This window comes from Scomber japonicus, chromosome 1 (assembly GCF_027409825.1).
Source record: "Scomber japonicus isolate fScoJap1 chromosome 1, fScoJap1.pri, whole genome shotgun sequence".
Taxonomy (NCBI): Eukaryota; Metazoa; Chordata; class Actinopteri; order Scombriformes; family Scombridae; genus Scomber; species Scomber japonicus.
In genome coordinates, this window is record NC_070578.1 from 36,514,360 (window position 1) to 36,584,607 (window position 70,248).

Sequence of the window (70,248 nt, forward strand, 5' to 3'; positions counted from 1 at the left end):
GCACAGTAGAGCAACCTTAATGACTCGGGCAGATCTGTTTGGAGTCCTTCCAAGTTTACGAAACGTACCAATAAGAGCAACACTCATTCATCAAAAACCCAAAACACAGCAGCATCAGTTTAAAGAGTGAAGTGTTTGTCTGCTCATAGATGCTAATATTGTATCCTAGAATTATTTCCAAGATCAAGTGGCAGCATATTATTAGCTAAAAACATTAATTTGAAGGGTGTAGAAGCCAATAACGATGATAACATAATAAATGTGCCTGTTTTTTAAAATGTAATAAGCCAATAACGTAATAAAAGTCCCAAACCAATAATGCAATAACTTTTGGCCAATAACGTAAAGTTATTACATTATTGGCCTGGTAAAAAACTAAATCCTGCATTTTCACAGTTATATCCAATAAATGAAACTTAAATAAAGTGATATAAGTATATTATTAAATTATCAGCTCCAGTAATTAAAGTTATTGGCCAAAAGTTATTATGTTATTGGTTTAGGAGTTTTATTACGTTATTGGCTTATTACATTAAAACATGGGCAAATTTATCACATTATCAACTTATTACGTTATCTGCCGTTATCATATTATCGGTCGTTATTACGTTATTGGTTTCTACACAGGGTTACAGGTTACAGTGGGAATAGGGCCAGCACATCCAGCAAATGGGAACCGATCCTGGATGCCATGTAGACCCATCATAATTTTCATAAATTTAAAGTAATAACTACCAGTTTTGAGCAGTATATATGACACCAGAGAGAGCCATCAGTCTTCACTGCTACATCATAAAAAAGAAATCCTCATAACTACTATCTTATTAAAACTATTAACTATTCAGTTCACTAAAATAGTCAATAGATATGGGTTGAATTTGACCCAAAATAGCCTCTATGGACAAAGATTTGTTGCACCAATACAACATTTTGGGCCACTTTAGGAAAAGTTATCAAATTTCAAAGTAAAAGACATTTGGGGCGTTATTACAAGCTGTCAAATTTCAAAGTAAAAGAGATTTGGGGTGTTATTACAAGCTGTCAAATTTCAAAGTAAAAGACATCTGGGGTGTTTTTACAAGCTGTCAAATGTCAAAAAAGGGTAAAATTTGACAGCATGTACAGTAAGGGTTAAACAGCATATTACAGTCTTCATCAGAAAACGGAGCTGACTCAGGTGTCATCACATAACCAAAGTCCCACTCGGAGGTCATGTGATTGACACCGGCTCCATTACACTTCCTGTTCCTCATCGTTGACGTTTTGTCCCTGCTGGCTCAGAGTGACCCCTCTTTCTATCTTCCTTATTGACAAGATGTTCTGCTCTGTGTTGGAGAGTCTTCACCACTGATCTCCGATGTTATAGGATTGACACCTGACACCAGTTTCATAACGGATGAAGACTGTGAGATGCACTTGAAAGCTCAGAAAAGGCTATTGAGTGGATCTTGAGTTGATACTGATCCAAAGGTCTATATGCTCATAATCACAAGGAGGTCTGACTGTGGATCATCCTGAGCTTCCTCTATTTTCTCTCTCTACTGATCTGTTTACATCTCCTCTGGCATTTTGTTCACAATAGCACATAATTGTGTTTGATAAAATGTCATTGAAGAGGGAAATCCCATAATAAACAAGCTCAAATATTCCTTTATTAATCCCACGATGGGGGAATTTAAAGTGTTTAAGCAGCTAAAATAGAAAGAGCATCAATAAAAAGAATAAAGGAAAATCCATAATAAGTAAGTGCACCAGCAATAAAAACAATAGTAGTAAAAAAAATATCGCAAATTAATTGAATTTGGTGTGATCAGACCAGACCAAGGTTATTATAGTTTCTAAATTCTATTTAGTTCTTTTTCCTTCCTTCCTTCCTTCCTTCCTTCCTTCTATCTATCCTTCCTTCCTTCCTTAGATCTCTGTAGCAGTTGTCTGTATCTGACTCAAGGTTATTATTATAGTTTTATTTAGTTTTTCAGTTTGCTTTTTTATTTCAGTTTAGTTTTAGTTAGTTCAACAAGTGATCTAGTAGTTTTAGTTTAGTTTTTATTTAGTTTTAGTCTTAAGAAGGGAGGAAGGAAGGAAAGGAGGAAGGAAGGAGGGAATTGAGGAAGGAAAGAGAGAAGGGAGGAAGAAGGAGGGAAGGGAGGAAAGAAGGGAGGGAAGAAGGAAGGAGGGAGGGAGGGAGGAAGAAGGAAGAAAGGGAGAAGGAAGGAAGGAAAGGAAGAAGGAAGGGAGGAAGGAAGGAAGGAAGGGAAGAAGGAAAGTAGGAAGAAGGAAGGAAAGGAGGAGGGAGGAAGGAAGGAAATAAGGAAGGGAGGAAAGAAGGAACAGTCAAAACAGATGGGGTCAATTTGACCCGGGAGGACGACACGAAGGTTAACTAAATTATTTTTTCATTGCTAGTTTTCGTTAACTATAATAACCCTGGACCAGACTTTAACAGGGAAAGACATGTTGTATTGGGACGAGGTATAAACATCTCAAACTCTGCTGGGCAATTTAAAACCAAACCTTTCTACACAGTTAAATGTTAGTGGGGGTAAGTGGAAAAGTTTGGGTGAACCGACTCTTTCAATAAAGTCATTAAAGGTGAGAGAGAGAGAGAGCGAGAGGGAGAGAGAGGGAGAGAGAGAGAGAGCGAGAGTAAGAAAGAGAGAGAGAGAGCGAGAGTAAGTGGGAGAGAGAGAGAGCGAGAGTAGGAGAGAGAGAGTAAGAGGGAGAGAGAGAGAGAGTAAGAGGGAGAGAGAGAGTAAGAGAGAGAGAGTAAGAGGGAGAGAGCGAGAGAGTAGGAGAGAGAGAGGGAGAGTGTGAGAGAGAGAGAGAGAGGGAGAGAGAGAGAGCGAGAGTAAGTGGGAGAGAGAGAGAGCGAGAGTAGGAGAGAGAGAGTAAGAGGGAGAGAGAGAGAGTAAGAGAGAGAGAGAGAGCGAGAGTAAGAGGGAGAGAGAGAGAGAGTGTGTGAGAGAGAGAGAGAGAGTAAGAGAGAGAGAGTGAGAGTAAGAGAGAGCGAGAGCGAGATTAAGAAGGAGAGAGAGAGCGAGAGAGAGAGGGAGGGAGAGGGAGAGAGAGAGAGAGTAAGAGGGAGAGAGAGAGAGCGAGAGTAGGAGAGAGAGAGAGAGCGAGAGTAAGAGGGAGAGAGAGAGAGAAAGAGGGAGAGAGAGGGAGAGAGAGAGAGAGGGAGCGAGAGTAAGAGGGAGAGAGAGAGAGAGCGAGAGTAGGAGAGAGAGAGAGAGCAAGAGTAAGAGGGAGAGAGAGAGAAAGAGGGAGAGAGAGAGAGAGCGAGAGTAGGAGCGAGAGAGAGAGAGCGAGAGAGAGAGAGAGAGAGAGAATGAAGCCCTTTGAATGTTACAGTAAAAGAGAGAGAGGGAAAGTTATAAATGGAAATGTACAATCACATTACTGTTGGGTATGGTTCTTCCAGTTTAAAGTGAAATTATGTGTAATTTTCCGTTCTGTATTGAGACGGTTGTACGTGAAGGAAATCCCTCCATCATCTAGTTTGTAGTTTGTACTGGATGGAGGACGGAGGACGGACTGAGAGCTCCACAGTGGGAACATATAGAAAAACAGAAACAGAAACACTACATGGGTTGTACAAGCTGCTGAAACACTAATATCTAATCTAATAAGAGGCTTATTATCCTTCTTTCCTCCGTTCCTTCCTCCCTCCATCCCTCCATCTCTCTTTCCTCCCTTCCTTCGTTCCTTCCTTCCTCCCTTCTTTCTTTCCTCCCTCCTTCTCTTTCTTTCGTTCCTCTCTTTCCTCTCCTCCGTCTTTCCTTCCTCCATCCCCCTTTCTTCCTTCCTTCCTTCCTTTCCTTTCTCCCTTCTTTCCTCCTTTCTTCCCTCCTTCTTTCCTTCCCTCCGTCCCTCCCTCCTCCCTTCCTCTCTATTTCCTCCCTTCCTCCCTTCTTTCTTTCCTCGCTCCTTCTCTTTCTTTCGTTCCTCTCTTTCCTCTCCTCCTTCCTTTCTTCCTTCCTTTCCTTTCTCCCTTCTTTCCTTCCCTCCCTCCTTCTTTCCTTCCCTCCGTCCCTCCCTCCTTCCTTCCTTCTTTCCTTCCTCCATTCCCCTGTCTTCTTTCCTTCCCTCCCTCCTTTCCTTCCTTTCCTTTCTCCCTTCCTTCTTTACTCACTCACTCCTCTATTTCTTCCCTTCCTCCATTCCCGTCTTCTTTCCTTCCCTCCCTCCCTTCCTTCCTTCCTTTCCTTTCTCCCTTCCTTCTTTACTCACTCATCCTCTCTTTCTTCCCTTCCTCCATTCCCCTGTCTTCCTTCCTTCTGTCCTTTCTTCCTTCCTCCCTCCCTCCTTCCCTCCTTCCGTCCTTCCTTCCTTCTTCCCTTGACTCGAGGACAACAGGAGGGTTAATGAGGGAAAAAAAGGGGGGGATATATTTAAGTGACAGAAGTGCATACGTTGAATAAAGTGATGTATCTCATAATGTTTCCTCCTCTGCGTCGTGGCTGCAGATGAGCAGCAGTGTGAAGAAGGTTGGACTAAGTTTCAGGGGAACTGCTACCTTCACTTCCCTGACAGAGAAGTTTGGGAGGACGCAGAGCAGCACTGCCGAGACCTGAACGCACATCTGGTCAGCATCATCACACCCGAGGAGCAAACCTTCGTCAACTGTGAGTGCTTCGTGTGGGTCTGTTCTAAACCGCATACTTTCCTTCTACTCGTACTAACTCTGACGTCATTTGAAGTGTGTAGTGTGTTTAAACTGTGTAGTATGTGATTTAGAGTATGTGAGAAGTTCCTGGATGGTTTACTAGATTCACCAGAAATGCAGAGTATGCATCAAGAGCTGACTACTCACACTCACATTACCCAAGATGCAACACTACTACTCACACTCACATTACCCAAGATGCAACACTACTACTCACACTCACATTACCCAAGATGCAACACTACTACTCACAATCACATTACCCAAGATGCAACGTGACTACTGAAAAAACCCCAAAATACAAACGTCACAGATCAAGTTAGCTACAGCGAGGGCATGTTCGCTTCCTGTTTTCAAAATAAAAGCACCAATTCTATCGTTATGGTTTTCTTAATAATAAAAGGTAACGGGTGTTTTATTTTGTAAAAATGACAGGAAGTGCGTTACTCGCTACAGCTAATTTGAGTGGCTCCGAATTCGCAGGAACAAAACTTTAAACAGATGTTATTTGGACAGATTAGCGTCACATTGTGGATCTAAAGGGCTACTTTACTTTCTTCCTAAAAAGGTTAGAAATGTGGATAAAGTGGTTTATTTACAGAGTTAGAGCTAAAATGAAATCAGCTTCAGCCCGATGATTTCAGCTCGGGTAGGAACCAAATGCATTGTGGGTTATCGTGTAGTTTACTACAGTGTAAACGGTCTGCTTACTATCGGGTCCTTTAGTGTGTAGGATGTAAGTATGTAGCATGTAGTATGTAGTATAGAAGTATGTAGTATAGAAGTATGTAGTATGTAGTACAGAAGTATGTAGTATAGAAGTATGTAGTATAGAAGTATGTAGTTTGCGGTTTCGAACACAGCCATGGAGAGTAAAAAGGGAAATCTTTCTGTCAACATTGTTTCTCCTCCTACAGCGAATGGACAGGACTACCAGTGGATCGGGCTGAACGACAAAACAGTAGAGAGCGACTTCCGCTGGACAGACGGCACTCCTCTGGTGAGCGAGCGATGGCATTTAACAGCGTTTCAATCCACTTATTGAATTCAAATCCTTTTCAAATGCCTTATTGAATCTTCTAGGTTTATCTTTCAACTTTTGCAAATAACAAAAGACAGAAGGAAAGGGAGAGAAGGAAAGGAGTGAGGAAGGAAGGAGGGAAGGAAAGGAGGGAGGAAGGAAAGGAGTAAGGAGGAAGGAAGGAAGGGAGTAAGGAGGGAGTAAGGAAAGGAGTAAGGAGGGAGGGAGGGAGGAAGGAAGTATGGAAGGAGGAGGGAGCAAAGAAAGAGCACAGAAGGGGAAGAACGAAGGAAAAATTAAAGAAAGAGGAAGCAAGGAAAGAAGGAAACAGTCAAAAGAGACAGGGTCAATTTGACCCGGGAGGACGACAGGAGGGTTAAAGTTTTAATCTGTCAAACTACAGAAGGGAGGGAGGGAGGAAAGGAGGAAGGGAGGAAGGACGGAGGAAGGAAGGAAGGAAAGGAGTAAGGAGGGAGGAAGGAAGGAGGGAAAGGAAAGGAAAGAAGGAAGGAGGGAAAGAAAGGAGGAAGGAAGGAAAGGAGTAAGGAGGGAGGAAGGAAGGAGGGAAGGAAAGGAGTAAGGAAAGGCGGGAGGGAGGAAGGAAGGAAGGGAGGAAGGAGAGAAAGAAAGGAGGAAGGAAGGAAAGGAGTAAGGAGGGAGGGAGGAAGGAAGTATGGAAGGAGGAGGGAGCAAAGAAAGAGGGAAGGAGGGGAAGACGACAGGAGGGTTAAACTTTTTTACTGACAGACACCTCACACATCTGCTGCTGAGAGCTCATTAAACCAGAGAAGAGCTAATTAGCCAAAACCAATCTAATCTGCCACAGGTGTCGTTTGTCATTACGAGCCGAGACAAAAGACAGTCAGCTAAAAACAGAGAAGCTGTTACTGTTATAACCTGCAGCTCATGTTTTTCTGTTACTCTTTTGCTCGTAAAAAAAAGATAAAGAGGTGTGATGTTTGAAAAGCTGTGAAAATTGCTGTTTACTTGAATGATAAGAGGTTCTCTCTCTGAGCAGGTGAAAACTCAACGTACCCAAAAATAGCTCTGCACCACCTGATCTGCATAAACACAAGCTCAGCTGCTGCACTCTCACTACTCCACCTGCCTCGGCATGCTGGTGCAAAAAACCTGAAAAAGGGAAGGAAGGAAGGAAGGATGGAAGGAAGGAGAAAGAAAGAAAGAAAGGAAGGAAAGATGGATGGAAGGAAGGAAAGAAGAAAGGAAGGAAAGATTGAAGGAAGGAAGGAAGGAAGGAAGGAAGGAAGAAAGGAAGGAAAGATTGAAGGAAGGAAGGAAGGAGAAAGAAGGAAGGAAGGAAGGAACGAACGAGAAAGAAAGAAAGACAGAAGGAAGGAAAGAAGGAAGGAAAGATGGAAGGAAGGAAGGAAGGAAGGAAGGAAGAAAGGAAGGAAAGATTGAAGGAAGGAAAGAAAGAAAGAAGGAAAGATGGAAGGAAGGAAGGAAGGAAGGAAGGAAGGAAGGAAGGAAAGATTGAAGGAAGGAAGGAAGAAAGGAAGGAAAGATGGAAGGAAGGAGAAAGAAAGAAAGAAAGAAAGAAGGAAAGATGGAAGGAAGGAAGGAAAGATTGAAGGAAGGAAGGAAGGAAGGAAGGAAGGAGATAAAAAGAAAGAAAGAAAGAAAGATGGAAGGAAGGAAGGAAAGCTGGAAGAAAGGAAGGTAGGAAGGAAAGATGGAAGGAAGGAGAAAGAAAGAAAGAAAGAAGGAAAGATGGAAGGAAGGAAGGAAGGAAGGAAAGATTGAAGGAAGGAAGGAAGGAAGGAAGGAGAAAGAAAGAAAGAAAGAAGGAAAGATGGAAGGAAGGAAGGAAGGAAAGCTGGAAGAAAGGAAGGAAGGAAGGAGAAAGAAAGAAAGACCACCTGATCTGCATAAACACAAGCTCAGCTGCTGCACTCTCACTACTCCACCTGCCTCGGCATGCTGGTGCAAAAAAACCTGAAAAAGACACATTTCATTATAAGGAAAGAGGGAAGGAAGGAAGGAAAGATGGAAGGAAGGAAAGAAGGAAGGAAGGAAGGAAAGATGGAAGGAAGGAAAGAAGGAAGGAAGGAGAAAGAAAGAAAGAAAGAAAGAAGGAAAGATGGAAGGAAGGAAGGAAAGATGGAAGGAAGAAAGGAAGGAAGGAAGGAAGGAAGGAAGGAAGGAAAGGAGGAAGGGAGGAAGGAAGGAGAAAGAAAGAAAGAAAGAAGGAAGGAAAGACGGAAGGGAGGAAGGAAGGAGAAAGAAAGAAAGAAAGAAGGAAGGAAAGACGGAAGGAAGGAAAGATGGAAGGAAGGAAGGAAAGAAGGAAGGATGGAAGGAAGGAAGGAAGGAAGGAAAGAAGGAAGGAAAGAAGGAAGGAAGGGAGGAAAGATGGAATGAAGGAGAAAGAAAGAAAGAAAGAAAGAAAGAAGGAAAGATGGAAGGAAGGAAGGAAGGAAGGAAAGATGGAAGGAAGGAAGGAAGGAAGGAAGGAAGGAAGGAAAGAAGGAAGGAAGGAAAGAAGGAAGGAAGAAAGATGGAAGGAATGAAAGAAGGAAGGAAAGATGGAAGGAAGGAAGGAAAGATGGAAGGAAGGAAGGAAGGAAAGAAGGAAGGAAAGAAGGAAGGAAGAAAAGATGGAAGGAAGGAAGGAAGAAAGGAAGGAAAGATTGAAGGAAGGAAGGAAGAAAGGAAGGAAAGATTGAAGGAAGGAAGGAAGGAAGGAGAGAAAAAGATAGAAAGAAAGATGGAAGGAAGGAAGGAAGGAAAGCTGGAAGAAAGGAAGGAAGGAAGGAGAAAGAAAGAAAGACCACCTGATCTGCATAAACACAAGCTCAGCTGCTGCACTCTCACTACTCCACCTGCCTCAGCATGTTTCTGCCACTTCTGCAGCAACGAGAGCGCTGAAGCTGAAGCTGAAGCTGAAGTGTTCATTACACTAAAATAAAGTGTTTTTTCACGATTCAGAGCTTTGGCAACAGGAAGGAAGGAAAGAAGGAAGGAAAGATGGAAGGAAGGAAGGAAGGAAGGAAAGATGGAACAGATGAGCTCTCAAAGTTAATATTTAGTGTAAGAAATAGTATCATACATTCATGAGGAAATCTACCAAATCCACCCATGGAAGGAAGGAAGGAAAGAAGGAAGGAAGGAAAGATGGAAGGAAAGATGAAAGGAAAGAAGAAAGGAAGGAAGGAAAGATGGAAGAAAGGGAAGAAAGACAGGTGGATTGGAAAAAAGAGAAGAAAAGAAGGGAAGAAGGAAAGACGAAAGGAAGGAAAGATGGAAGAGAGGGAAGAAAGACATGTGGATGGAAAAAGAGAAGAAAAGGATGGAAGGAACGAAGGAAGTAGGAAAAGAAGACAGGAAGGAAAGATGGATGTAAAGAAGTAAGAGAAGTCAAGAAGAAAGAAAGAAAGACGGAAGGAAGGAAGGAAGGAAGGAAAGATGGAAGAAAGAGAAGAAAAGAAGGGAGGGAGGATTGAAGGAATGAAGGAAGTAGGAAAATAAGACAGGAAGGAAAGACGGAAGAAAGACGGATGTAAAGAAGGAAGAGAAGTCAAGAAGGAAGGAAGGAAGGAAAGACAGGAAAGAAGGAAGGAAGGAAAGTCGGGACTGGACTGGACCCCTTGGCGGGCCAGTTCTGGCCCACGGGCCGCATGTTTGACACCCCTGGTCTACACCATTCTGACTAATTTTTGAACATCGTTAAAGGCAGAACAAATAAAAACAGTCGTGTTGCATGAAATATATTATCATAGTATAATCTAGTTAATAAAAAATCATGTGCTGATGTTTCTTCTTCTTCTTCTTCTTCTTCTTCTTCTTCTTCTTCTTCTTCTTCTTCTTCTTCTTCTTCTTCTTCTTCTTCTTCTTCTTCTTCTTCTTCTCCTTCAGCAATATGAAAACTGGAGGCCGAACCAGCCCGATAATTACTTTAACTCCGGAGAAGACTGTGTGGTGATGATCTGGCACGAGAGCGGCCAGTGGAACGACGTTCCCTGCAACTACCACCTGCCGTTCACCTGCAAGAAAGGACCAGGTACGCTGCCTCAGGCCTCATACCGGCTCCAGTCTGTATCAAAACCAGGCGGGGAGTTCTGGTCCTCTGAAATGAGGCCAACGTGGAAGTAACTTAGAGTTGCATTCTATCAAAAGGCCACCAGGGGGCGACCGTCTCTATACAAGTCAATGGAGAATTCACCAACTTCTCACTTGATTTCTAACCTCAGTAAACGTTTTCAAAATGTGTTTATGGTCTCAATCGCTAGTTTAAAGCCTTCTTCAATGCAGTATGATGTTCATTTGGGACATTTTGGCCTCCCTGATTTTATATGTGACGATAAAGCAGGGTATGCATTAGGGCGTGGCTACGTCCTGATTGACAGGTTGATTGACCAATGTCCTCGAGATCCAGCCCTCGCAACCATAGCAACCTCCCCGCTCCGTCCATGGCCCCGCCTCATGCCCATATAAGTATCCGTGTTTTTATTTTTCCCAGCATGCACCTGAAATTTTCAAGACGGCGCTGCCTAGATTCAAAACTATTGGCTTCCGAGCAGCAGTCCACAAACCAATGGGTGACGTCACGGATGTTACGTCCATTTCTTTTATACAGAACATTTATAGCTTGCATTAATTCATTCTCAGTCACTAGAGAGCAGATAGTGTTGCCTCATATAGTTGCTCTGGTACAGTAAAAGCAGTTTGTGGTGGTTTCCTATTAAAGGCTGGTTTATCTGAATGCACCAGTAGTTATTCATTAACTGTCAATTTACTTTTATTAGAAACACAACAAAAGCCAGGAAATGATAACTATGACAAAAATCTTCAAAATTGACCCGAGGACAACAGGAGGGTTAATCTGAAATTATGTTTCTAATTAAATAAAATAGAAACATAATCTGTCGGAGAGAGTGTTGGTACGTGGACTCATGTTTTGATGCTGACCTCTGGCTTTGTCCTCAGTGTCCTGCGGTGCTCCGCCAGAGGTGGAGAACACTCACATGTTTGGTAACAGGAAGGAGGAGTATCCCGTCAACTCCATCATCCGCTACCAGTGTAACCCGGGATTCACACAGCGCCACCCACCGGTAGTCCGCTGCAAGGCCGACGGACAGTGGGAGAAGCCGCAGGTGCAATGTACTGATGGTGAGTTCAGTCTATAGAGAAACTAAGGTTCATTTATGGGTTAATGATGTGTCCATGTGGTTTAGTTTAAATTTAAAGGGTTAAAATGTGAAAATAAACGTATGAATAACTTGCACACATTCTTGTTTTGTGGACCCAGCATCAAATTTCTGCTTTTAATCCATTTTGAGAGAATATATTAGAGGATTATGTTAAAAATGTCTAAGTGGTGTAACCATAAAAACTTTGTACCAAATAATTCAACTTGCTTAAAAACAGTAAATAGTCAATAAAACACCATATCAACTAGTTTGGCATGATCTTACATTATAACTTTTATATTAACCTTTGTGTCGTCCTCCTGGGTCAAATTGACCCCGTCTGTTTTGACTGTTCCTTCCTTCCTTCTGTCCTACATTCCTTCCTTACTCCCTCCTTTCCTTCCTTCTTCCTCCCTTCCTTCCTTTCCTTTCCTTCCTTCCTCCCTCCTTTCCCTCCATCCTTCCTTCTTTCCTTCTTTCCTTCCTTCCACCCTCCCTCCTTCCTTCTTTCCTCCCTCCTTTCCTTCCTTCCATCCTTCCTTCCTTCTTCCTCCTTTCCTTCCATCCTTCCTTCCTCCCTTCCTTCCTTGACTCGAGGACAACAGGAGGGTTAAATAAAGCTAATGGAATACAATTGTTCTAAATATTACATTTAATCTGGGTAACCATGGAGATCAGGAAACATTTACAGTCATTATTAGTATAAGTCCACTTAAATACACTGTAGGTGATAAAATATTTAATATTTATCATTCTTTTGTGATTACACCATTTGACATTTTCAGGAGCATTCAGTCTTACTTTTGGTTAAAAATTATGCAAATGTCATTTCAAATGATATAAAACCAACAAAAATACTAAATGTACATTTTAATAAACCTGATGCTGCTTTTAAAACTACTTTAACCCTTTATTGGGCAAATAACTATATTTGGTAACTTCTGTAAATATCCCAAAATATCCTTCCTTCCTTCCTTCCTCCCTGCCTTCTTTCTTCCCTTCCTCTTTTCCTTTCTCCCTCCCTCGTTCCTTATTTCCTCCGTCCTTCCTTCCTTTCCTTCCTTCCATCTGTCCTTCCTCCCTCCCCTCCTTCTCTCCTCCCTTCCTTCTTTCCTTCCTCCGTCCTTCCTTTCCTTCCTTCCATCTGTCCTTCCTCCCTCCCTCCTTCTCTCCTCCCTTCCTTCTTTCCTTCCTCCATCCCCCTTTCTTCATCCTTCCTTCCTTCTTTCTTCCCTTCCTCCCTCCCTCCTTCTCTCTTTCTTCCTTCCTTTCATCCTTCCTTCCTTCCTTCCTCCCTTCCTTTCAATGAGTGTCCTATAAAGGGTTAAAGATGTTTTTGAATCTTGCCAACTCTTATTTATCACTGATCCTCTTAACGATAACTCACCTTTATTGTTTCTTCTCCTCGCTTCAGTCAAAGCCAGAAAAAGAATAGAGGGGAGGAGCAGCAGCAGGAGTACGGCAGAACCAACCAGCACTAATCTTCATGAAGAAACAACAGAGAGGAATTAATTATTATTTTTTTTAAAAGAACATTTGCTTCACACACCCACACACAGAAAAAAATCAATTTTAGTGAAAATGATCTGAAAGTCAAGAGTGTCTCATCATGGTGACCGTCGTCTGTTGTGTTCACTGCCCCTCGTAATATATTTAAAATATATATATATATATATTATTATAATTTTATTGCTCTGAGTTTATTTTCATTGTGTGTTCTGTAATATAGTTTTGTTTGGTGAAATTATTGCTGAGATACTTTTGTTCTTTAGGAGTTTTTACATTTTATAGACGGCAGCATGTGTCTGGTTCACTGTAATCTGCTGTAGATCTGAACAACAGGAAACGCTCCACACATCCCGATTTGATGAGCTGTAAGTAAAAAACTGACCAACAGATTATGGCCAAGTCCACACGTACCAAAACGATCTTTTCCCCCTCCGTTTTCCCTTGCATCGCTTCAAGAATATTTGCGTACAAACGGCTCCATCTGATCTCAACACGACTCAACACGCTACTTCATATTCCAGGCCTATAGGCGGCGCTGTTTCAGTTTCAGAAATTCACCAAAAACGGAGAGGAAGAGGCGGAGCATGCGCATAAAGGGATATAAGAGGTGGAAGGCTGAGCTCGAGGGGTGTGGCGATGACATCATCGAAACGCAGGTAGGCGTCTTCACCATCCAAACGAACACTCAAGGGCTGCGTTTGCGAATTTTTTCACCCTGGGACCAGGTTTCAGAAAGCTTGGTTTTCACCCTGGGACCAGGTTTCAGAAAGCTTCGTTTCCACCCTGGGACCAGGTTTCAGAAAGCTTCGTTTTCAGGCAATGCGTTTACAGTATTCGTTTGGACGATCGGCCAAAAGGATGCAAAACATCTGCGTTTAAACCAAAAAGCGTCTCCGTGTGGATGGCCCCTATGATGTAAGGTGTTTGTGTAAGTTGAAAGCTCAACCTTAATTACTGTCAGAGGAAAAATACACAGCAGGAAGAGGAGGAAGGTACTACTTTGGTAAAGTTAACGTCAATCATCATTTTTGCTCCAATACATCATAAAAACGATGAATATTCCTATAAAGTGTAAACATATTACAAGGCTATTAAGTTTATTATATCAATGCACGAAGAAGGAAATCCCAATATTAACAACTGAGTTCAATTTCAATAAATTAAAATATCGAACATTTCCTTTAAATGCAGCAGTCACACATAAAGGAAAATATCCAACACACATTTTAATCATCCTTAAAAATGGGTAAAATTGACTCATCCCCTTGTTTCCTGTCTTCCTGTCTTCCTGTCTCCATTATCAGCTGTTGGTTAAAGGCGAAAACACCCAAAAAATATATCTTAAACAGTAAAAACTAAACATTAAATTACCTTCCTAGAGGACTCCTTGTCTCCTAGCTGCATCTTCAATATCAGCTTTTGGTTAAAGTCCGTGTAAAGTAAGAATAAATATGTGTTCTGAGTTTGACATACCACAGAAAAGTGTGTTGTTAATCACCCTGCTAAATTTGATTGATTAAAAAAAATCGCCAAATAAAGGAAATTATGGTACCCCCCTACCAAGTGTCACCTGTCAATCAATGTCACCACCTCTACCAGAAACATGGACGCTACGTCTGAGAGCTTTCTGCTGCTAACTCAGCGGCTAGCTCGGTGGTTAGCTTGGTGGCTAACTTGGCAGTTAGCTTGGCGGCTAACTCAGCTGCTAGCTTGGCGGCTAACTCGGCGGTTAGCTTGGCGGCTAACTCAGCTGCTAGCTTGGCGGCTAACTCGGTGGCTAACTCGGCGGTTAGCTTGGCGACTAGCTCGGTGGCTAACTCGGCGGTTAGCTTGGCGACTAGCTCGGTGGCTAACTCAGCTAACTGGCTAACTGTAGACTCTAGTAGTAGTAGTGTGCCTGAATGTATTTATACCTCTACAGCAGCAGGGGCGGGTTTATGCCAACACGGTGGTGATAATCAGGCCCGCCCACTAAATCCTGAACACAGAAATGTTGAAACACAGTTTGTGAAGCCTAGCTCCACAATTCAAATCTAAATGGTTGAAATGCTTTTTACACCTTTTTTTAGAAATACATTTATGACCTATTTAATGTGTTTAGAAGAAAATGTCTGAATTCACTTTACACAGTCTTTTAAAGGCAAAAATGCACAAAAATATAACTTATAAAATTAATATAACTAACTAACATTACCTCCCTTAGAGAGCGCTGTAGTAGCCAAATCTCTCAACCCCTTGTTTCCTGTTTGTGTCTCCAATATCAGCTGTTGGTTAAAGGCAAAACCACCCAAAAAATAAACACCTTAACCCTTAATATCAAAGCAAAACTAAACTGAAGGAAGAAATAAAAACAAACCCAACACAAGCTTCAGCCACACATTGTCCAAAAGTCTCTGAGATTTACACACAACCTTTTTATTATTTATTGATTTATTTACAGTGTGTCTGCTGGACTGAGCCAGTGATTGTTAATATAAAAAAAAAGAAGTGACTCAGTCAGTACTGTTGTATTAAAAAATCTACAGCGACATCAGCAACTAAATTTCTACCAGCTCACATATTATTGTCATGTTGGTTAGTTTGAGTCTTTTTTTTTTTTTGTGTGTGTGTGTGTTTGTTTTTTTAGTCTCTTATCATCTTCCACGAGGCTGTGCAGTGCATAGTGTTTCTGTGGAGCAGGCGTCAGTATAATAATGAACCTGTTATCTGTCTCTCATGTTTGTAGCTTCACAGGAAATGACCTCGCTGTAACCATCGCAGCGTGAAATTACTTTTATTTGTTTTTTTGTTTGTTGTCTTTTGTTTTTTTGCTTTTCATTTGTGTCACTGTTGCTGTATAATTTGTTTTTTTTTTGTTTGGGGCTGTGCCTCCTTCAAACATACTGTCACCTGCTGCATGATAAACCAAAGACGGAGAAAATCGATTTCCAAGTTGTGTACATGTGTCTGCTGTAGTTACATTTCATTCACTGGTTAAAGCCTGGAGATAGTTTTTATTTTTCTTATTGTCAACAAATCAACGAAAAAGACCAAAACCAACAATAAAGTGATTTAAGTACGAGTCTTGTGTGTGTATCTGTAGACCTTTGTTGTTGATATGCTCCTTTTATTTATGGGTCTCCATGTGGTTTAGTCAAATTTAAAGGGTTAAAATGTGAAAATAAACGTATGAATAACTTGCACACATTCTTTTTTTTGTGGACCCAGCATCAAATTTCTGCTTTTAATCCATTTTGAGAGAATATATTAGAGGATTATGGTAAAAATGTCTAAGTGGTGTAACCATAAAAACTTTGTACCAAATAATTCAACTTGCTTAAAAACAGTAAATAGTCAATAAAACAGCATATCAACTAGTTTTGGCATGATCTTACATTATAACTTTTATATTAAATAAAGCTAATGGAATACTATTGTTCTAAATATTACCTTTTAATCTGGGTAACCATGGAGACCAGGAAACATTTACAGTCATTATTAGTATAAGTCCACTTAAATACACTGTAGGTGATAAAATATTTAATATTTATTATTCTACTGTGGTTACACCATTTGACATTTTCAGGAGCATTCAGTCTTACTTTTGGTTAAAAATGGTGCAATTGTCACTGACTCATATACTGCAAGTTATTTTATTCACCATCCTGCTGACAGAAGATTATACTAGCACTCATTGGAGCGTCAAATATGTCTAAATTCACTGCTGAAACTTCCCAATTTCCTCCTATTTCTGTAACCCAGATGCACCACATATGTGTAAGCTATGTCCTCATAGGAACGGGTCTAGGGTCTAGCGTCGAGTGCAACAGACAGAGTAAAGGAAGTCAGAAAGCATTGAGAGACAGACTGACACATTGTTGATTTTGGTCTTTTCATGAGACAAAAATTAAAATGTAGAATAAACCTCAACCTCCGCGTTGAGAGGAGTCAGATGAGGTGGCTCGGGCATCTAGTTAAGATGCCTCCCGGACGCCTCCCTGGTGAGGTGTTCAGGGCCCGTCCCACCGGCAGGAGACCCTGAGGAAGACCCAGGACATGCTGGAGAAGCTATGTCTCTCGGCTGGCCTGGGAACGCCTCAGGATCCCCCGGGAAGAGCTGGACGAAGTGGCTGGGGAGAGGGAAGTCTGGGCTTCCTGCTTAGGCTGCTGCCCCCGCGACCCGACTCCGGATAAGCGGTAGAAGACGACGACAACAACGACCTCAACCTTATCCTTTAAATGTGTCAGTTCAAAAGCAAATTCAAACATTGTGTCAATGCCGTAGTGTATAAATTCATCAACAGACAGCTGGCTCTTGAGATGGGATGGATAAAAACTGATATAGCAAGAAACAACATATTTGCCTCATCCTCGCATAATGATGTCTTTCCATTTTGTCTTGTTTGAAGGAGAAGTTCACTTAAAGCAACATGAAAGCAGTTTTTCTTGACTCAGACTGATGAAGCCTCATATGAACTTCAAATCTACTTTTAAATGACTGTGTGGAAACACTGTGGATTTTATCCTCCATCACTTTACATTGAAAAAACACATTTGAAGGAGATCTTTTGAATTTATTTTATTTCAACCATGAAAATAAAAACAGATAAAGAAGACGAGCAAAACAAGAATTATCCATCCATCCATCCATCCATCCATCCATCCATCCATCCTCTTCCGCTTAACCGGGGTCGGGTCGCGGGGGCAGCAGCCTAAGCAGGGAAGCCCAGACAAAAGAAGAATTACAGTGTTCGAAAAGGAGCAGGAAGAAGTATATACTTATAAATTCCTGCCTCTTTTTCACTACTCCTCTATTAACTCATATATAATTTATAAACAAGTGTCACATATACCTCTTAACCCTCCTGTTGTGCTCGAGTAGGAAGGAAGGAAGAAGGAAGGAAGGAAAGGAGGGAGAGAAGTAGGAAGGAAGGAAAGGAGGGAGAGAAGTAGGAAGGAAGGAAAGGAGGGAGAGAAGTAGGAAGGAAGGAAAGGAGGGAGGAAGGAAGGAGGGAAGGAAGGAAAGAAGAAGGAAAAAGGGAGGAAAGGAGGAAGGAAGGAAGGAGGCAAGGAAGGAAAGAAGAAGGAAGGAAAGGAGGAAGGAAGGAAGGAAGGAAGGAGGGAAGGAAGGAAAGAAGAAGGAAGGAAAGGAGGAAGGAAGGAAGGAGGGAAGGAAGGAAAGAAGAAGGAAAAGGGGAGGAAAGGAGGAAGGAAGGAAGAAGGGACAGAAGGAAAGAAGAAGGAAAAAGGGAGGAAAGGAGGAAGGAAGGAAGGAAGGAGGCAAGAAAGGAAAGAAGAAGGAAGGAAAGGAGGAAGGAAGGAAGAAGGGACAGAAGGAAAGAAGAAGGAAAAAGGGAGGAAAGGAGGAAGGAAGGAAGGAGGGAAGGAAGGAAAGAATAAGGAAGAAGGAAGGAAGGAAGGAAGGGAGGAAGGAAAGGAGGAAGGAAGGAAAGGAGGAAGGAAGGAAGAAGGGACGGAAGGAAAGAAGAAGCAAAAAGGGAGGAAAGGAGGAAGGAAGGAAGGAAAGAAGAAAGGAAGGAAGGGAGGAAGGAAGGGAGGAAGGAAGGAGGGAGGGAAGAAAGGAACAGATGGGTCAATTTGACCCAGGAGCACAACAGAAGGGTTAAAATAGTTTTTTGGGAGATCTTTTAATAGTCAGTATGAACATGAGGAATGATTACAGCGATAAAAACCTCTTTCACTGCTCATACGGACACCTGACTGCTGCTTTAAGACTCACTTTAAAACCTCGTGAACGTGTCCTTTAATGCTTAATGACACTAAAGTGCTGCAGAATGTCCTAATGTGTGTTGTTGTTGCCTTTATGTAATGGATGTAAAGAGCGACATAAAGCTGTGTGAGGGTTACATAATGAACAAACCGCAGTGATTCGTCAGTCCTCCATCATTCCTGGAGGGTCGCCGCCCAGATATTCCAGGTATACAGACAACAACCACGTCTTTCATCTTCCGTCTGAGCCTCAGTGAGCTCAGTGTTTCTCTGGAAGCAGCCGAGGTAAATAGGACACAGTGCTGCTGACTCACTGGAATAATAAAATTACGGTAAATGTGTATTTGCCTAACAGGGTGGGTGTTGCATATGGTGTCAGCTCTTGAATAGAGTCCTTTTATAGATCCGCTCCACCCTTAACATACAGCGGTTCACCTCTCCTCCTCCTCTGGATGAATCGTGTCTCTCTCTCTCTCTCTCTCTCTCTCTCTCTCTCTCTCTCTCTCTCTCTCTCTCTCTGTGTGTGTGTGCTCTGATGATATCTTGCATTCGTTAATTAGTAGAAAACAGATTACAATTTCAATGTTTTGCAACTTAAAATATATTAACGAAGTACGTCTTGAGCAAGATACAACCAAATAACAACATAACCCTCCTGTTGTCCTTGAGTCAAGGAAGGAAGGAAGGAAGGAAGGGAGGGAAGGAGGGAGGGAGGGAGGAAAAGAGGATGGGAGGAAGGAAAGAAAGAAGGAAGGTAATGGGGAGGAAAGAAAGAGAGAAGGAAGGAGGGAGGGAAGGAGGGAGGGAGGAGGAAAGGGAGATGGAGGAAGGAAGGAAGGAAGGAAGGAAGGAAGGAAAGACAGACGGACGGAAGGACAGAGGGAAGAAGGAAGGTAATGGGGAGGAAAGAAAGAGGGAGGGAGGAAGGAAGGACAGAAGGAAGGAGGGAAAGGGAGATGGAGGAAGGAAGGAAGGAAGGAAAGACAGAAGGGAAGGAAGGAAGAAAGGGGGATGGAGGAAGGACGGAAGGAAGGAAGGAAGGAAGGAAGGAAGGACAGACGGACGGAAGGACAGAGGGAAGAAGGAAGGTAATGGGGAGGAAAGAAAGAGGGAGGGAGGAAGGAAGGACAGAAGGAAGGAGGGAGGAAGGACAGAAGGAAAGAAGGAGGGAGGGAGGAAGGAAGAACAGAAGGGAAGGAAAGAAGAAAGGGGGATGGAGGAAGGAAAGAAGGAAGGAAGGGAGGGAGGGAGGGAGGAAGGAAGGAAGGGCGGACGGACGGACGTATGGACGGAAGGACAGAGGAAAGAAGGAAGGTAATGGGGAGGAAAGAAAGAGGGAGGGAGGAAGGAAGGACAGAAGGAAGGAAGAAAGGGATGGGGAAGGAAAGAAGGAAGGGAGGAAAGAGAGAGGATGGAATAAGGGGGGATGGAGGAAGGAAAGAAGAAAGGAAGGAAGGAAGGAAGGAAGAAAGAAAGGAAGGAAGGGAGGCAAATAGGAAGGAAGGACACAAGTAAGGAAGGAAGAAAGGAAAAAAGGAAGGAAGGAAGGAAGGAAGGAAGGACAGAAGGAAGGACAGATGGAAGGACAGATGGAGGGAACATTTACCCTACATTTTAAATAGAGTAACTAGTAATATGTAATCTAGCACAAAGACAAGGAAATATAAAAATGGCGGTAATATAATAAATAAATGAATGAATGACCCTCCTGTTGTCCTCCAGTCAAGGAAGGAAGGGAGGGTGGAAGGGAGAGAGGGAGAAAGGAAAAGAGGAAGGGAGGAAGGAAGGAAAGGAAGGCAATGGGGAGGAAAGAAAGAGAGAAGGAAGGAGGAAAGGAAAGAAGGAGGGAGGGAGGGAGGGAGGGAGGGAGGGAGGAAGGAAGGACAGAAGGGAAGGAAGGAAGAAAGGGGGATGGAGGAAGGAAAGAAGGGAGGGAGGGAGGGAGGAAGGAAGGAAGGAAGGAAGGAAGGAAGGAAGGACGGACGGACGGAAGGAAGGACATAGGAAAGGAGGAAGGACCGAAGGAAGGAAGGACGGACGGACGGAAGGAAGGACATAGGAAAGGAGGAAGGACCGAAGGAAGGAAGGAAGGATGGACGGAAGGAAGGACATAGGAAAGGAGGAAGGACCGAAGGAAGGAAGGAAGGAAGGAAGGCAAATAGGAAGGAAGGACACAAGTAAGGAAGGAAGAAAGGAATGAAGGAAGGAAGGAAGGACAGATGGAGGGAACATTTACCCTAACATGGTACTTCCTGTCCTGTGTGGAACATAGTGCCGCTCCACATAAAGAGTCCTGAGATGTTAATAAAAAGAGTCAAGGAAGGAAGGGAGGGAGGGAGAGAGGGAGAAAGGAAAAGAGGAAGGGAGGAAGGGAGGAAGGAAGGAAAGGAAGGTAATGGGGAGGAAAGAAAGAGAGAAGGAAGGAGGGAAGGAAAGAAGGAGGGAGGGAGGGAGGGAGGAAGGAAGGACAGAAGGGAAGGAAGGAAGAAAGGGGGATGGAGGAAGGAAAGAAGGGAGGGAGGAAGGAAGGAAGGAAGGAAGGAAGGAAGGAAGGACGGACGGAAGGAAGGACATAGGAAAGGAGGAAGGACCGAAGGAAGGAAGGAAGGAAGGAAGGAAGGACACAAGTAAGGAAGGAAGAAAGGAATGAAGGGAGGAAGGAAGTACAGAAGGGAAGGAAGGAAGAAAGGGGGATGGAGGAAGGAAAGAAGGGAGGGAGGGAGGGAGGGAGGGAGGGAGGGAGGAAGGAAGGAAGGAAGGAAGGAAGGAAGGAAGGAAGGAAGGAAGGAAGGAAGGACGGAAGGAAGGACATAGGAAAGGAGGAAGGACCGAAGGAAGGAAGGAAGGCAAATAGGAAGGAAGGACACAAGTAAGGAAGGAAGAAAGGAATGAAGGAAGGAAGGACAGAAGGAGGGAACATTTACCCTAACATGGTATTTCCTGCTCTGTGTGGAACATAGTGCCGCTCCACATAAAGAATAAAGAGTCCTGAGATGTTAATAAAACAAGTCTGCAGTCTGCAGGTGGGAGCTTGTGGAGAAAATGTGACGTCTATTATTAACAAGAACATTCAGGATGACAGAGGAAAAAATAAGTTCTGGGAAATTCAACAACAAAAAAAAAAAAAAAAAAGCAAAGCCAAAGCTCCATGACGGCCTTTTACTGTCTCAGCCTCACCTGACTGAGTCAAACCTTCTACTCAGGTTATTACATGGTGAGCTGGACTTCATACAAAGCCTTTAACACAAACTGAACAACACTGTTATACTGAATTCACCAAACTTTACAGCATGTTGTTAGTTTTATCGTCACGGTAACCGAGCTGTGACTCAAAGCAAAGCAGGATTTACCTAAACTCACAAACTGGCTTCTTTATGAGGAACACCTGTGCAATCTAATTCAATACAATAACAACAGCTGTGCTTTAAAAATCTACATTTATTAAGTTTATTCATTTTCAGTTTGTGTTAAAGCCTTTGTGTCGTCCTCCCGGGTCAAATTGACCCCATCTGTTTTGACTGTTCCTTCCTTCCTTCCTTTCTCCTTTCCTTCCTTCTTCCCTCCCTCCTTTCCTTCTTTCTTCCTTCCTTCCTTTGTCCCTCCCTACCCTCCTTCCTTCCTTCCATCTTTCCTTCTTCCTCCCTTCCTTCCTTCCTCCTTTCCTTCCTTCTTCCCTCCCTCCTTTCCTTCTTTCTTCCTTCCTCCTTCCTTCCTTCCTTCCTTCCTTCCTTCCTTCCTTCCTTCCTTCCTTCCTTCCTTCTTTCTTTCCTTCCTTCCTTCCGTCTGTCCTTCCTTCCTTCCTTCCTTCCTTCCTTCCTTCCTCCATCTCTTTTTCTTCCTTCCTTCTGTCCTTCCTCCCTTACTTCTTTCCTCTGTCCTTCTTTCCTTACTTCCTCCCTTCCTCTTTTCCTTTCTCCCAACCCTCCTTCCTTCTATCCTCCGTCCTTCCTTCCTTCCTTCCTTCTTTCCTTTCCTCTATCCTTCTTTCCTTACTTACTCCCTTCCTCTTTTCCTTTCTCCCTCCCTCCTTCCTTCTATCCTCCGTCCTTCCTTCCTTTCCTTCCTCCCTTCTTTCCTTCCTTCCTTCCGTCTGTCCTTCCTTCCTTCCTTCCTTCCTTCCCCCATCTCTTTTTCTTCCTTCCTTCTGTCCTTCCTCCCTTACTTCTTTCCTCTGTCCTTCTTTCCTTACTTCCTCCCTTCCTCTTTTCCTTTCTCCCAACCCTCCTTCCTTCTATCCTCCGTCCTTCCTTCCTTCCTTCCTTCTTTCCTTTCCTCTATCCTTCTTTCCTTACTTACTCCCTTCCTCTTTTCCTTTCTCCCAACCCTCCTTCCTTCTATCCTTCGTCCTTCCTTCCTTCCTTCTTTCCTTCCTTCCTTCCTTCTTTCCTTCCTTCCTTCCTTCCTTCCCCCATCTCTTTTTCTTCCTTCCTTCTGTCCTTCCTCCCTTACTTCTTTCCTCTGTCCTTCTTTCCTTACTTACTCCCTTCCTCTTTTCCTTTCTCCCAACCCTCCTTCCTTCTATCCTCCGTCCTTCCTTCCTTCCTTCCTTCCTTCCTTCCTTCTTTCCTTTCCTCTATCCTTCTTTCCTTACTTACTCCCTTCCTCTTTTCCTTTCTCCCTCCCTCCTTCCTTCTATCCTCCGTCCTTCCTTCCTTCCTTCCTTCCTTCTTTCCTTCCTTCCTTCCGTCTGTCCTTCCTGCCTTCCTTCCTTCCCCCATCTCTTTTTCTTCCTTCCTTCTGTCCTTCCTCCCTTGCTTCTTTCCTCTGTCCTTCTTTCCTTACTTCCTCCCTTCCTCTTTTCCTTTCTCCCAACCCTCCTTCCTTCTATCCTCCGTCCTTCCTTCCTTCCTTCCTTCTTTCCTTTCCTCTATCCTTCTTTTCTTACTTACTCCCTTCCTCTTTTCCTTTCTCCCTCCCTCCTTCCTTCTATCCTCCGTCCTTCCTTCCTTCCTTCCTTCCTTCCTTCCTTCCTTCCTTCTTTCCTTCCTTCCTTCCGTCTGTCCTTCCTTCCTTCCTTCCTTCCCCCATCTCTTTTTCTTCCTTCCTTCTGTCCTTCCTCCCTTACTTCTTTCCTCTGTCCTTCTTTCCTTACTTCCTCCCTTCCTCTTTTCCTTTCTCCCAACCCTCCTTCCTTCTATCCTCCGTCCTTCCTTCCTTCCTTCCTTCTTTCCTTTCCTCTATCCTTCTTTCCTTACTTACTCCCTTCCTCTTTTCCTTTCTCCCTCCCTCCTTCCTTCTATCCTCCGTCCTTCCTTCCTTCCTTCCTTCCTTCCTTCCTTCCTTCCTTCCTTCCTTCCTTCCTTCCCCCATCTCTTTTTCTTCCTTCCTTCTGTCCTTCCTCCCTTACTTCTTTCCTCTGTCCTTCTTTCCTTACTTCCTCCCTTCCTCTTTTCCTTTCTCCCAACCCTCCTTCCTTCTATCCTCCGTCCTTCCTTCCTTCCTTCCTTCTTTCCTTTCCTCTATCCTTCTTTCCTTACTTACTCCCTTCCTCTTTTCCTTTCTCCCTCCCTTCTTCCTTCTATCCTCCGTCCTTCCTTCCTTCCTTCCTTCCTTCCTTCTTTCCTTCCTTCCTTCCGTCTGTCCTTCCTGCCTTCCTTCCTTACCCCATCTCTTTTTCTTCCTTCCTTCTGTCCTTCCTCCCTTGCTTCTTTCCTCTGTCCTTCTTTCCTTACTTCCTCCCTTCCTCTTTTCCTTTCTCCCAACCCTCCTTCCTTCTATCCTCCGTCCTTCCTTCCTTCCTTCCTTCTTTCCTTTCCTCTATCCTTCTTTTCTTACTTACTCCCTTCCTCTTTTCCTTTCTCCCTCCCTCCTTCCTTCTATCCTCCGTCCTTCCTTCCTTCCTTCCTTCCTTCCTTCCTTCTTTCCTCCCTTCCTTCCGTCTGTCCTTCCTTCCTTCCTTCCCCCATCTCTTTTTCTTCCTTCCTTCTGTCCTTCCTCCCTTACTTCTTTCCTCTGTCCTTCTTTCCTTACTTCCTCCCTTCCTCTTTTCCTTTCTCCCAACCCTCCTTCCTTCTATCCTCCGTCCTTCCTTCCTTCCTTCCTTCTTTCCTTTCCTCTATCCTTCTTTCCTTACTTACTCCCTTCCTCTTTTCCTTTCTCCCTCCCTCCTTCCTTCTATCCTCCGTCCTTCCTTCCTTCCTTCCTTCCTTCCTCCCGTCTGTCCTTCCTCCCGTCTGTCCTTCCTTCCTTCCTTCCTTCCTTCCTTCCTTCCTTCCTTCCTTCCTTCCTTCCTTCCTTCCCCCATCTCTTTTTCTTCCTTCCTTCTGTCCTTCCTCCCTTACTTCTTTCCTCTGTCCTTCTTTCCTTACTTCCTCCCTTCCTCTTTTCCTTTCTCCCAACCCTCCTTCCTTCTATCCTCCGTCCTTCCTTCCTTCCTTCCTTCCTTCTTTCCTTTCCTCTATCCTTCTTTCCTTACTTCCTCCCTTCCTCTTTTCCTTTCTCCCTCCCTCCTTCCTTCTATCTTCCGTCCTTCCTTCCTTTCCTCCCTCCCTTCCTTCTTTCCTTTCCTCCCTCCCCTCCTTCCTCCCTCCTTTCCTTCCTTCTTTCCTTTCCTCCCTCCCTCCTCTCCTTCCTTCTTCCTCCCTTCCTTCCTTGACTCGAGGACAACAGGAGGTTTACGTTCTGATGTAAATCTCCTGCTTATATTTTTGATGTAGTTTTAAATAGCACTGAGCAATAGTTCTGTTTTATATGCGATATTTCTGACTCTGTACTCCACTCAGTATTCTTCATTTACATTTTAGAGACTCTTGTTTGGATTTATACGCAACTGCACAACGATGTTTTGCCAAATACACAATGTTAATAATATTTATATCTGTATAATCATTGCAAGCTTAACAAGAGTGTCACGGAAACCACCTGTGTTTCCATCATATTTGCTCAGGTTGCCACGGAGACAGGCACCTGTTGGATCCTGCAAACCCTCATCCATCCATACACACACACACACACACACACACACACACACACACACACACACACACACACACACACACACACACACACACACACACACACACACACACACACACACACACACACACACACACCTACTTCATCCTCTAAGTGTGTGAAAGGAGTCTGTAAGGATTAATGACACAGCTGCATGCCCTTATGATCGTCATCTCTACATACATCTGTGTTGTTTCCACTCACTCACTCACTCACTCACTCACTTCTCCCTACTCACTATATATCTATATCTATATATAGGGAGTCGAGCATAGATGACTATATATGGAGCTCTCTGGCAGAATGAAGGGTAATTTTCTCCGCACTGTTAATTACGTCATTGACAGATGAACAGCAGCTGTTCTACTGTCCATAATAAATACTGTGTTTTACTCACTTAACCTTTGACCCCATCTGTTTCGACTGTTCCTTCTTTCCTCCCTTCCTTCCTTCCATCTGTCCTTCCTCCCTCCTTCTCGCTTTCTTTCCTTCCTCTCTCTTTCTTTCCTTCCTCTCTTTCCTTCCTTCCTTCCTTCCTTCCTTCATCCCACTTTCTTCCTTCTTTCCTTCCCTCCTTCCTTCCTTCCTTCTTTCCTTCCTCCATCCCCCTTTCTTCCTTATTTCCTTCCCTCCTTCCTTCCTTCCCTCCTTCTCTCCTCCCCCCTTCCTTCCTTCCTCCATCCCCCTTTCTTCCTTCTTTCCTTCCCTCCTTCCTTCCTTCCCTCCTTCTCTCCTCCCCCTTCCTTCCTTCCTCCATCCCCCTTTCTTCCTTCTTTCCTTCCCTCCTTCCTTCCTTCCTTCCTTCCTTCCTCCATCCCCCTTTCTTCCTTCTTTCCTTCCTTCCTCCATCCCCCTTTCTTTCTTCCTTCCTTCCTTCCTTCCTTCCTTCTCTCTTTATTTCCTCCCCCTACCTTCCTCCCTTCCTTCTTTCCTCTGTCCTTCTTTCCTCCCTCCCTCCCTCCCTTTCCTTTCCTTTCCTTCCTTTCCAACTTCCTCCCTCCCTCCCTTCCTTCCTTCCTTCCTCCATCCCCCTTTCTTTCTTCCTTCCTTCCTTCCTTCCTTCCTTCCTTCCTTCCTTCTCTCTTTATTTCCTCCCCCTACCTTCCTCCCTTCCTTCTTTCCTCTGTCCTTCTTTCCTCCCTCCCTCCCTCCCTTTCCTTTCCTTTCCTTCCTTTCCAACTTCCTCCCTCCCTCCCTTCCTTCCCTCCTTCCTCCTTCCTTCTTCTCTCCTTTCCTTCCTTCTTCCCTTCTTTGACTCGAGGACAACAGGAGGGTTAAACTATTTAATACAGTGGTCTCCAACTCTGCTGCTGGAGAGCTACTGCCCTGCATGTTTTAGGCATCTCCTCCACTCTAACACACCTGATTATAATTATTGGCTCGTTATCACGCAGCTGAAGCTCATCAAAGGGCTCGTTATCGAGTTAATTATTAGAATCAGGTGTGTTAGAGTGGAGAGATACCTAAAACATGCAGGGCAGTAGTTCTCTCTCTGTATATTAAATGAGTATAAAAAAGTACATCATTAATACTGATGAGTCAATGCATAAGCAGCATTTTAATATATCAGTCACAGTCTATTAGTACTTTCATTTTAGTACTTTTAAGTAGATTTATACTGGTAATAATTCTTTGCTTTTAATTAATGAGGGTTTTAAATGCAGGGGTTTTATCATTTTTAATAATAATGTTACTGGTAAGAGAAATGTGAAAGGTTCAGACCAGTATACAGTGTTATTTTTATAATGTAAATACACATTTTATTGACAAATATGAAAATATGATAAATATATTGTTTGTGCCACAATCACATGGAAGAGTTGTGACTGTGTTGAACAAGTTTAAAAATGTAAAAATGAACAAAGTCTACATCTGGACTGAAGAAAACATCTGTGCTCCTCCTCTTCTGTGACAGATGAAGTCTCGACTCAACTACAACAACTAACCGCTGAGTTTTTCATAAGTTCAGTGAAGTGGTGCAGAACATGCTGTTTGCCCTGCAGTTTCTATCATTAAATAAACAAGAACACAGATTTGTTTTTTTGTCTTATTGTCAGAACATGTAGGCCATGAGTCCCATTTATATTTTAAAACTATTGTATAATGGATAAAATCAACCCTATTTTCTTATCATGGGGGAGATTACACATTTTTAAACATTTTGAGAGACATTTACATTTACCCACACCCCTGATTTTAATAAAGGCAGATTTCACTGTTTTCTTTTCATATGTAGAAACTTTAGACCATGCAGGTATAGATGAAAAGGACAGTGATTATGCATGGAGATGATTATTACAAAATAAAAAATAAACAATAATACATTAATTTGTGTATTATCTCAATTATCAAAAATGTAAAGACAATGTGCCATTAATTGTGAGTGTTTTCAGATTCGTGACGGCGGAACTAAAATACAAACGCACCTCCTTCTTGTTCCAGTCGGACCGTTTATCGACGAGGACTTCCGCTGATGTTTTTTTCGCTGGATGACGATGGCTTTCCCAGAGTTTAAACGGGATTGAATTAACCGATATTTTTAATAAATAATCATCCCAAGACAGCGTGCACACCCACAAGTATGTACGCGGTTACATTCACTATCAGACTCATTCATAAAACCGCTGACTTTAATTAAAAATAAAGCTAGTTATCGTTAGCTCACCAATGCTAACACGATGTAAAAGTTGGTTGCTTGGAAACCGTTCAGTTAGCTCTGGCCAGAAATGTCTTTTCCCTGCGTTAGTTAATGTATTACGGTAAAAGTACATAAGTATTATGAGTGATGTAGTTAAAATATTACGGTAAACGTACACAAGTATTATGAGTGATGTAGTTAAAGTATTACAGTAAAAGTACTGCAGTATTATGAGTGATGTAGTTAAAGTATTACACTAAAAGTACTGCAGTATTATTAGTGATGTAGTATGCAGTATTACAGTAAAAGTACTGCAGTATTATGAGTGATGTAGTTAAAGTATTACGGTAAAAGTACACAAGTATTATGAGTGATTTATTTAAAGTATTACAGTAAAAGTACTGCAGTATTATGAGTGATGTAGTATGCAGTATTACAGTAAAAGTACTGTAGTATTATGAGTGATGTAGTATGTAGTATTACAGTAAAAGTACTGCAGTATCATGAGTGATGTAGTATTATGGTAAAAATACTGCAATATTATGAGTGATGTAGTATGCAGTATTACAGTAAAAGTACTGCAGTATTATGAGTGATGTAGTATGCAGTATTACAGTAAAAGTACTGCAGTATTATGAGTGATGTAGTATGCAGTATTACAGTAAAAGTACTGCAGTACTATAAGTGATGTAGTATGCAGTATTACAGTAAAAGTACTGCAGTATTATGAGTGATGTAGTATGCAGTATTACAGTAAAAGTACTGCAGTATTATGAGTGATGTAGTATGCAGTATTATAGTAAAAGTACTGCAGTATTATGAGTGATGTAGTATGCAGTATTATGAGTGATGTAGTATGCAGTATTACAGTAAAAGTACTGCAGTATTATGAGTGATGTAGTATGCAGTATTACAGTAAAAGTACTGCAGTATTATGAGTGATGTAGTATGCAGTATTACAGTAAAAGTACTGCAGTATTATGAGTGATGTAGTATGCAGTATTACAGTAAAAGTACTGCAGTGTTATGAGTGAGTGATGTAGTATGCAGTATTACAGTAAAAGTACTGCAGTGTTATGAGTGAGTGATGTAGTATGCAGTATTACAGTAAAAGTACTGCAGTATTATGAGTGATGTAGTATGCAGTATTACAGTAAAAGTACTGCAGTATTATGAGTGATGTAGTATGCAGTATTACAGTAAAAGTACTGCAGTGTTATGAGTGAGTGATGTAGTATGCAGTATTACAGTAAAAGTACTGCAGTATTATGAGTGATGTAGTATGCAGTATTACAGTAAAAGTACTGCAGTATTATGAGTGATGTAGTATGCAGTATTACAGTAAAAGTACTGCAGTATTATGAGCGATGTAGTATGCAGTATTACAGTAAAAGTACTGCAGTATTATGAGTGATGTAGTATGCAGTATTACAGTAAAAGTACTGCAGTATTATGAGTGATGTAGTATGCAGTATTACAGTAAAAGTACTGCAGTATTATGAGTGATGTAGTATGCAGTATTACAGTAAAAGTACTGCAGTATTATGAGTGATGTAGTATGCAGTATTACAGTAAAAGTACTGCAGTATTATGAGTGATGTAGTATGCAGTATTACAGTAAAAGTACTGCAGTATTATGAGTGATGTAGTATGCAGTATTACAGTAAAAGTACTGCAGTATTATGAGTGATGTAGTATGCAGTATTACAGTAAAAGTACTGCAGTATTATGAGTGATGTAGTTAAAGTATTACAGTAAAAGTACTGCAGTATTATGAGTGATGTAGTTAAAGTATTACAGTAAAAGTACTGCAGTATTATGAGTGATGTAGTATGCAGTATTACAGTAAAAGTACTGCAGTATTATGAGTGATGTAGTTAAAGTATTACAGTAAAAGTACTGCAGTATTATGAGTGATGTAGTATGCAGTATTACAGTAAAAGTACTGCAGTATTATGAGTGATGTAGTATGCAGTATTACAGTAAAAGTACTGCAGTATTATGAGCGATGTAGTTAAAGTATTACAGTAAAAGTACTGCAGTATTATGAGTGATGTAGTATGCAGTATTACAGTAAAAGTACTGCAGTATTATAGTGATGTAGTATACAGTATTACAGTAAAAGTACTGTAGTATTATGAGTGATGTAGTATGCAGTATTACAGTAAAAGTACTGCAGTATTATGAGTGATGTAGTATGCAGTATTACAGTAAAAGTACTGCAGTATTATGAGTGATGTAGTATGCAGTATTACAGTAAAAGTACTGCAGTATTATGAGTGATGTAGTATGCAGTATTACAGTAAAAGTACTGCAGTATTATGAGTGATGTAGTATGCAGTATTACAGTAAAAGTACTGCAGTATTATGAGTGATGTAGTATGCAGTATTACAGTAAAAGTACTGCAGTATTATGAGTGATGTAGTATGCAGTATTACAGTAAAAGTACTGCAGTATTATGAGTGATGTAGTATGCAGTATTACAGTAAAAGTACTGCAGTATTATGAGCGATGTAGTTAAAGTATTACAGTAAAAGTACTGCAGTATTATGAGTGATGTAGTATGCAGTATTACAGTAAAAGTACTGCAGTATTATAGTGATGTAGTATACAGTATTACAGTAAAAGTACTGTAGTATTATGAGTGATGTAGTATGCAGTATTACAGTAAAAGTACTGCAGTATTATAGTGATGTAGTATACAGTATTACAGTAAAAGTACTGCAGTATTATGAGTGATGTAGTATGCAGTATTACAGTAAAAGTACTGCAGTATTATGAGTGATGTAGTATGCAGTATTACAGTAAAAGTACTGCAGTATTATAGTGATGTAGTATACAGTATTACAGTAAAAGTACTGCAGTATTATGAGTGATGTAGTATGCAGTATTACAGTAAAAGTACTGCAGTATTATGAGTGATGTAGTATGCAGTATTACAGTAAAAGTACTGCAGTATTATGAGCGATGTAGTATGCAGTATTACAGTAAAAGTACTGCAGTATTATGAGTGATGTAGTATGCAGTATTACAGTAAAAGTACTGCAGTATTATGAGTGATGTAGTATGCAGTATTACAGTAAAAGTACTGCAGTGTTATGAGTGAGTGATGTAGTATGCAGTATTACAGTAAAAGTACTGCAGTATTATGAGCGATGTAGTATGCAGTATTACAGTAAAAGTACTGCAGTATTATGAGTGATGTAGTATGCAGTATTACAGTAAAAGTACTGCAGTATTATGAGTGATGTAGTATGCAGTATTACAGTAAAAGTACTGCAGTATTATGAGTGATGTAGTATGCAGTATTACAGTAAAAGTACTGCAGTATTATGAGTGATGTAGTATGCAGTATTACAGTAAAAGTACTGCAGTATTATGAGTGATGTAGTTAAAGTATTACAGTAAAAGTACTGCAGTATTATGAGTGATGTAGTATGTAGTATTACAGTTAAAGTACTGCAGCATTATAGTGATGTAGTATGCAGTATTACAGTAAAAGTACTGCAGTATTATGAGTGATGTAGTATGCAGTATTACAGTAAAAGTACTGCAGTATTATGAGCGATGTAGTATGCAGTATTACAGTAAAAGTACTGCAGTATTATGAGTGATGTAGTATGCAGTATTACAGTAAAAGTACTGCAGTATTATGAGTGATGTAGTATGCAGTATTACAGTAAAAGTACTGCAGTATTATGAGTGATGTAGTATGCAGTATTACAGTAAAAGTACTGCAGTATTATGAGTGATGTAGTATGCAGTATTACAGTAAAAGTACTGCAGTATTATGAGTGATGTAGTATGCAGTATTACAGTTAAAGTACTGCAGTATTATAGTGATGTAGTATGCAGTATTACAGTAAAAGTACTGCAGTATTATGAGTGATGTAGTATGCAGTATTACAGTAAAAGTACTGCAGTATTATGAGTGATGTAGTATGCAGTATTACAGTAAAAGTACTGCAGTATTATGAGTGATGTAGTATGCAGTATTATGTAGTTAGTATAGTATTATTGTAAGGAACGTTTCTGTTAACCAGCTTTTTATTTGTCTTTTCAGGGTGATCGATGGCCGGTGTCGCTCCTCCCGTCCCGCCGGCTCTCACCTCGTGTCTCTCCGCGTTGATCCCCCATGGTTTCGCCGTCGGCCCCTCTCTGTCCTCCGATGGGAGGTTGGGACTGTGGTGGGTCGGCCGGTCGCTGGAGGTGGGACGGCTGCTGGGGAGGGAGGGGGACGCGGCGGGATTGGCCTTGAAACGGCACGCTGACCCCCCGACTCGCTGCAGAGAGGATGAACCTACAGTAACAGAGCAGAGCAACAGCACAGAGGAGGAAAAGGTGAACTCAAAACATTATTACAGATTTATAGCTTAGAGAGTGGGCTGTCATATCCTTAATACATATTTAATGTATCATTCTTTTGTGGTTACACCATTTGACATTTTCAGGAGCATTCAGTCTTACTTTGGGTGAAAAATGGTGCAAATATCATTTCAAATGATATAAAACCAACACAAATACATTTTAACAAACCTGATGCTGATTTTAAAACTATTTTTAAGCTATTTTTGAATTTTTCATTTTGCCAACCGTTATTTATCACTGACCCACATTTAAGGTTTTGTCCCATAAGGGTCAATGAGGTTTTTTGTCTCCATGTGCTTCAGTCAAATGTAAAGGGTTAAAATGTGAAAATAAACGTATGAATAACTTGCACACATTCTTTTTTTGTGGACCCAGCATCAAATTTCTGCTTTTAATCCATTTAGAGAGAATATATTAGAGGATTATGGTAAAAATGTCTAAGTGGTGTAACCATAAAAACTTTGTGCCAAGTAATTCAACTTGCTTAAAAACAGTAAATAGTCAATAAAACACCATATCAACTAGTTTGGCATGATCTTACATTATAACTTTTATATTAAATAAAGCTAATGGAATACTATTGTTCTAAATATTACCTTTAATCTGGGTAACCATGGAGACCAGGAAACATTTACATTTATTTAACCCTCCTGTTGTCCTCGAGTCAAGGAAGGAAGTTAGGAAGGGAGGGTGGAGGGAGGGAAGGAAGGAGGGAGGAAAGGGAAGAAGGAAGGAAGGAAAGGAAAAAAGGACAGAAGGAAGGAAAGAAAGGAAAGAAGGAAGGAAGGAAGGAGGGAGGGAAGAAAAGAAGGACAGAAGGAAGGAAGGAAGGAAGGAAGGAAGGAAGGAAGGAAAGAAGGACAGAAGGAAGGAAGGAAGGAAGGAAGGAAGGAAGGAAGGCTCAGTATCAGTATAAGTCCACTTAAATACACTGTAGGTGATAAAATATTTAATATTTATCTTTTGTGGTTACACCATTTGACATTTTCAGGAGCATTCAGTCTTACTTTAGGTTAAAAAATGCTTTAAATGTCATTTCAAATGATATAAAACCAACAAAAATACTAAAAGTACATTTGAACAAACCTGATGCTGCTATTAAATGGCATGGCAACATAAAAAACAAACAACCACAAACCCAGTAAAAGACAGTTAAAGGTCAAAGGTCAACGGTGTCTCACTGTACAAGCTGTTGACATGAATTCCTTCTTCTCATTGAACGCTGTCTCGCTGTCACGGCTTTCTCACGAACTTGAATAGAGTTTCATTTGGGTTTGGTTGTTACCATGTGACGCATGGACACACGGGATTATGAGACGCCGCTCCGTCTGGTAACAAAGCAAACAAACTCAACTATTACATGACGCTCATCTAACCGGCTGCTCTTTGTGTCTTTGTGCTTCATCTATATTTCAACAGCAAGGCAGGAGTAAGGAGGGAGGGAGAAAAAGAGGAAGGAAGTAAGGAGAGAAGGAAGGAAGGAAGGAAAGAAAGAAGGGAGGAAGGAATGAGGAAGGAAAGGAGTAAGGAGAGAGGGAGGAAAAGAGGAAGGAAGGAAGGATAGAAGGAAGGGAGGAAGGAAAGAAAGAAGGGAGGAAGGAAAGGAGTAAGGAGGGAGGGAGGAAAAGAGGAAGGAAGTAAGGAGAGAAGGAAGGAAGGGCGGAAAGAAAGAAGGGAGGAAGGAATGAGGAAGGAAATGAGTAAGGAGAGAGGGAGGAAAGGGAGGAAGGAAGGAAGGAAAGAAAGAAGGAACAGTCAAAAGAGATGAGGTCAATTTGACCCGGGAGGACGACAGGAGGGTTAAAAGACAGTCAAGTATCAATCCATCCTCATCCTCATCTTCATCTTTATAACACTTTTACATCCACCTGCAGCAAAGAGAGTCCTTGTCATTTCCTCCGAGCTTCCTCCAGAAAAGAAAAGAAAGAAAGAAAGAAAGAACATGAGGAGAAAGAGTGAAAGCAGCTGGTGATCATTTCCAAGGGCACTGCAGCGATAGATTTAAAGCATTACAATATAAAAAAAACTATCAGCTCATGTTTATGAGAAGACAAGAAGGAAGGAAGGGAGGAAGGAAGGAAGGAGGGAGGGAGGGAGGAAGGAGAAAAGAAGAAAAGAAGGAAGATAAGACAATAAGGAAAGATGGGTGGAAGAAAGGGAGGAAGGAAGAGAAGACAAGAAGGAGGGAGGGAGGGAGGAAAGAAAGAAAGAAAGAAAGAAGTACAATAAGACAGTAAGGAAAGATGGAAGAAATAGAAGATGGAAGAATGAAAGGGAGGAAGGAAAGAAGGAACAGAAGACAGAAAGGAACGATGGAAGAAAGGGAAGAAGGAAGGAAAAGGAAGATAAGACAGTAAGGACAGATGGAAGTAAAGGAAGAGAAGACAAGAAGGAAGGAAGATAACACAGGAAGGAAAGATAGGAGGAAGGAAGGAAAGAAGGAAAAGAAGACAGGAAGGAAGGAAGCAAGGAAAGAAGGAAAAGAAGACAGAAAGGAAGGAAGGAAAGATGGAAGTAAAGGAAGGAAGGAAGGAAGGAAAAGAAGACAGAAAGGAACGATGGAAGAAAGGGAAGAAGGAAGGAAGGAAGGAAAAGGAAGATAAGACAGTAAGGACAGATGGAAGTAAAGGAAGAGAAGACAAGAAGGAAGGAAGATAACACAGGAAGGAAAGATAGGAGGAAGAAAGGAGGGAAGGAAGGATAAGAAGACAGGAAGGAAGGAAAGAAGGAAAAGAAGATAGGAAGGAAGGAAGGAAGGAAGGAAGGAAGGAAGGAAAAGAAGACAGAAAGGAACGATGGAAGAAAGGGAAGAAGGAATGAAGGAAGGAAGGAAAAGGAAGATAAGACAGTAAGGACAGATGGAAGTAAAGGAAGAGAAGACAGGAAGGAAAGATAGGAGGAAGAAAGGAAGGAAGGAAGGAAAAGAAGACAGGAAGGAAGGAAGGAAGGAAAGAAGACAGGAAGGAAGGAAGGAAAGAAGGAAAAGAAGACAGGAAGGAAGGAAGGAAAGATGGAAGTAAAGGAAGGAAGGAAGGAAGGAAAAGAAGACAGGAAGGAAGGAAGGAAAGATGGAAGTAAAGGAAGGAAGGAAGGAAGGAAAAGAAGACAGGAAGGAAAGTGGTAGGGAAAGAGTGAAAGCAGCTGGTGATCATTTCCGAGGGCATAAATCAGCTCATGTTGATTTGGTGCGGAGTGAAACATCAGAGAGACGCTGAGTCAGACTTTAATTTGAACATGAATAGAAAAGTTCATATTAATGTGAAGAGCCAGACGTCTGATATTCCTCTCTTTTCTTTTCTTTTTCTTTTCTTTTCCTTTTCCTAGGCTCTGATGGAGTTAGCAGCAAATAAAGAAGCTCTACTGCGGAGAACGAGCTGGATCAGGTGAGTCGACTCGCTGAGGTTTTTAATCTGATTCTGTTAGATGTCGACAGGAAGGAAAGATGGAAGGAAGGAAGTAAAAGAAGGAAGATACGAAATTAAGGAAAGAAGGAAGGAAGGAGGGAGGAAAAGGAACATAAGACAGTAAGGAAAGATGGAAGGAAGGAAGGAAAAGAAGGAAGATACGACATTAAGGAAAGAAGGAGGGAAGGAGGGAGGAAAAGGAACATAAGACAGTAAGGAAAGATGGAAGGAAGGAAGGAAAAGAAGGAAGATACGACATTAAGGAAGGAAGGAGGGAGGAAAAGAAGGAAGATACAACATTAAGGAAGGAAGGAGGGAGGAAAAGGAACATAAGACAGTAAGAAAAGATGGAAGGGAGGGAGGAAGGAAGGAAGCGAGGAAGGACATATGGAAGGAAGGAAAGAAGGAAAAGAAGACAGGAAGGAAAGATGGAAGGAAGGAAAGAAGGAAAAGAGGACAGAAAGGAAGGAGGAGAAGGAAGATACAACATTAAGGAAATAAGGAAGGACGGAAGGAAGGAGGGAGGAGAAAGAAGATAAGACCGTAAAGAAAGATGGATGGGAGGAAGGAAGGAAAGATGGAAGGATGAAAGTGAGGAAGGACAGATGGAAGGAAGGAAAGAAGGAAAAGAAGACAGGAAGGAACAATAGAAGAAAGGGAAGAAGGAAGAGAAGACAAGAAGGAAGGAAGGAAGAAAAAGAAGACAGGAGGGAAAGATGCAAGAAAGGAAAGAAGGAATGAAGGAAGGAAGATAAGACAAGACAGTAAGGAAAGAAGGAGGGATGGGAGGGAGGGAGGAAGGAAGGAAGGAAGAGAAGACAGGAAGGAAAGATGGAAGAAAGGGAAGAAGGAAGGATGAAAGGGAGGAAGGACAGATGGAAGGAAGGAAAAGAAGGAGCTGGATGAGGTGAGTCGACTCGCTGAGGTTTTTAATGTGATTCTGTTAGATGTCGTTCGGGCTCTGACTAATTCCTGGATCATTATGAGTTTATATGATGGCTGAGATCAGGAGGGTCAGACTCATTTCATTCAAGAGGCAATTATAGTTCAGTTTGATCTTATGTGGGTCGGATCATTAAAAAGAAGGAAGGAAGGAAAGATGGATGAAAGGGAAGAAGAAAGATAAGACAGGAAGGAAGGAAGGAAGGAAGGATGGAAGGAAGGAGGGAGGGGAAAGAAGATAAGACAGTAAGGAAAGATCGAAGGAAGGAAAGAAGGAAAAGAAAACAGGAAGGAAAGATGGAAGAAAGGAAGAGAACACAAGAAGGATGGAAGGAAGGAGGAGAAGAAAAATAAGACAGTGAGGAATGAAGAAAGAGAAGAAAGAAAGATGGAAAGAAAGATGGAAAGAAAGATGAAAGGGATGGAAGGACGAGAAGACAAGAAGGAAGGAAGGAAGAAATGGAAGAAGGAAGGATGAAAGGGAGGAAGGAAGGAAAGATGGAAGGATGAAAGGGAGGAAAGATAGATAGATGGAATGAAGGAAGGAAGGAAAGAAAGAAAGATGGAAGAAAGGGAAAGAAGACAAGAAAGAAAGATGGATGGAAGGAAGGAAGGAAGGAAAATAAGTCAGTAAGGAAAGATGGAAGAAAGGGAAGAAGGAAGGATGAAAGGGAGGAAGGACAGATTGAAGGAAGGAAAAGACAGCAAGGACAGATGTAAGGAAGGAAAGTAGGAAAAGAAGACAGGAAGGAAAGATGGAAGAAAGGGAAGTAAGAAGGTACAACATTAAGGAAAGAAGGAAGGATGGAAGGAAGGAAGGGAGGAAGGAAGAGAAGACATGAAAGGAAGATGGAAGAAAGAAGGAAGAAAGGAAGAATGGAAGGATAAGAAGACAGGAAGGAAAGATAGAAGGAAGGAAGGAGGGAAGGAAGGAAGGAAGGAAAAGAAGACAGGAAGGACAGATGGAAGTAAAGGAAGAGAAGAAAGGAAGGAAGATAAGACAGGAAGGAAGGATAAGAAGACAGGAAGGGCAGATGGAAGGAAGGAAGGAAGGAAGGAAGGAAAAGAAGACAGGAAGGAAGGAAGGAAGGAAAAGAAGACAGGAAGGAAAGTGGGACAAACTGTTCTATCTCTTTAACCACATCACAGACATTCAGGCTATTTTACGTTATCTCCTTTTTTACTTCCACTGAGCCTCTCCTCAAACTGTTTGTACTCCTCCTCTAGGCAGACCCGCCCTCCTCTCTTCCTCTCCTCCTCTCCTCCTCTCCTCTTCTAACCAGCTCTTCCTTCTTCCCCCTCTCCATATTTTCATTTATTTATTTATTTATTTTGAGCCTGTTATGTTTGATCAACTCCGTGGCTTCGCTGCCAACGTTTTCCTCCTGCTGCAGGCTTTGTGCTGCTGTCCTGATTAAACACTCACTGCCCTATTTTTTACCCTTTTTAGGACTAAAACTGGCAAAATAAAAAAAAAATAAAAAGTTGCACATATGTTTCTTCTGTGAGGGGTTTAAGGTTTAAGGACAGGACACGAGGGATGAATCACGTGGTCATTGTTGTAGTTTATATTTAGCTCTTATTGTCAACTTTTTTCTGGTCCTCTGAAATGAGGCCAACCAGGAAGTAACTTAGAGCTGCATTCTATCAAAAGGCCACCAGGGGGCGACCGTCTCTATACAAGTCAATGGAGAATTCACCAACTTCTCACTTGATTTCTAACCTCAGTAAACGTTTTCAAAATGTGTTTATGGTCTCAATCGCTAGTTTAAAGCCTTCTTCAATGCAGTATGATGTTCATTTGGGACATTTTGGCCTCCCTGATTTTATATTTGACGATAAAGCAGGGTATGCATTAGGGCGTGGCTACGTCCTGATTGACAGGTTGATTGACCAATGTCCTCGAGATCCAGCCCTCGCAACCATGGCAACCTCCCCGCTCCGCCCCATTGCCCCGCCTCATGCCCATATAAGTAGAATCCGTGTTTTTATTTTTCCCAGCATGCACCTGAAATTTTCAAGATGGCGCTGCCTAGATTAGAAACTATTGGCTTCCGAGCAGCAGTCCACAAACCAATGGGTGACGTCACGGATGTTACGTCCATTTCTTTTATACAGTCTGTGATTAAAGGAAAGGTTTTAATCACTGTCATCATTCCTCCTGTTCATACTGACTATTAAAAACTATTTTAAGAGGTTTATGTGACACTTGTTTATAAATGATATGAGTTAAAAGAGGAGTAGTGAAAAAGAGGGCAGGAATTTATAAGTATATACTTCTTCCTTCTTGCTCCTTTTCAAACACTGTAATTCTTGTTTTGCTCGTCTTCTTTATCTGTTTTTATTCTCATGGTCGAAATAAAATAAATTCAAAAGATCTCCTTCAAATGTGCTTTCAATGTAAAGTGATGGAGGACTAAATCCACAGTACAGTCATATAAAGTCTCTGATCAGCTTCTATTGAGCTTCATCAGTGTGAGTTACTATAGTTATTATAGTTACTATGGTAACAGTGTGAGTTAGTCATATCAAGTGATATCTGACACATTTACAGTCTTTTTAGCATCAGATTCCCTCTTAGTGTTTCCTGTTGAGCTGTGGTGGAAGTATAGGAACAAAAAGACTTTGATACTAAAAACACTGTAACGCTGAAACATAGAAGATGAAGATGAAGACTCATTTGGACGCTGAAGCTCCATATTAGCTTCACATCAACTTTTAACCCTTACATACTGTTCCTATTCTGACATTTCACAATATCCCTTCAATTATTAGTCTCTATATTATTAATTCATGAGCAGAACAAATTGGTGAGGTATTTCTTAATTAATGATTCTTTCAGAGAGCAGGGAGAGTTCATTCTTCAGGTTTTACACTTTTTATATATCAGTCCAATGGTACTATACACATAGTGATTTCAATTAATTATATTAAATGTGAATAAATCGTATTTTTGAATGGTAGTTTTTGAATTTTTGAATAAATATGAGGCAAACACTCAACAAAAATGTGTATCAGCTACAGAATTTTTTTTTTTTTAAAAGTTGAAATATTTCCATTTTTGTATATTCTGGGTCGCATTAGGAAAATTCATCAAATTTCTAGCTAAAAGAAAACGTTTTTACAATATGTAAGGGTTAAAGACATTTTTTGCACAGGAGGAGGACTGTGGGTTTAGTCCTCCATCACTTCCATTATAAGTTTATTATGAAGGATCTTCTAATGGAGGAAGAAGGAAGCAAGGAGGGTAAGGAGTAAGAAGGAAGGAAGGAAGGAAAGAAGGAAGGAGGAAGGAAGGAAGGAAAGGAGTATGAACAGGAGGAATCATTACAGCAAGAAAAAACAGCTTTAATGTTCATTTAGGCTCCTGACTGTTGGTTTAAGACAGACTTGGAGAATTATAGCCAACATTTAACAAGACAATGAGTGAAGCACTTAACCCTCCTTTTGTCCTCGAGTCAAGGAAGAAAGGGAGGAAGATGGAAGGAGGGAAGGAAGGAAAGAAAGGAGGGAGGAAGGAAGGAGGAAAGGAAGGAGGGAAGAAAAAAAGGAGGGAGGAAGGAAGGAAGATGGAAGGAGGGAAGGAAGGAAAGAAAGGAGGGAGGAAGGAAGGAAGAAAGAAAGGAGGGAGGAAGGAAGGAAGATGGAAGGAGGGAAGGAAGGAAAGAAAGGAGGGAGGAAGGAAGGAAGGAAGGAGGGAAGAAAGGAAGGAGGAAGGAAGGAGGGAAGAAAGGAAAGGAGGAAGGAAGGGAGGAAGAAGGAAGGAAGGAAGGAAGGAGGAAGAAAGGAAGGAGGGAGGAAGAAAGGAAAGGAGGAAGGAAGGGAGGAAGAAGGAAGGAAGGAAGGAGGAAGGAAGGAAGGAAGGAGGGAAGAAGAAAGGAAGGAGGGAGGAAGGAAGGAGGGAAGAAAGGAAAGGAGGAAGGAAGGGAGGAAGAAGGAAGGAAGGAAGGAAGGAGGAAGGAGGAAGAAAGGAAGGAGGGAGGAAGAAAGGAAAGGAGGAAGGAAGGGAGGAAGAAGGAAGGAAGGAAGGAGGGAGGAAGGAAGGAGGGAAGAAATGAAAGGAGGAAGGAAGGGAGGAAGAAGGAAGGAAGGAAGAAGAAAGGAAGGAAGGAGGGAAAAAAGGAAAGGAGGAAGGAAGGGAGGAAGAAGGAAGGAAAGAAGGAGGGAGGAAGGACAATTTTGATTCAGCGCTTTGATTTAAATCCATGGTGTTTGTTTCCACAGCTTTGCCTGCCGGGCGCGAAGCCGATCTCAGCAGAACGTGGCGGTGCAGTGTGCGTGTGGAGAGGTGTGTGCGGGCGAGTGTGTGGATGTGTGTCTGCGTGTGTGTCGGGACGTCCAGCCGGGAACCGAGCTGCTGTTGTTCGGAGACGCTGCGGCGAAAAATCAGACAACAGACAAACCTGACACACAGGAGAACTCTACCGAACCACAACGAGGTAACTGATACATCTGAAGGTTTGTAGTCGCACTAAAGTCAAAGGAAGTCTTCATTTCTGTGTTTGTTCTGCAGGAAAGTGTGAGGTTAGGTTCATTTTCATGCAGTGTTTATAAAAAAGACAAGGAAGGGAGGAAAGGAGGGAGGAAGGAAGGAAAGGAGGGAGGAAGGAAGGAGGAAGGAATTTAGGAGAGAAGGAAGGGAGGAAGGAAAGTAGTAAGGACGAAAAGAGGAAGGAAGGAAGGAAAGACAGGAGTAAAGAGGGAGGGGAGGAAGGAAGGAAGGGAAGGAGGGAAAGAGGAAGGAAGGAAAGGAGAGAGGAAGGAAGGAAGGAAGGAAAGGAGTAAGGAGGGAGGGAGGAAGGAACGAAGGTAAGGAGGAAAAAAGGAAGTGAGGGAGGGAGGAAGGAAGGAAGGGAAGGAGGAAGGAAGGAAGGAAAGGAGTAAGAAGGAAGGCTGGAAAGGAGGGAGGAAGAAAAGAAGGAAGAGGGAAGGATGGAAGGAGGAAGGAGCAAAGAAAGAGGTAAGGAGGGGAAGAAGGAAGGAAAAATTGAAGAAAGAGGGAAGAAAGGAACAGTCAAAAGAGAGACGGGGTCAATTTGACCCAGGAGGACGACAGGAGGGTTAATATCAGCAGACTCTGGTTGATGCTGCTTCTCTCCACCAGGAGGAGCTAGAGGGACGTTTACTTCAGGAAGTCAGTCAACCCTTTTTTTTTTTTTTTTTTTTTTTATTGGCACCATCTCAACAACAACAACAACATTATTGACCCCCAGAACAAAAACGTCATTAAAGCCAAGGATGGACAGGAGTAAAGAGGAAAAGAGGAAGGATGGAAGGGTTGGAAGGAAGGCAGGGAGGAAGGAAGGAAGGAAAGGAGTAAGGAGGGGGGGGGGAGGAGGGAGGAAGGAAGGAAAGGAGTAAGGGGGGGAGGAAAGGAGGAAGAAGGAAGCAAGGAAGGAGGGAGGAAAGGAGGAAGAAGGAAGGAAGGAAGGTAAGGAGGAAGGAACGAAGGAAGGAAAGAAAGAAGGAAGGAAGGAAGGTAAGGAGGAAAAAAGGAAGGAAGGGAGGAAGGAAAGGAGTAAGGAGGGAGGGAGGAAAGGAGGAAGGAAGGAAAGAAGGAAGGAATGGAGTAAGGAGGGAGGAAAGGAGGAAGAAGGAAGGAAGGTAGGTAAGGAGGAAGGAAGGAAGGAAGGAAAGAAAGGAGGGAGGAAAGGAGGAAGAAGGGAGGGAGGAAAGGAGGAAGGAAGGAAAGGAGTAAGGAGGGAGGAAAGGAGGAAGAAGGAAGGAAGGAAGGTAAGGAGGAAAAAAGGAAGGAAGGAAGGAAAGGAGTAATGACGAAAAGAGGAAGGAAGGAAGGAAAGAAAGGAGTAAGGAGGGAAGGACAGTCAAAAGAGAGACAGGGTCAATTTGACCCGGGAGGACGACAGGAGGGTTAAAATCAACAGACTCTGGTTGATGCTGCTTCTCATTCAGTCACACACACACACACACACACACACACACACACACACACACACACACACACACACACACACACATATAGTCACACTCTCCACCAGGAGGAGCTAGAGGGACGTTTACTTCAGGAAGTCAGTCAACCCTTTTTTTTTTTTTTTTTGTATTGGCACCATCTCAACAACAACAACAACAACATTATTGACCCCCAGAACAAAAACGTCATTAAAGCCCCCCCCCTTTGCCCCCCCCCCTCCTGTGTTATAATTACATTCCTACTTAGAGTTAAATGAAATGGCCTGCATGTGAAACACAAAAGGTCTCGGTGGATGAACGAGAATCGACTCGACTCGATCGGCTCGATGATTAAAGGAGAGTTTACCACGTCAACATTATTTAATATCACACACACACACACACACACACAGAGACACACACAGAGACACACACACAGACACATAGACACACACACACACACACACACACACACACACACACAGAGACAGATACTCACACACACACATACACACACACACACACACAGACACACATAGACACACACACACATATAGACACACATACACACACACAGACACACACATAGACACACACAGACAGACAGACTCACAGACATACACACTCACATACAAACAAACAGACACATACTCACACACACTCACACACATACACACACATACACACACACACATATAGACACACACATACACACACACATATAGACACACACATACACACACACATAGACACACGCACACGCACACACACAGACAGACAGACAGATAGACAGACACACACATACAGATACACACAGAGACACACACACACACACACACAGACACACACACACACAGACACACATCCACACACACACAGACACACATACAGACACATACACACACACACAGACACACACACACACACACATACACACACACACACATACACACACACACACACACCAGTTAATTCAATATGAGTAAAATCTGCTTAGTCGGCTGAAACACACTCAAAAAATGAAGCTGGATTTGAATAATAACAACAAAAAATCATTAAAGCACATTTTGTTGTATCGGTAAGTGTAAGTGTTCCTCTCCGGCTCTCTGCTACTCCTTTATTATTCCCGGGGTCTCGGAGCGTTTATGAGCTTTGATTGATGGGACATTGCGGAGAGAGAGAGAGAGAGAGAGAGAGGGAGAGAGCGCAGCATCACACGGTGGATATCTTATTAACCTCTCGCTGCTGTCGAGTGCTGATTCAAACCGGCATCGAGCTTTATACCAATCACAAAAAAAAACCTGCATCATCATCTCGCTCTGACAATTATGAATACTAAAATGAAAGATAATAAGATGAGAAGCAGTTTGATCCCTTAGGGGGAGGTGTGGGGGGGGGGGGGGGGTTACATTGTTGTGGCTGCTGATATTAATTAAGATTCAAGAGGAGGATTGTAACATAAGCAGAGAGATGCAATAACAAGTCTATAGATGAAGATTTCAAATTAAGAAATAATGAGACGATAAAATAAATATATAAGAAATGAAAGTAGAAAAAACACAGCAACCAGATGTTTACTGTTGACTTTTATATATATATGAATATAAGTTGGTTCAATGTGTTATAATCAGGTAGGAAGTTCTGGTCCTCTGAAATGAGGCCAACGTGGAAGTAACTTGGAGCTGCATTCTATCAAAAGGCCACCAGGGGGCGACCGTCTCTATACAAGTCAATGGAGAATTCACCAACTTCTCACTTGATTTCTAACCTCAGTAAACGTTTTCAAAATGTGTTTATGGTCTCAGTCGCTAGTTTAAAGCCTTCTTCAATGCAGTATGATGTTCATTTGGGACATTTTGGCCTCCCTGATTTTATATTTGACGATAAAGCAGGGTATGCATTAGGGCGTGGCTACGTCCTGATTGACAGGTTGATTGACCAATGTCCTCGAGATCCAGCCCTTGCAACCATAGCAACCTCCCTGCTCCGCCCATGACTCCGCCTCATGCCCATATAAGTAGAATCTATGTTTTTATTTTTCCCAGCATGCACCTGAAATTTTCAAGATGGCGCTGCCTAGATTCGAAACTATTGGCTTCCGAGCAGCAGTCCACAAACCAATGGGTGACGTCACAGATGTTACGTCTATTTCTTTTATACAGTCTATGATTTCTGATATCAGCTCAACTTCTCACACTGCTTAACTGTATTTTTAACTCGCAGGTAAGGAGGTGGAACACACAAAAGAGCCAGAGATGGTTGGTACGAACACATCGATCACTCAAGAAAGAGAAGAGGAGACGGATGACAAACAGGAAGAGGAAGAGGAGGAGGAGGAGGAGGAAGAGCACATAGACTCCCACAGAGTCATGAAGAAGACTCACTCAGCTTCTCTGAGGAGGAGCAGGAGAGCCGAGAAAATCCCACCTGAGCCGAAACCGGACGCTCACACAGACACACACACACACACACACTCAGGCCCGTCTGCACCTCTTCCCGCACCTCCTCCTGTCCGCTGCAGCTCCCGCCTGGCTGCTAAACCACGACGGGTTCACAGTCTGAGCAGCCGAGCAAAGCAGCCCCCCGTCGAACCCGAACCCGCCCCCCACCCGATCAGACACACGGACGCAAAGAGAGGAAACCCCACCGATGGTGCTGAGTCACCTGCAGAAAAGGTGGTTTCCATAGAGACGCTACACCCTGATACTGAGACTGTCGGGGCGGGGGTGGGGGTGGGGGTGGTGGGGGCGGAGGGGGAGTTGACGTGGCACCCGGAGGTCAGAGAGCGGCGGTACAGATGTTCCAGCTGTGGGAAGAAGTTCTTCCAGATCGGACATTTAAAGAAACACGAGTTCAGTCACAGAGAAGAGAAACCGTTCAGCTGCAGAGAGTGTGGGAAGAGTTACACGTCTGCTGAGAGCTTCAGAGCACACGAGGTGAGACTAACTAACTTACTTTCTTTCTTTCTTTCTTTCTTTCTTTCTTTTATATCTGTCTGTCTGTCTTTCTTCCTTCTTCCCTTTCTTCCATCGTTCCTTTCTGTCTTCTTTTCCTTCTTTCCTTCCTTCCATCTGTCCGTCTTTCTTTCTGTCTGTCTGTCTTTATTTCTTTCTTTCTTCTTGTCTTCTTTTCCTTCTTTCCTTCTTTCTTTCCTTCCATCTGTCCTTCCTCCCTTTCTTCCACCCTTCTTTCCTTTCTGTCTTATCTTCTTTCTTTTCCTTCCTTCCTTCTTCCATTTCTTTCTTCTTTCCTTACTGTCTTATTTTTCTTCTCCCCCTTCCTGCCTTCGTGCCTTCATTCCTTCCTTCATTCCTTCATTCCTTCCTTCATTCATTCCTTCCTTCCTCCCTCCCTTCCTCCCTTCTGTCCTTCCTTCCTTCCTTCCTTCCATCCTTCCTTCTATCTTTCTTTCTTTTTTTCTTCTTTTGATCAACACTTTATTTTTTATTTATTATTATTTTCTTTCTTTCTTTTCTTTTCTCTCTTCCTTTTTATTTCTCTCTTTCTTTTTCTTTGTTGTAATAACTTTTAAACTTTTATTTTGTTTTAAAACATTTTTATATGTTTTCCAGCTGAGTCACCGCGGCGAGCGTCCGTTCTCGTGTCCTCACTGTGAGAAGACGTACGGCCTGAAGCGAGACCTCAAGGAGCACATGGTCCTTCACACCGGAGAGAAACCGTACGTCTGCGAGCACTGCGGGAAAGGATTCGCTCGCCGGCCGTCCCTCCGAATCCACCGTCTCCTTCACTGCAGCAGACTCATTTACACACAGTCTCCAAAGGTAAGGAGGGGTTGTCCTGTCGTCCTCCCGGGTCAAGGGTCAAATTGACCCCGTCTCTCTTTTGACTGTTCCTTCTTTCCTCCCTTCCTTCTTCTTTCTTTAATTTTTCCTTCATTCTTCCCCTCCTTCCATACTTCTTTCCTCACTTCCTTCCATACTTCTTTCCTCACTTCCTTCCATACTTCTTTCCTCACTTCCTTCCATCCTTCCTTGCTTCCTTCCTTCCTCCCTCCCTCCTTACTCCTTTCCTTCCTTCCTTCCTCCCTCTTTCTTTAATTTTTCCTTCGTTCTTCCCCTCCTTCCATACTTCTTTCCTCACTTCCTTCCATCCTTCCTTGCTTGCTTGCTTCCTTCCTTTCTCCCTCCTTACTCCTTTCCTCCCTCCCTCCCTACTCCTTTCCTTCCTTCTTCCTTCCTTCCTTCCTTCCTTCCTCCCTCCCTCCCTCCTTCCCTCCCTCCCTCTTTCTTTAATTTTTCCTTCGTTCTTCCCCTCCTTCCATACTTCTTTCCTCACTTCCTTCCATCCTTCCTTGCTTGCTTGCTTCCTTCCTTTCTCCCTCCCTACTCCTTTCCTTCCTTCTTCCTTCCTTCCTTCCTTCCTCCCTCCCTCCTTCCTCCTTTCCTTCCTTCTTTCCTCCCTTCCTTCTTCTTTCTTTAATTTTTCCTTCATTCTTCCCCTCCTTCCATACTTCTTTCCTCACTTCCTTCCATCATTCCTTGCTTGCTTGCTTCCTTCCTTTCTCCCTCCTTACTCCTTTCCTTCCTTCCTTCCTTCCTTCCTTTCTTCCGTCCTTCCTTTCTTCCGTCCTTCCTTCCTTCCTCCTTTCCTCCCTCCCTCCCTACTCCCTACCTTCCTACTTCCCTCCCTATCCTCCCTCCTTCCTTCCTTCCTTCCTTCCTTCCTCCCTCTTTCTTTATTTTTTCCTTCGTTCTTCCCTCCTTCTATACTTCTTTCCTCACTTCATTCCATCCTTCCTTGCTTGCTTGCTTCCTTCCTTTCTCCCTCCTTACTCCTTTCCTTCCTTCCTTCCTTCCTTCCTTCCTTCCTTCCTTCCTCCCTCCCTCCCTCCCTCCCTCCTCCCTCCTCCCTTCCTTCCTCCCTCCTTCTTTCTTTAATTTTTCCTTCGTTCTTCCCCTCCTTCCATACTTCTTTCCTCACTTCCTTCCATCCTTCCTTGCTTGCTTGCTTCCTTCCTTTCTCCCTCCTTACTCCTTTCCTTCCTTCCTTCCTTCCTTCCTTCCTTCCTTCCTCCCTCCCTCCCTCCCTCCCTCCTCCCTCCTCCCTTCCTTCCTCCCTCCTTCTTTCTTTAATTTTTCCTTCATTCTTCCCCTCCTTCCATACTTCTTGCCTCACTTCCTTCCATCATTCCTTGCTTGCTTGCTTGCTTCCTTCCTCCCTCCTTACTCCTTTCCTCCCTCCCTCCCTCCCTACTCCTTTCCTTCCTTCTTCCTTCCTCCCTCCCTCCCTCCTTCCCTCCCTCTCTCCTTCCTTCCTTCCTTCTTTCCTCCCTTCCACCCTCTTTCTTTAATTTTTCCTTTGTTCTTCCCCTCCTTCCATACTTCTTTCCTCACTTCCTTCCATCCTTCCTTGCTTCCTTCCCTCCTTCCTTCCTAGCCCTTTCCTTCCTTCCTTCCTTCTGTCTTCACCTCTGTGCTCCTCATCTCCTTCTTTCTATCTGCCTAGTTTGCTTTTACTTCTTTTATAAAGCACTTTGTAACACTGTTAAGAAAAGAGCTAAATAAATAAAGAGGAAGTTAAATTGATATATACGGTGAAAAGTAAACCACTCCAACTTTTAAAGAAAGTATTGGTTCATTATTGTAGTGAGCAGAGAGAGAGAGATTGACCTGTGAGTGTTGAATGTTTAGTTTGTTTGTTTGGAGGCTAAACATTGATTAAACTTTCACTCCACAATGTGCAATATTTCTCCTTCCAATCACACAAGTTGGATTATTTTTTAAATTGCAGCACCTGCTTCACCTTCACCTTCCTCTTCCTCTTCCTCTTCCTCTTCCTCTTCCTCTTCCTCTCAGCTACTGCAGCCTTTTAAACCAGGTCTCTAAAAAGCTTGCTCTCAGCCACAATCATGTAACATCTCTTTAAACTTGCATGACAGGTCCTGCTGAGTCCTCCTCCAACAGCTGTTTCAACTTTTAGTACTTAAAAAAAAAAAAAAAAGAAGCCTGACACTGCATTTAATTTTGTGTTCTCTCTCTCTCTCTCTCTCTCTCTCTCTCTCTCTCTCTCTCTCTCTCTCTCTCTCTCTGTCTCTCTCTTCTCTCTCTGTGTGTCCCTCCTCCCTCCCTCCCTCCTTCCTTCCTTCTTTCCTCCCACCCTCTTTCTTTAATTTTTCCTTCATTCTTTCCCTCCTTCCACACTTCTTTCCTCACTTCATTCCATCCTTCCTTCCTTCCTTCATCCTTTCCTCCCTCCCTCCCTACTCCCTTCCCTTCCTTCCTTCCTTCCTTCTTCCTTCCTTCCTCCCTCCCCCCTCCCTCCCTCATTCCTTCCTTCTTTCCTCCCTTCCTTCCTCTTTCTTTAATTTTTCCTTCGTTCTTTCCCTCTTTCCATACTTCTTTCCTCACTTCCTTCCATCCTTCCTTGCTTGCTTGCTTCCTTCCTTACTCCCTCCTTTCCTTCCTTCCTCCCTCATTTTCTACCTCCTTCCTTCCTTACTCCTTTCCTCCCTCCCTCCCTACTCCTTTCCTTCCTTCTTCCTTCCTTCTTCCTTCCTTCCTCCTTTCCTCCCTTTCTTCCTTCTTTCCTCCCTTCCTCCCTCTTTCTTTAATTTTTCCTTCATTCTTCCCCTCCTTCTATACTTCTTCCTTAAATTTGCATGACAGGTCCTGTTTAGTCCTCCTCGAACAGCAGTTTCAACTTTTAGTATTTAAAAAAAAGCCTGACTACATTTAATTTTGTGTTCCTCTCTCTCTCTCTCTCTCTCTCTCTCTCTCTCTCTCTCTCTCTCTCTCTCTCTCTCTCTCTCACTCTCTCTCAGCTGCAGTGCACAATCTGCCCCAAGCTGCTGGCTAACTCCGGCTCTCTGAGGAACCACATGAAGCTGCACACGGGGGAGAGACCTCACATCTGTCAACACTGTGGGAAGTGCTTCAGTCAGAAAGGTAAAACGTCCCAGCTCCGAGTCTGAGCACGTTGCCGTGGTAACCACAAGTTTGATCTGACAGCAAATCATGAACAAAGTAATAAAGCAAAAGCAGGATATGTGTGATGTGACTGTTAAAACTATTCAGTGTTTTAGTGTTACTGAATGAATGTGTGCAAAGGTTTTACAAGAGTCTCTCTTTTGACTGTTCCTTCTTTCCTCCCTACCTCTCTTCCTTTCTCCCTCCCTCCCTCATTCCTTCCTTCTCTCATTCCTTCCTTCCTTCCTTCCTTCCTTCCCTCCTTCCTTCCTTCCTTCCTTTCTACCATCCTTCTTTCCTCTGTCCTTCCTATCTACCTCTTTTCCTTTCTCCCTCCCTCCCTCCTTGCTTCCTTCCTCTGTCCGTTTTTCCTTCTTTCCTCCCTCCTTCCTTCCTTCCTTTCTACCATCCTTCTTTCCTCTGTCCTTCCTACCTACTTCTTTTCCTTTCTCCCTCCCTCCCTCCTTGCTTCCTTCCTCTGTCCTTTTTTCCTTCCTTCCTCTGTCCTTTTTTCCTTCTTTCCTCCCTACCTCTTTTCCTTTCTCCCTCCCTCCCTCATTCCTTCCTTCCTTCCTCCCTCCTTCCATCCTTCCCTCCTTCTTTTATTCCTTCCTTCCTTCCTTTCTACCATCCTTCTTTCCTCTGTCCTTCCTACCTACTTCTTTTCCTTTCTCCCTCCCTCCCTCCTTGCTTCCTTCCTCTGTCCTTTTTTCCTTCCTTCCTCTGTCCTTTTTTCCTTCTTTCCTCCCTACCTCTTTTCCTTTCTCCCTCCCTCCCTCATTCCTTCCTTCCTTCCTCCCTCCTTCCATCCTTCCCTCCTTCTTTTATTCCCTCCTTCCTTCCTTTCTACCTTCCTTCTTTCCTCTGTCCTTCCTACCTACCTCTTTTCCTTTCTCCCTCCCTCCCTCCTTCCTCCCTCCCTCCTTCCTTCCTTCCTTCCTTCCTTCCTCTGTCCTTTTTTCCTTCTTTCCTCCCTACCTCTTTTCCTTTCTCCCTCCCTCCCTCATTCCTTCCTTCCTTCCTCCCTCCTTCATTCATTCCTTCCCTCCTTCCTTCCTTCCTTTCTACCATCCTTCTTTCCTCTGTCCTTCCTATCTACCTCTTTTCCTTTCACCCTCCCTCCCTCCTTTCTTCCTTCCTCTGTCCTTTTTCCCTCCTTTCCTCCCTTGTTCCATCCTTCCTTCCTTGACTCGAGGACAACAGGAGGGTTAAAAGTTAAAGTGAAGAGGAAAGTTTTTAGCTTTCTTCATAAAAATGTGAATGTACCTGGAGCACAAAACCACTCACCATTTATTAACAATTTAATATCTTCATTCATTTATTTATTTATTATTACAGTGCTAGATAATAGATGAGATCATAGCAGCTTGAATAATAATAACTCATAATAATAAATAAGTATTGTGCATCAGGTTAATTTGACTTCTTTTCACACATGATTTCACCTGCTGTAGCAACTTTCCGAGCAGACTTTGCAAAATTTGAAAATAGTTCCCGAGAAGAAGAAGAAGAAGAAGAAGCGGAAAGAACCAGAAGAGGAAAACAACACTTTCCAAACACCTCGAGAGACATAAGCCTTGTTTAAATATTTAATGTTGTTAGTTTGAAAGATGGCCACCAATACCAACTCCTAAATCCACTGGAGGGTTTCCTTTCATTCAGTTACAGAAAGTTAGAGCAGAGTTAGCAGAGCTGGTCATAAATATCCGATATGTTCAGCGTAGAAACGACATGAAGCCACAGAGTCACAGAGCAAGGACACATCGTTCCTTCTAGACATTAAATCATAGAAGTTTGATCTGCTTAACCTTCCTGTCGTCCTCCCTCCTTCCTTCCTTCCTTCCTCCCTTCCTTCTTTCCTTCCCTTCCTTCCTCCCTCCCTCCTTCCTTTCCTTCTCTCTCTCTTCCTGCCTTTCCTTCCTCCCTTCCTTCTTTCCTCCCTCTCTCCTTCCTTTCTTCCTCCCTTCCTTCTATCCTCCCTCCCTTCTTCTCTCCTTCTTTCCTTCCTTCCTCCCTTCCTTCTTTCCTCCCTCCCTCCCTCCTTCTCTCTCTTTCTTTCCTTCCTTCCTCCCTTCCTCTTTTCCTCCCTCCCTCCCTCCCTCCTTCCTTTCTTTCTTCCTCCCTTCCTTCTTTCCTTCCTTATGTCCTTCCTTCCTCCCTTCCTTCCTTTCCTTCCTCCCTTCCTTCTTTCCTCCCTCCCTCCTTCTCTCTATCTTTCTTTCCTTCCTTCCTCCTTTCCTTCCTTCTTCCTTCCTTCCTCCCTCTTTTCCTCCCTTCCTTCCTTGACTCGAGGACAACAGGAGGGTTAAACTGCTCGATCAATCAATCAGTCTTTATTTAAACAGCGTCAGATCACAACAAAAGTAATCTCAAGGCACTTTTGAGAAGGAGAAAAGGAGTGAAGGAGAAGAGAGGCACAGTGACAGTCAATCAACACTGATAATAACGGCACCACTAACTTCCATTCAGTCAATCAATCAAAGGTTATTATTTATACACACACTTTATATTTTATGCACACACACTCACACACACACACACACACGAAATGACGGCACTAAAAAAACAACGAGCAGCTTCATCGTGTCCTCTCGCCAGTTGCAGTTAAATTAAATTCTGTTGAAATTAAATTAAAATTAAAATTAAAACCATCAAAAACAAATTGGCCCTGGCTCTGGGTGCTCTGGGTGCTCTGGGTGCTCTGGGTGCTCTGGGTGCTCTGGGCTAGATCCACCCCTGCTCCAGTGAGAAAGTTAATAGATTTCACCCACTGTGTCAAAGAATTCATTTTAATATTTGGAAGACATAAAAAAAAAAGCATTTATTTAGTTGCTATGGTTACACTGATGAGTTGCTGTGAAGTAGCATTAACTCTGCCCACATCCACACATGTAAAGTGTTTTCCAGCTGCTTTTGTCTTCCTTTCCTCCCTTCCTTTCCTTTCCTCCCTTCCTTCCTTCCTCCCTCCTTTCCTTCCTTCCTTCTTCCTCCCTCTCTCCTTCCCTCCCTCCCTCCCTCTCTTCCTTCCTTCCTTCCTTCCTTCCTTCCTTCCATCCTTCCTTCCTCTCTTCCTTCCTTTCTACCTTCCTTCTTTCCTCTGCCCTTTTTTCCTTCCTTCCTTCCTGCCTACCTATTTTCCTTTCTCCCTCCCTCCTTCCTTCCTTCCTTCTTCCTCCCTTCCTCTGTCCTCTTTTCCTTTCTCCCTCCCTCATTCCTAACCGTCTTTCCGTCCATCTCCGTCTCCCAGGAAACCTCGAGAGCCATCTGAGAATCCACAACGGAGAGAAACCGTACCCCTGCTCCGAATGCGACCAGCACTTCTCCCAGAAACAAGAGCTCCGCCGGCACATGCTCTCCCACACGGGGGGCGGCTTCCTCTGTAGCTACTGCGGGAAATCTTTAAGGGATCCGCACACCCTGAAGTCTCACGAGAGGCTGCACACCGGAGAGAGACCCCATCGCTGCTTCATCTGTGGGAAAGGTCAGAAGAGCATGATACTAAAATTTAAAAGTCAAATAAAAGTGCGGAGGGGGAATAAAAGAAATCAAAGGAGGAAACAGGCGGCGGGAGAAATGTGTCTCCTAGCTTAGTCTCACGAAAAGGCTTTTATTTTATATTTTTTTAAGGACTTTTTTTTTTTAACATTTTTCTTCCAGTTTGGACACAAGTTCATTTTCTTTCATCTCCAAATTCAAATATAATGGATTTAAAGCCCCTGTAGTTTTCTGTAACATTAAATATAAATGAAGAAGTAAGAAACAGTGAAAGTCAAGCCTTGCACCTTCTCTCTCTCTTTCTTTCCTTCCTTCCTCCTTTCTTCCCTTTCCTTCCTCCCTTTCTTTCCTCCCTCCCTCCCTCCTTCTCTCTCTCTCTTTCTTTCCTTTCCTTCCTTCCTCCCTTCCTCCCTTCCTTCTTTCCTCCCTTCCTTCCTCCTTCCCTTCCTTCTTTCCTTCCCTTCCTCCCTGCCTTCTTTCCTCCCTTCCTCCCTCTCTCCTTTTCTCTCTTTCTTTCCTTCCTTCCTCCCTTCCTTCTTTCCTCCCTCCTTCTTTCCTTCCCTCCTTCCCTTCCTTTCCTTCCTCCCTGCCTTCTTTCCTCCCACCTTCTCTCTCTCTTTTGTTCCTTCCTCCCTTCCTTCCTTCCTTCCTCCCTTCCTTCTTTCCTCCCTCCTTCTTACCTTCCCTTCCTTCTTTCCTCCCTTCCTCCCTCTCTCCTTTTCTCTCTTTCTTTCCTCCCTCCCTCCCTCCTTCTCTCTCTCTTTCCTTCCTTCCTTCCTTCCTTCCTTCCTTCCTTCCTTCTGTCCTCCCTTTCCTTCCTCCCTGCCTTCTTTCCTTCTTTCTTCCCTCCTTCTTTCCTTCCTTCCTTCCCTTCCTTTCTTTCCTCCCTTCCTTCTTTCCTCCCTCGTTCTTTCCTTCCCTTAATAACTTATTACGTTATTGGTTTATTACATTAAAAGACGTGCAAATTTATTACGTCATGGGTCATAATTACGTTATTGGCTTCTCCACACACATTGTAAGGTAATTGAATTTTTATTTTTTTTAATTCAAATGTATTTATATTTATATCAGGGACTATCTGCAGGTAAAGGAAACAATAAAACCTCACATCACCACTCAAACAAGCCAACATGCTCTTCATATCCAGGTAATACTGAAATAGTAATTAAACAAATATTTAAACTATATTTTACTCTATTTTTCTTTTCTTTGATTCTCTATTTTTGATATTTTGTCCAAGAATTAAACGAGCATTTCAGAGTGAAAAATACATCTTTATAAAAGCAGTATAAAACTGTGGAGATAAAAAGTGGAAGAAAAAAAAAAAAAGCCAGTGGAGCATGAAGCACACACACACCGGCCAATTCCCCTCCAACCAACCTCGTTTATCTCACTCAGCGGGCCGCAGATGTTCTGTCCTGCATACTTGATTGGAAAGCGCACGACTGCTGATTACAAGGTCGTCCACATGTTACTTTTTATGGAGCGTTAGACAGCAAAAAGTGCAGAGTTCAAGTTCAGCGGTTTGAATTATTGATGAAGTCGATATAGTGACAAGCGTTGGTGTTTTAAGCCCTCGTGACTGGCTGGCTCTGCACAGATGGTGTGTTCTTGTCAAATTAATTTAAAGGAGTGGATGTAGTTATTTTGGGACTTGAATGACTCACAGTTGTAGTTGCAGTTTTTCTTTTATTATTTATATATATTTCAAAGTGCTTGACATCAGAGGAGTCAAACTCATCTTCATTCAAGGGCCACATACAGCCCAATTTGATCTGATGTGGGCCGGATCATTAAAATAAAGGAAAGGAAGGAGGGAAGGAAGGAAGGGAAGACAGGAAAGAAAGGAGGGAAGGAGGAGAAGACAGGAAAGAAAGGAAGGAAGGAGGGAAGGAAGAAGGAAAGAAAGATGGAATAAGGAAGTAAGGAGGATAAGACAGGAAAGGAAGGAAGGAAAGAAAGATGGAAGGAAGGAGGGAAGGAGGAGAAGACAGGAAAGGAAGGAAGGAAAGAAAGATGGAAGGAAGGAGGAAAAGAGGAGAAGACAGGAAAGGAAGGAAGGAAGGAAGGAAAGATGGAAGGAAGGAGGGAAGGAGGAGAAGACAGGAAAGGAAGGAAGGAAGGCAGGAAAGAAAGAAAGATGAAAGGAAGGAGGGAAGGAGGATAAGACAGGAAAGGAAGGAAAGAAAGATGGAAGGAAGGAGGAGAAGACAGGAAAGGAAGGAAGCAAAGAAAGATGGAAGGAAGGAGGAGAAGACAGGAAAGGAAGGAAGGAAGGAAGGAGGGAAGGGAAGACAGGAAGGAAAGAAAGATGGAAGGAAGGAGGGAAGGAGGAGAAGACAGGAAAGAAAGGAAGGAAGGAAGGAGGAAAGGAAGGAGGGAAGGGAAGACAGGAAGGAAAGAAAGATGGAAGGAAGGAGGGAAGGAGGAGAAGACAGGAAAGAAAGGAAGGAAGGAAGGAGGAAAGAAAGGAGGGAAGGGAAGACAGGAAGGAAAGAAAGATGGAAGGAAGGAGGAAAAGAGGAGAAGACAGGAAAGGAAGGAAGGAAGGAAAGATGGAAGGAAGGAGGGAAGGAAAGATGGAAGGAAGGAGGGAAGGAGGAGAAGACAGGAAAGAAAGGAAGGAAGGAAGGAAAGATGGAAGGAAGGAGGGAAGGAGGAGAAGACAGGAAAGGAAGGAAGGAAAGATGGAAGGAAGGAGGGAAGGAAAGATGGAAGGAAGGAGGGAAGGAGGAGAAGACAGGAAAGAAAGGAAGGAAGGAAAGATGGAAGGAAGGAGGGAAGGAGGAGAAGACAGGAAAGGAAGGAAAGATGGAAGGAAGGAGGGAAGGAGGAGAAGACAGGAAAGAAAGATGGAAGGAAGGAAGGAGTGAAAGAAAGATAGAAGGCTGGAAGGAAGGTGTGAAAGGTAGATGAAAGAAAGAAAGAAAAAAGAAAGGACAGATGGAAGGAAGTAAGGGTGGATGGAAAGATGGACGGAAAAGATGACAGGAAGGAAAGCGGGCCGGATTGGACCCCTCGGCGGGCCGGTTCTGGCCCACGGGCCGCATGTTTGACACATTTCACTTAAAAATCACCTTTTTCCAATATTCTATATTTTTCTTGCAGTTTCCTTTCCTTCCTTCTTCCTCCCTCTCTCCTGTCCTTCCTTCATTCTTCCTCCCTTCCTTCTCCCTCCCTTCCTTCCTCCCTCCTTCCTTCCTTCCCTTGCTCCCTCTCTCCTTTCCTTCCTTCCTTCTTCCTCCGTTTCTTCCTCCTTTCCTTCCCTCTTCCTCCCTTCCTTCTTTCCTTTCCTCCTTCCTTCCTTCTTTCCTTCCTTTCCTCCTTCCTTCCTTCCTTCCCTTCCTCCCTCTATCCTCTCCTTCCTTCCAGTGCTCTACATGCAATTTCACTTAAAAGTTACCTTCTTCCAATATTCAATTTTTTTCTTGCAGTTAGAAAAATCCCAAAGCTAAGAAATTGATCTACTAAGTTGTGTGTGTGTGTGTGTGTGTGTGTGTGTGTGTGTGTGTGTGTGTGTGTGTGTGTGTGTGTGTGTGTGTGTGTGTGTGTGTGTGTGTATCAAAGTCAAATATATTTTATTCCTCTTTGCTGCAGAGCTCAGCTGCCGTCCAAAAACTATTAAAGTCAATGAGGCACACCGCTGCACTGGGTGACGTGCTCCTTTATTACCATGAACACACACACACACACACACACACACACACACATACTGTAGTTTATTTAAACTTAACCACACACACACACACACACACACACACACACACACACATACACACACACTGTAGTTTATTTAAAGTTAACCACACACACACACACACACACACACACACACACACACACACACACACACTGTAGTTTATTTAAAGTTAACCACACACATACACACACACACATACACACACACACACACACACACACACACACACTGTAGTTTATTTAAAGTTAACCACACACACACACACAGAGATACACACACACACACACACATACACACACACATACACACATGCTGTAGTTTATTTAAACTTAACCACACACACATACACACACACATACACACACACACACACACACACACACACACGCATACACACATGCTGTAGTTTATTTAAACTTAACCACACACACATACACACACACACACACACACACATACACACACACACACATACACACACACACACACACACACACACACACACACACACACATATCATCCTGCTGCCAGAAATACTCAGAATACCATTCAGAAAGTTAATTGAAATCATGAGACTATAAAATAGATTGTGAATGTTTTACCTCCTTAAATAAATAAAAAGAATACCACCTTAAAAATCCACTTTTTTTCCTGCTCTCTGAAAGCTTCAGAAAAGGTTATTTGCCGTATTAATTAATGACTGATGAGGTATTTATGAATGAAAATTACATTTTTTGGCTTAGAGAACATTAATTATAAGTGGATAATGTGAAGGAAGGGTCAGAATATAAACAGTATGTAAAGGTTAAAGATTCGTCTTCTGGAGAAATAAATTAACTACAGCAACATCGCTACCCAGACATCTCTGGAAATAGGACAAAACAGTCATTTATTCCACAAGTGATGAGCCAAGTAATACCAGGACTTAACTTCTCTCTTTCTTTTAACTTAGTTTTTTTACTCTTCCTGCTGGAGACCTTTTTTTTTAACCCTCCTGTTGTCCTTGAATCAAGAGAGGAAGGAAGGATGGAAGAGAGGGAGGGAGGAAGAGAGGGTGGGAGGGAGAAGGAAGGAAGGAAAGGAGGGAGGAAGGAAGGAAGGGGGGAAAGGAAAGGAAAGGTAAGGAAAGAATGAAGGAAGGGAGGAAGGAGAGAGGGAGTGAGGGAGGAAAGAAGGAAAGGAGGGAGGGAGGAAAGAAGTGAGGAAGGAAGGAAGGAAGGAAGGAGAGAGGAAAGAAGTAAAGGAGGGAGGAAGAAGGAAGGGAGGAGGGAAGGAAGGAAGGAAAGGAAAAGAAGGGAGGAGGGAGGAAAGAAGGAAGGAAGGAAAGGAGGGAGGAAGGGAGGGAAGAAGAAGGAAGGGAGGGAGAAGGAAGGGAGGAAGGAAGGAGGAAAGGAAAGAAGGAAGGGAGGAAAAAAGGAACAATCAAAACAGACTGGCTCAATTTGACCCAGGAGGACGACAGGAAGGTTAAAAACAGTAAATAGTCAATAAAACAGCATGTCAACTAGTTTGGCATGATCTTACATTATAACTTTTATATTAAATAAAGCTAATGGAATACTATTGTTCTAAATATTACATTTAATCTGGTAACCATGGAGTTTTTATGGTTACACCACTCAGACATTTTTACCATAATCCTCTAATATATTCTCTCTAAATGGATTAAAAGCAGAAATTTGATGCTGGGTCCACAAAAAAGGATGTGTGCAAGTTATTCATACGATTATTTTCACATTTTAACCCTTTAAATTTAAACTAAACCACATGGACACAAAAAAACAACTTCTCTGAATCTTATTATTTCTTTTCTTTTTCTTTTAGGTTACACTGTGGCCACGAAGCTGAGGAGACACATAAAGTCTTCTCACTTGATGGAGAAACCACACAGCTGCCACTGCGGCGCCTCCTACACTCTGAGACAAAGTCTGCTGAGGCACCAGGCGCAACACAGGACGGGGGAAGACGCTCAGAAAGAGGCGGAGGCGGAGGGAGGAGACGGCAGCGAGGAGACGAAAGAAGCCGTGCAAGAGTTAGCGGCTTTGAGCTCCCGTCACCCGAAACCAGTCAGAGGCCGACCCAAGAAAACCTCGCTCTCCCAAAGTGTGGGAGAGAAGGAGGCGGGTGAAATGAAACGGAGAAGAAGACGAGGAAAAGGGGAGGAAAAGGAGGCGGCTACAGGAGGAGGAGGAGGAGGAGGAAGAGGAGGAGACGGCGAGGCTGCAGGTGACATACAGCACACCGTCGTCTACGTCCGCACAGACAGTCTACCTGCGTCTAACTCCGGCCCTCTGCTCCTCACCTCGGGGGGCTCGCTGCCTGCGGGTGCCGGGCAGGAGCTGGTGGAGGTGGTGATATCGGAGGGAGCGGAGCAGTGCATTGTGGTCCACGGGCAGCAGGCTGTAGGAGAGCTGCTGATCTTACAGGAGGAAGGGAACGGACTCTGCTCTGTGGCTCAGACTGTGGAGATAAACACTGTGTAGCTTCAACGTCTCAGCTGGTTGAAGCGTCTCTCTGGTGCTTCTTTAGAAATCTGATCCTGTAACATCCAGCTAGCATCGACCGCTAATGTTCAACACATACTTGTTAACTTTATAATGAAGTGGTTTTTTGGGGGTTTTTTTTGTTAAAATCAACTTTCCTTCAACCTACCTCGTCTGAATTTTCCTTCATTTATTATTTTTGTTTTTCCCAGATAGGGCTGGGCGATATGGGCAGAATCAAATATCATGATATCTATCTTATCTAGGGATGACTATCGGTGCTTTCACAAAATATTTAGAAGATGAGGGCCTGATTTACTAAAGGTTTGCGTGTGTAAAAACCATAGACTGTATAAAAGAAATGGACGTAACATCCGTGACGTCACCCATTGGTTTGTGGACTGCTGCTCGGAAGCCAATAGTTTTGAATCTAGGCAGCGCCATCTTGAAAATTTCAGGTGCATGCTGGGAAAAATAAAAACACGGATTCTACTTATATGGGCATGAGACGGGGCCATGGGCGGAGCGGGGAGGTTGCTATGGTTGCGAGGGCTGGATCTCGAGGACATTGGTCAATCAACCTGTCAATCAGGACGTAGCCACGCCCTAATGCATACCCTGCTTTATCGTCAAATATAAAATCAGGGAGGCCAAAATGTCCCAAATGAACATCATACTGCATTGAAGAAGGCTTTAAACTAGCGATTGAGACCATAAACACATTTTGAAAACGTTTACTGAGGTTAGAAATCAAGTGAGAAGTTGGTGAATTCTCCATTGACTTGTATAGAGACGGTCGCCCCCTGGTGGCCTTTTGATAGAATGCAGCTCTAAGTTACTTCCCCTCCTGGTTACAACGTGTGCAAACTTGACATTGCCTGCAAAAAATGTGCAACTACTAACGCAGCGCACTGAGGTTTGCGTCTTTTTAAATGTGCAGAATAATACGCGCTGTTCATTTAGTATTAGTAGTTTGCCGTAATGAATGTCATATGAGGAGTTTTAACACCAGTGTGCAAAATACAGGGAGGAGAAAATGCAAATGTGTTATTTAGCAAACACATTGTCATTTACCAAACCTGAAGGTAGTTTTTCTAATGCTAACTGTGTCTATAAATAATACCTTTGAAGGGCAGGTATTAACCAGCTGTTACTATGGAGATGAAGAGACAGAGGCGCAATGACACAATACATAGAGAACAGATTTTTTTCCACCTGTGTTAATATTTTTGGTTTCACTAGCAGCATCAACTTTGTCACTAATAATCTCTCTTATGCGTCTCTCTTTTGACTGTTCCTTCTTTCCTCCCTTCGTCCCTCCTTACTCCTTTCCTTCCTTCCTTCCTTCTCTCCTAAATTCTTTCCTCTTTTCATCCTTACTCCTTTCCTTCCTTCCTCCTTTCCTCCCTCCCTCCCTCCCTCTTTCCTCCTTCTGTCCGTCCTTGACCTGAGGACAACAGGAGGGTTAAAAGACACTTATTTCATATCATCATATTACGATATTCAAAATCTAATATCTATAAAATATCACAATATCAATATAATATCAATCTGTTGCCCATCTCTAATCCCAGAATGCCTTTGAACAACCTCCACAGAACAGATGTGAACTGATTAGATGTAATAAGATGCTGGTGATGCGTTTCGGAGGTGAAGTCCTGCCCTTCACTTTTATATTGCAGCCTGTTTGTACATGCGTTGAATTCAGGTCAATCTTTCTCTTTTTACTGCTGTTACTTCCTGATATTCCTCCCTGATGTATTTAATGATGATGTATTTGTGATTGTTGAACATCAGAGGCACAGTTTGATGCCAAGCGGCTGATAAAAGCCAAAAGCTGACATTTTAGGGGATCATCCCTATGTTCCCCGGGTCCTATGTTCCCCGGGTCCTATGTTCCCCGCTTTGTATGTGACCGGGGAACAAAGGGATGATCCCGTCTACAGTTAGCCAGTTAGCTGAGTTAGCCGCCGAGTTAGCAGATGAGTTAGCCGCCGAGCTAGCCGCCGAGCTCGCAGCCGAATTAGCCGCCGAGCTAGCAGCCGAGTTAGCCGCCGAGCTAACAGAAGAGTTAGCCACCGAGCTAACAGCAGAGTTAGCCGCCAAGCTAGCAACCAAGTTAGCCGCCGAGCTAGCAGCCGAATTAGCTGCCGAGCTAACAGCAGAGTTAGCCGCTGAGCTAGCAACCGAGTTAGCCGCCGAGCTAGCAGCAGAGTTAGCCGCTGAGCTAGCAACCGAGTTAGCCGCGATCGGGGAACATAGGACCCCATTTTAGAGTTGATACTAAAGATGAACAAAAACAAACACTTTATTCATCAAGTCACTGCCTGGAAAAGAAAAAAAACAAACGATACATGTAATACAGATGTGTTGTTATCCAATCTGTTTTTTATGGTGGATTATTTTCATTTTTATTACAGGCTGGGTTATAACAGTGTGATACTTTCGAGACAGCACAACAAGCAGGAGACAAGAAAATGACATCTTATTACCTTACAGAGATGCAACGGTGAGTGCATAAGCTGACAGTCTGTTACTCACACATCCAGCGAGGTTAGTACGTGTTTTGCTGTCTAACTTTGTCAGAGACTTTTCTCTAAAATCAGCTGCTGGAAAGGAAGCTGATGAAGAGAGCTGAGAGTTCAAAGCAAAACACAGACGACGCTAAAATGCAACATAGAGTGAGTGAGTGAGTGACCCCTTACACATTTGACATCCTCGCTTAACCCTCCTGTTGTCCTCGAGTCAAGGAAGGAAGGAAGGAAAGAAGGAATGAGGGAGGGAGGGAGGGAGGGAGGAAGGAAAAGAGGTAGGGAGGAAAGAAGGAAAAAAGGACAGAGGAAGGAAGGAAAAGAGGAAGGTAGGTAGGAAGGACAGGAAAGAAGGAATGCGGGAGGAAGGAAGGAAAGATGGGAGGGAGGGAGACAGGAAAAGAGGTAGGGAGGAAAGAAGGAAAAAAGGACAGAAGAAGGAAGGAAAAGAGGAAGGTAGGTAGGAAGGACAGAGGAAAGAAGGAGGGAAGAAAGGAAGGAGGGAGGGAGGGAGAAAGGAAAGGAGGTAGGGAGGAAAAAAGGACAGAGGAAAGAAGGATGGAGGGAGGAAGGTAGGTAGGAAGGACAGAGGAGGGAGGAAGGGGTAGAGGAAGGAAGGAAAGAAGGGAGGGAGGGAGAAAGGAAAAGAGGAAGGTAGGTAGGAAGGACAGAGGAAAGAAGGGAGGAAGAAAGGGGGTGGAGGAAGGAAGGAAAGAAGGGAGGGAGAAAGGAAAAGAGGTAGGGAGGAAAGAAGGAAAAAAGGACAGAGGAAAGAAGGAAGGAAGGAAGGAGGGAGGGAGAAAGGAAAAGAGGAATGTCAGAGGAAAGAAGGAAGGAGAGAAGGAAGGACAAGGAAGCGAGGGAGGAAGGAAAAGAGGAAGGTAGGTAGGAAGGACAGAGGAAAGAAGGAAAGGAGGGAGGACGGAAGAATTGAATCCTTCTGATTAGTGGACGACCCACTTGAGCCACAGCCCCATTAAAGATTTACACCTAATTAAAGATTGACCAAAGTCTTCATTCTAACATCTTTTTAAGGTTAATTGACACTATATATTATATATTATGTTATATTTTAAAATATGACATCAGACTTTGTGTGAAAGTGACTTTCAGGAATATTTGGAGTTGTGACCATGAATAAATAAATTCTCACCATGGGGGGAAACTGCATCAACTGAGCCTCTGCTGGTCTGCCAGTTTAGAAATTGAATTCAGGAGAGTTGTTTTGCAGGAAGGACAGAGGAAAGAAGGAAGGTGGGAAGGAAAGACAGAAGGAAGAAAGGGGGTGGAGGAAAAAAGGGAGGGACAGAAAGGAAAAGAGTTAGGGAAGAAAGAAGGAAAAAAGGACAGAGGAAAGAAGAAGGAAAGTAGGAGGGAGGAAAAGAGGATGGTAGGTAGGAAGGACAGAGGTAGGAAGGAAAGAAGGAATGAGGGAGGGAGAAAGGAAAAGAGGTAGGGAAGAAAGAAGGAAAAAAGGACAGGAAGGAAGGAAGGATGGAGGGAGGAAGAAAGAAAAAGAGGAAGGTAGGTAGGAAGGACAGAGGAAAGAAGGAAGGTGGGAAGGAAAGACAGAAGGAAGAAGGGGTGGAGGAAAAAAGGGAGGGACGGAGAAAGGACAAGAGGTAGGGAAGAAAGAAGGAAAAAAGGACAGAGGAAGGAAGGAGGGAGGAAAAGAGGATGGTAGGTAGGAAGGACAGAGGAAGGAAGGAAAGAAGGAATGAGGGAGGGAGCTGGGAAGGAAAGAGGAAAGACGGAAGGAAGGAATGAGGGAGGGAGGGAGGGAGAAAGGAAAAGAGGTAGGGAAGAAAGAAGGAAAAAAGGACAGAGGAAAGAAGAAGGAAGAAGGAAGGTAGGAGGGAGGAAAAGAGGACGGTAGGTAGGAAGGACAGAGGAAGGAAGTAAAGAAGGAATGAGGGAGGGAGCTGGGAAGGAAAGACGGAAGGAAGGAATGAGGGAGGGAGAAAGGAAAAGAGGTAGGGAAGAAAGAAGGAAAAAAGGACAGGAAGGAAGGAAGGAAGGCGGGAGGGAGAAAGGAAAAGAGGAAGGTATGTAGGAAGGACAGAGGAAAGAAGGAGGGAAGGAGGAAGGACAGAAGGAAGGAAGAAAGGGGGTGGAGGAAGGAAGGAAAGAAGGAGGGAGGGAGGGAGAAAGGAAAAGAGGTAGGGAAGAAAGAAGGAAAAAAGGACAGGAGGGAAGGAAGGAAGGCGGGAGGGAGAAAGGAAAAGAGGAAGGTATGTAGGAAGGACAGAGGAAAGAAGGAGGGAAGGAGGAAGGACAGAAGGAAGGAAGAAAGGGGGTGGAGGAAGGAAGGAAAGAAGGACGGAGGGAGGAAGGACAGAAGGAAGGAAGAAAGGGGGTGGAGGAAGGAAGGAAGGAGGGAAGGAGGAAGGCCAGAAGGAAGGAAGAAAGGGGGGTGGAGGAAGGAAGGAAAGAAGGAATAGTCAAAACAGACGAAAGGAAAAGAAAGGAAATTGAACTAGCAGTATCCGTTTCAGCTGCTGGAAATATAATTTATTAGTTGGTATGTAATTTGTCCACAAAGCTTTGTTAACTTTTGGTTTGTTTTATTAGTCTGGGGTTTCAGTTGAGGGAAAACAAGTATTTTAAATTAAATAATCGTGTTCTTCCAACTTCGTGTCAACAGAAAACCCTTTTCCTGTGTCAACATGACAAAGAAAGGATTTGTTGGTACCCATGATTACGAGTTGCTCCAAATCTAAACACATTCTTAACCCAACAAAAACAAGTCATATCACTTCATTGTGGCTCACAGCTTCAGTTTTTATAAGCATTTTAACACAAGAAGGCCAGGCTTAGGTTCTGTAGGGTTAAGCACAAGAAGAAATCTGATTTTAATGCTTAGAAAGGGATGCACAAGACTGTACGCACAATGGACAAATGAGGGCAATAAAGCAGTCCCTCCAGGATTTCGCGGGATTTTTTTCTGATTGTTGCCTAAAATGCCTGATTTTGCGGCAGCATTTTCAAAAAATTGCGGTAAATGTTGCGATGTTTTAAGCACTTTTGTTGCAATTAAATTGCGGGAGACAGGGAAAATTGCACACACACCATCTCTGATCTCATTGCACATTCAACTTGATATTCTGAAGACAGTTTTCACACCGTTTGTAACATTTTATTTGACAATATGTATCTCTCTCACAGACACATGCACACAACACAGACACACAGATGCAGAGACACAGAATTAGTTGAGTTTACCGTCGCGGCAGACGGTATTTTCTGCCGGCCTCACTCCTCCAATTTGCGGAAAAGTTGCGGTGATTGGACAAAATTGCAAGGCCCGCACATAATCGCGCGGATTGGTTGAATTTGCGTTAATTGTTGCGATCGCGACATTGCGAATTTCTGGAGGGACTGATAAAGGAATTATTCTCCCTGTTTGATGTGGAAAAACAATCTCAATCCTATCAAACACATTTGGGATGAACTGGAACACAGGGTCTTACAGGCTGTGACTCAGGAGGTAGAGTCGTCGTCCTCCAATTGGAAGATTGGTGGTTCGATTCCCAGCTCCTCCAGTCACACAGTCCACATGTCGATGTGTCCTTGGGCAAGACCGTTGCTGTGCCAACGGTGTATGAGAATGAATGGTTAAATTCCCCCTGATGTGCAGGTTGGCACCCTGCGTTGTAGTCATAGACTGTATATAAGAAATGGACGTAACATCCGTGACGTCACCCATTGGTTTGTGGACTGCTGCTCGGAAGCCAATAGTATCGAATCTAGGCAGCGCCATCTTGAAAATTTCAGGTGCATGCTGGGAAAAATAAAAACACGGATTCTACTTATATGGGCATGAGGCGGAGTCATGGACGGACGTATGGGCGGGACCAATGGCGGAGTGGGGAGGTTGCTATGGTTGCGAGAGCTGGATCTCAAGGACATTGGTCAATCAACCTGTCAATCAGGACGTAGCCACGCCCTAATGCATACCCTGCTTTATCGTCACATATAAAATCAGGGAGGCCAAAATGTCCCAAATGAACATCATACTGCATTGAAGAAGGCTTTAAACTAGCGATTGAGACCATAAACACATTTTGAAAACGTTTACTGAGAGCCGGACGTCTTTTTGACGATCGCCCCCTGGTGGCCTTTTGATAGAATGCAGCTCTAAGTTACTTCCGCATTGGCTTCTTTTCAGAGGACAGGAACTCCCCGCCTGGTTGTAGCCCCTGCCATCAGTGTATGAATGTGTGTAAATGGGTGAATGACATGTAATGTAAAGCGTTTTGAGTGGTCGCAAAGACTAGAAAGGCGCTATATAAGTACAGTCCATTTACCGTTCACCATATATAGATAAAACCATTTCAAACTTTAAATGGTACCAATATTTATCTTGCCGGCTTGCTAGCTCCGACTCCTATTAAAAAATCTAATTGACCCCATCTGTTTTGACTCTTCCTCCCTCCTTCTCTCTTTCTTTCCTCCCTTCCTTCTTTCCTTCCTCCATCCCCTTCCTTCCTTCCTTCCTTCCTTCCCTCTTTCCTCCGTCCTTCCTCCCTTCCCTTCCCTTTCCTCCTTTCCTTCCTCCCTCCTGTCCTTCCTTCCTTCCCTTTTTCCTTTCTCCTTCCTCCCTTCCTTCCTTCCCCCCTCCCTCCTTTCCTTCCCTCCTTCCTCCCCCCTTTCCTTCCTTCTTCTTTCTTTCCTCCCTCCTTTCCTCCCTTCCTGCCTTCCCTCCTTCCTTTCTCCCTCCTTTCCCTCCTGTCATTCCTTCCTTCCTTCCCTCCTTCCTTCCTCCCTCCTTTCCTTCCTTCTTCCATCCTCCCTCCTTTCCTCCCTTCCTTCCTTCCTCCCTCCTTTCCTCCCTCCCTTCCTTCCTTTCTTCCTTCCTTCCTCACTCCCTTCCTTCTTCCTTCCTCTTCTGTGAGCTATCACACAATATAAATTGACTTTAAATGACATTTCAAACTTTAAATGGTACCAATATTTATCTTGCCGGCTTGCCAGCTCCGACTACTATTAAAAACACATCGACAATCCTTCCTGACAAAGTTTTATCACATGTGTATGTTCAGAAACAGCTCTAAAGAATAATAATTAACTAGTAATCACATTTTCAGTCTCCAGAGAGTAGTTCTGTGTAAAGCAAACCCCACACTATAGAACAACCTTTTGTACCGAAGTTCTTTGAGAAATGACATTGTAGTACAAAGTCAAAAGGTTGTAATATGTAGCACAACAAGTTAAAGAAGCTGTAAACAGGACTGCATTACTGCTAGGGTTGCAAAATTCCGGGAATTTTCAAACTTGGAAACTTCCCATGGGAATTAACGGGAATAAACTGGGAATTTACTAAACTGAAGGTATGTTCTTATTAGGGAACTTAAATAAAGTTGTGTAAAATAATATTTTAGCATAATCCTGACTAAAACAACCAGATATCATGCAGTACAGTTGATTATCTATGCTATCACATGCTCACATGTTTTACTCCGGAGCTACTGAGACCACGCCCCCTACATGCATTGATGATTTCTACAATTCTGGACCACACTTTTGAGCCCAGAGCTTATAACTAAACAATTATTTTTGCTTAGATATGATACCTTTCCACTAAATTACCCTCAATTGCCATAAATTCCCATAATTCCCATGGAAAGTTTCCAATTTGGAATATTTCCAAAATTCCCCAGCTTAACTTCCCATGGAAATTTACCGGAAACTTTCCGGATTTTTTTTTTTTTTTTTTTTTTAAAGATTTGTTGGCATAGACGCCTTTTTAATCAGTAGATCGACAAGAAACATGGGAGTGAGGGGGGAGGGGGGGGGTGACATGCAGCAAAGGACCTCTGATCGGGATTCGAACCGGGGTCGGCTGCGCATATGGCATACGCTCTAACCACTCGACCACCTGCGCGCCACTTTCCGGAAATTTACCAGAGTTTTTTCACCCTTTTGGAACCCTAATTACTGCACATGCTCAGTAGCATCTGATTTACACAGAACTGCTCTCCAGAGACTGCAAACGTGATCTCTGTTTTTAGTCTTTTTTTAGTCGTTTCTAAACAAACTAACATGCTCATTGGTGTTTTTAAAGGGTTTGATACACACACAACACTTGTTAGCAGATCAGTTCATTGTCAGTTTGTGTAACTGCCCACATGTCAGTTAATTTAATTCTCATTTATTTATTTATTTCTTAGTTCCTACCTGCGTTTCAGTTGAGGCAGACGCATTGTTTTGTATTTGTTTCTACACGGTACCACTTTAGTGACACACCACCTGGCAGGGCACAGCAGGGAAAAACCACACGGTTGGTTGTCTCCACACTCGGTAAAGTTGATATGAGTTGAGTTACGACATTAAATGTAAATAAAGAAGACAAAGACAGAAGAAAGGACAAGATTCAGCCCCTTTGGTAGTGTGCAGCCTACGAGGTGTGTTTTATTGGTGTATATGTGTAATATTATTAAGCTGCAAGCTCTGAATTAGCGCATGTATTTACCATATTGTTTGTTTACTTTCATCTTCTTTAGTTCTCACGGGTTGGTCGGTGAATAAAATTAAACCGAAACGAGCTCGGGTCTCATGCTTTACTACCGAGAGGAGCTACAGTTTGGGTCTGTGATTAGATTTGTTGTAGAAAAAAACTGAAAATTGCCATCCTTATCCTTTAATGTTTAGGCGTCCACATACCTTTGTCCATCTAGCACGGCTTTAATAATAAGATTAGTTTACCACACTAGTAAGAAAATGGGCATTAAAAAAAATCTAACTACATCACCTGTAATTGCTTTTTAGTGTCTTGTGTTTATTTTTCATCCAGCCAATTTATTTGGATCACACCCGTCAAATGAAGGAGCCTCAGTGGACAAAAAACTCTGTCCTTCCTTCCTTTTTTCCTCCTTCCTTCCTTCCTCCTGTCCTTCCTTCTTTCCCTTTTTCCTTTCTCCCTCCTTTCCTTCCTCCCTTCCTTCTTCCTTCCTTAATCCTTTCCTCCCTCCCTTCCTTCCTTCCTTCTTTCCTCACTCCCTTCCTTCTTCCTTCCTTCCTTCTTCCTTCCTCCTTTCCTCCCTCCTGTCCTTCCTTCCTTCCCTTTTTCCTTTCTCCCTCCTTTCCTTCCTCCCTTCCTTCTTCCTTCCTTAATCCTTTCCTCCCTCCCTTCCTTCCTTCCTTCTTTCCTCACTCCCTTCCTTCTTCCTTCCTTCCTTCTTCCTTCCTCCTTTCCTCCCTTCCCCCTTTCCTTCTTTCCTCCCTCCTTCCTTCCTTCCTCCCTTCCTTCTTCCTTCCTTCCTCCCTCCTTTCCTTCCTTCTTCCTTTCCTTCCCTCTTCCTTCCTCCCTCCCTTCCTTCCTTCCTCCCTTCCTTCCCTCTTTCCGTCCTCCCTCCTTTCCTTCCTTCTTCCATCCTCCCTCCTATCCTCCCTTCCTTCCTTGACTAGAGGACAACAGGAGGAACATACCTTTGGCCATCTAGCACGACTTTAAATAATAAGTTTACCACACTAGTAAGAAAATGGGCATAAAAAAAAAAATTCTAACTACATCACCTGTAATTGCTTTTTAGTGTCTTGTGTTTATTTTTCATCCAGCCAATTTATTTGGATCACACCCGTCAAATGAAGGAGCCTCAGTGGACAAAAAACTCTGTCCTTCCTTCCTTTTTTCCTCCTTCCTTCCTTCCTCCTGTCCTTCCTTCTTTCCCTTTTTCCTTTCTCCCTCCTTTCCTTCCTCCCTTCCTTCTTCCTTCCTTAATCCTTTCCTCCCTCCCTTCCTTCCTTCCTTCTTTCCTCACTCCCTTCCTTCTTCCTTCCTTCCTTCTTCCTTCCTCCTTTCCTCCCTCCTGTCCTTCCTTCCTTCCCTTTTTCCTTTCTCCCTCCTTTCCTTCCTCCCTTCCTTCTTCCTTCCTTAATCCTTTCCTCCCTCCCTTCCTTCCTTCCTTCTTTCCTCACTCCCTTCCTTCTTCCTTCCTTCCTTCTTCCTTCCTCCTTTCCTCCCTTCCCCCTTTCCTTCTTTCCTCCCTCCTTCCTTCCTTCCTCCCTTCCTTCTTCCTTCCTTCCTCCCTCCTTTCCTTCCTTCTTCCTTTCCTTCCCTCTTCCTTCCTCCCTCCCTTCCTTCCTTCCTCCCTTCCTTCCCTCTTTCCGTCCTCCCTCCTTTCCTTCCTTCTTCCATCCTCCCTCCTATCCTCCCTTCCTTCCTTGACTAGAGGACAACAGGAGGAACATACCTTTGGCCATCTAGCACGACTTTAAATAATAAGTTTACCACACTAGTAAGAAAATGGGCATAAAAAAAAAAATTCTAACTACATCACCTGTAATTGCTTTTTAGTGTCTTGTGTTTATTTTTCATCCAGCCAATTTATTTGGATCACACCCGTCAAATGAAGGAGCCTCAGCGGACAAAAAAACTCTGTTACAAATCTAATGTTGTTTTTCATCTTCGGAGTCTCTCAGGATTCACACTCTGCCACTCACTAACGAGACGGATTATGTTTGTTGGGAGGAGCTGACTCACAAGATACGACCTCCGCTATAAATAAAACATCTGTCTGAGTGATGCGGAACTTTTCTTATTAGAAATCCTACAAAGCAATGACTTGTGCTGAGCTGTCGTCCTCCCGGGTCAAATTGACCCCGTCTGTTTTGACTGTTCCTTCCTTCCTTCCTTCCTCCCTCCCTCCCTCCTTCTCTTTTTCATTCCTCCCCCCTACCTTCCTCCCTCCTTTCCTTTCCTCCCTTCCTCCCTTCCTTTGTTCCTTCTGTCCTTCCTTCCTCCCTCCCTCCTTCTCTTTTTCATTCCTCCCCCCTACCTTCCTCCCTCTCCTTCCCTCCCTTCCTCCCTCCTTTCCTTTCCTCCCTTCCTTCTTCCCT

General features: G+C 43.1%; 2 protein-coding genes across 2 annotated transcripts in view; both read left to right on the top strand.

The window, feature by feature from the left end:
- LOC128364076 (aggrecan core protein-like) overlaps positions 1-10,834 on the top strand; it is a 20,801-nt gene extending 9,967 nt beyond the window's left edge. Inside the window, exons 14-17 of the mRNA XM_053324606.1 lie at positions 4,467-4,625; positions 5,584-5,666; positions 9,564-9,708; positions 10,635-10,834. Coding sequence (XP_053180581.1) covers positions 4,467-4,625; positions 5,584-5,666; positions 9,564-9,708; positions 10,635-10,834 — 587 coding nt within the window. The remainder of the gene's footprint in view (positions 1-4,466; positions 4,626-5,583; positions 5,667-9,563; positions 9,709-10,634) is intronic.
- A 16,731-nt stretch (positions 10,835-27,565) lies between these two features.
- On the top strand, positions 27,566-58,998 carry LOC128364150 (zinc finger protein 408-like). Its single transcript, XM_053324722.1, has 10 exons — positions 27,566-27,588; positions 31,712-31,989; positions 35,341-35,399; positions 40,587-40,801; positions 40,876-40,879; positions 44,794-45,208; positions 45,845-46,054; positions 49,054-49,177; positions 52,446-52,679; positions 58,221-58,998. The coding sequence occupies exons 2-10, from the start codon at positions 31,720-31,722 to the stop codon at positions 58,877-58,879; spliced, it is 2,190 nt and encodes a 729-aa protein (XP_053180697.1). The 5' UTR covers positions 27,566-27,588; positions 31,712-31,719; the 3' UTR covers positions 58,880-58,998.
- The last annotated feature ends 11,250 nt before the right edge of the window (positions 58,999-70,248 follow it).

Coding starts and splice junctions, on each gene's coding strand:
- LOC128364150 (XM_053324722.1), top strand. CDS start 31,720: ATGGCCGGTGTCGCTCCTCCCGTCCCGCCGGCTCTCACCTCGTGTCTC. Junction 35,400..40,586: donor CGGAGAACGAGCTGGATCAG/GTGAGTCGACTC, acceptor TTGTTTCCACAG/CTTTGCCTGCCGGGCGCGAA. Junction 52,680..58,220: donor CTGCTTCATCTGTGGGAAAG/GTCAGAAGAGCA, acceptor TTTTTCTTTTAG/GTTACACTGTGGCCACGAAG.